Source organism: Ziziphus jujuba, chromosome 5 (assembly GCF_031755915.1).
Source record: "Ziziphus jujuba cultivar Dongzao chromosome 5, ASM3175591v1".
Taxonomy (NCBI): Eukaryota; Viridiplantae; Streptophyta; class Magnoliopsida; order Rosales; family Rhamnaceae; genus Ziziphus; species Ziziphus jujuba.
Window position 1 is genome coordinate 3,398,867 of NC_083383.1, and position 63,052 is coordinate 3,461,918.

General features: G+C 35.9%; 14 protein-coding genes across 26 annotated transcripts in view; 10 read left to right on the forward strand and 4 right to left on the reverse strand.

Annotated features, from left to right (window-relative positions):
- The first annotated feature begins 4,975 nt into the window (after positions 1-4,975).
- LOC107420520 (WD40 repeat-containing protein HOS15) lies at positions 4,976-10,014 on the forward strand. Of its 2 annotated transcripts, XM_016029508.4 has the most exons (14): positions 4,976-5,174; positions 5,577-5,722; positions 5,946-6,309; positions 6,978-7,072; positions 7,164-7,210; positions 7,291-7,441; positions 7,601-7,664; positions 7,818-7,976; positions 8,135-8,256; positions 8,601-8,675; positions 8,822-8,875; positions 8,964-9,037; positions 9,342-9,416; positions 9,655-10,014. In XM_016029508.4, exons 1-14 carry the CDS (start codon positions 5,114-5,116, stop codon positions 9,872-9,874), a joined length of 1,707 nt encoding a protein of 568 aa, XP_015884994.1. In that variant the 5' UTR covers positions 4,976-5,113; the 3' UTR covers positions 9,875-10,014. The 2 variants fall into 2 exon arrangements, with proteins under 2 accessions (XP_015884994.1, XP_015884995.1); XM_016029509.4 differs by lacking the exon at positions 4,976-5,174 and having other exon boundaries at positions 5,557-5,722; positions 5,938-6,309.
- Positions 10,015-10,370: 356 nt separating this feature from the next.
- On the reverse strand, positions 10,371-13,205 carry LOC107420525 (putative cyclin-A3-1). Of its 2 annotated transcripts, none has more exons than XM_016029514.4 (8): positions 12,621-13,205; positions 11,957-12,189; positions 11,748-11,856; positions 11,555-11,631; positions 11,356-11,389; positions 11,121-11,270; positions 10,903-11,037; positions 10,371-10,774 (listed from the first exon to the last, which is right to left on the reverse strand). In XM_016029514.4, exons 1-8 carry the CDS (start codon positions 12,951-12,953, stop codon positions 10,703-10,705), a joined length of 1,143 nt encoding a protein of 380 aa, XP_015885000.3. In that variant the 5' UTR covers positions 12,954-13,205; the 3' UTR covers positions 10,371-10,702. The 2 variants fall into 2 exon arrangements, with proteins under 2 accessions (XP_015885000.3, XP_015885001.3); XM_016029515.4 differs by having other exon boundaries at positions 11,781-11,856; positions 12,621-13,204.
- A 680-nt stretch (positions 13,206-13,885) lies between these two features.
- LOC107420530 (putative cyclin-A3-1) lies at positions 13,886-16,686 on the reverse strand. The gene is made up of 8 exons (XM_025067146.3): positions 16,150-16,686; positions 15,698-15,930; positions 15,501-15,576; positions 15,287-15,397; positions 15,021-15,170; positions 14,810-14,944; positions 14,370-14,719; positions 13,886-14,274 (listed from the first exon to the last, which is right to left on the reverse strand). Exons 1-7 carry the CDS (start codon positions 16,462-16,464, stop codon positions 14,648-14,650), a joined length of 1,092 nt encoding a protein of 363 aa, XP_024922914.3. The 5' UTR covers positions 16,465-16,686; the 3' UTR covers positions 13,886-14,274; positions 14,370-14,647.
- A 1,040-nt stretch (positions 16,687-17,726) lies between these two features.
- Positions 17,727-20,485, reverse strand: LOC107420528 (putative cyclin-A3-1). The gene is made up of 8 exons (XM_016029518.4): positions 19,908-20,485; positions 19,587-19,819; positions 19,423-19,498; positions 19,257-19,333; positions 19,106-19,139; positions 18,859-19,008; positions 18,621-18,755; positions 17,727-18,516 (listed from the first exon to the last, which is right to left on the reverse strand). Exons 1-8 carry the CDS (start codon positions 20,238-20,240, stop codon positions 18,448-18,450), a joined length of 1,107 nt encoding a protein of 368 aa, XP_015885004.3. The 5' UTR covers positions 20,241-20,485; the 3' UTR covers positions 17,727-18,447.
- A 2,112-nt stretch (positions 20,486-22,597) lies between these two features.
- Positions 22,598-25,470, reverse strand: LOC107420509 (agamous-like MADS-box protein AGL104). Of its 3 annotated transcripts, XM_060817087.1 has the most exons (12): positions 25,216-25,467; positions 25,081-25,107; positions 24,906-24,959; positions 24,697-24,712; positions 24,547-24,608; positions 24,234-24,261; positions 24,070-24,131; positions 23,822-23,921; positions 23,674-23,721; positions 23,329-23,471; positions 22,984-23,192; positions 22,598-22,856 (listed from the first exon to the last, which is right to left on the reverse strand). In XM_060817087.1, exons 1-12 carry the CDS (start codon positions 25,263-25,265, stop codon positions 22,729-22,731), a joined length of 927 nt encoding a protein of 308 aa, XP_060673070.1. In that variant the 5' UTR covers positions 25,266-25,467; the 3' UTR covers positions 22,598-22,728. The 3 variants fall into 3 exon arrangements, with proteins under 3 accessions (XP_060673070.1, XP_015884985.3, XP_024930990.3); XM_016029499.4 differs by having other exon boundaries at positions 25,081-25,467; XM_025075222.3 differs by lacking the exon at positions 23,674-23,721 and having other exon boundaries at positions 25,081-25,470.
- A 2,019-nt stretch (positions 25,471-27,489) lies between these two features.
- LOC107420506 (E3 ubiquitin-protein ligase APD2) lies at positions 27,490-29,996 on the forward strand. Of its 2 annotated transcripts, none has more exons than XM_016029494.4 (8): positions 27,490-27,670; positions 27,759-27,985; positions 28,088-28,184; positions 28,296-28,373; positions 28,689-28,909; positions 28,991-29,060; positions 29,158-29,449; positions 29,544-29,996. In XM_016029494.4, the coding sequence occupies exons 1-8, from the start codon at positions 27,577-27,579 to the stop codon at positions 29,620-29,622; spliced, it is 1,158 nt and encodes a 385-aa protein (XP_015884980.1). In that variant the 5' UTR covers positions 27,490-27,576; the 3' UTR covers positions 29,623-29,996. The 2 variants fall into 2 exon arrangements, with proteins under 2 accessions (XP_015884980.1, XP_015884981.1); XM_016029495.4 differs by having other exon boundaries at positions 27,516-27,674.
- A 133-nt stretch (positions 29,997-30,129) lies between these two features.
- LOC107420505 (cytochrome P450 81Q32) lies at positions 30,130-32,553 on the forward strand. The gene is made up of 2 exons (XM_016029493.4): positions 30,130-31,611; positions 31,722-32,553. The coding sequence occupies exons 1-2, from the start codon at positions 30,706-30,708 to the stop codon at positions 32,340-32,342; spliced, it is 1,527 nt and encodes a 508-aa protein (XP_015884979.1). The 5' UTR covers positions 30,130-30,705; the 3' UTR covers positions 32,343-32,553.
- Positions 32,554-33,242: 689 nt separating this feature from the next.
- Positions 33,243-35,332, forward strand: LOC107420524 (cytochrome P450 81Q32). The gene is made up of 2 exons (XM_016029513.4): positions 33,243-34,322; positions 34,443-35,332. Exons 1-2 carry the CDS (start codon positions 33,441-33,443, stop codon positions 35,061-35,063), a joined length of 1,503 nt encoding a protein of 500 aa, XP_015884999.2. The 5' UTR covers positions 33,243-33,440; the 3' UTR covers positions 35,064-35,332.
- Positions 35,333-37,850: 2,518 nt separating this feature from the next.
- LOC107433678 (cytochrome P450 81Q32) lies at positions 37,851-40,218 on the forward strand. The gene is made up of 2 exons (XM_016044995.4): positions 37,851-38,922; positions 39,428-40,218. Exons 1-2 carry the CDS (start codon positions 37,996-37,998, stop codon positions 40,055-40,057), a joined length of 1,557 nt encoding a protein of 518 aa, XP_015900481.3. The 5' UTR covers positions 37,851-37,995; the 3' UTR covers positions 40,058-40,218.
- Positions 40,219-42,180: 1,962 nt separating this feature from the next.
- Positions 42,181-44,344, forward strand: LOC107433700 (cytochrome P450 81E8). The gene is made up of 2 exons (XM_016045022.4): positions 42,181-43,153; positions 43,563-44,344. Exons 1-2 carry the CDS (start codon positions 42,263-42,265, stop codon positions 44,196-44,198), a joined length of 1,527 nt encoding a protein of 508 aa, XP_015900508.1. The 5' UTR covers positions 42,181-42,262; the 3' UTR covers positions 44,199-44,344.
- An 881-nt stretch (positions 44,345-45,225) lies between these two features.
- LOC132803687 (cytochrome P450 81E8-like) lies at positions 45,226-46,040 on the forward strand. Its single transcript, XM_060817049.1, has one exon. It carries the CDS (start codon positions 45,282-45,284, stop codon positions 45,906-45,908), a length of 627 nt encoding a protein of 208 aa, XP_060673032.1. The 5' UTR covers positions 45,226-45,281; the 3' UTR covers positions 45,909-46,040.
- Positions 46,041-52,005: 5,965 nt separating this feature from the next.
- LOC107420507 (cytochrome P450 81D1-like) lies at positions 52,006-52,584 on the forward strand. The gene has a single exon (XM_048476310.2). The coding sequence runs from the start codon at positions 52,006-52,008 to the stop codon at positions 52,582-52,584; it is 579 nt and encodes a 192-aa protein (XP_048332267.2).
- A 3,464-nt stretch (positions 52,585-56,048) lies between these two features.
- LOC107433739 (metal transporter Nramp2) lies at positions 56,049-60,844 on the forward strand. Of its 7 annotated transcripts, none has more exons than XR_003053419.3 (6): positions 56,049-56,871; positions 57,069-57,205; positions 57,298-57,950; positions 59,363-59,729; positions 59,838-59,905; positions 60,414-60,844. XR_003053419.3 is itself a non-coding variant. In XM_016045079.4 (4 exons), the coding sequence occupies exons 1-4, from the start codon at positions 56,288-56,290 to the stop codon at positions 59,582-59,584; spliced, it is 1,596 nt and encodes a 531-aa protein (XP_015900565.3). In that variant the 5' UTR covers positions 56,049-56,287; the 3' UTR covers positions 59,585-60,021. The 7 variants fall into 7 exon arrangements, 1 of the variants encoding a protein (XP_015900565.3); XR_003053420.3 differs by having other exon boundaries at positions 59,838-59,901; XR_001582826.4 differs by having other exon boundaries at positions 59,363-59,905.
- Positions 60,845-62,971: 2,127 nt separating this feature from the next.
- The window catches only part of LOC107433696 (putative pumilio homolog 8, chloroplastic), a 4,365-nt gene continuing 4,284 nt past the window's right edge, over positions 62,972-63,052 (forward strand). Inside the window, exon 1 of one of the 2 annotated variants that reach the window (XM_016045017.4) lies at positions 62,972-63,052. This exon is cut by the window's right edge and continues 1,211 nt beyond it. The gene's annotated coding sequence lies outside the window, so the exon portion shown is untranslated. The other variant, XM_016045018.4, reaches the window with a different exon arrangement.

A 63,052-nucleotide genomic window follows, 5' to 3' on the forward strand; every position in this document is an offset into this window, starting at 1 on the left:
ATTAACATGTCAAATACGAGACGAGGATCTTCGGGTGCAAGTTAAGACAACTTTGGGCCCACTCGTTTGCAATTACATTTTTCACCCAATATCCTGACAGGGTATTATTGTTACAGGCCCATAAGCTAGGTACGGCATATATGCTCATCGTTTTCCTAGTTGTTGTTATTTTTTCTAATATAATTTTTTTCCTAATTAAAAGTATTAACTTGTTGTATTTGCGGAGATTCAGGCTTTTCTTGCTTCTCCTGTATGTCGACTCCATCATGAATTTGTTTCCATCAGCTTTTCCATTACAATATTTAAGATAGACCGGTCCCATGGTAGACATAGCGTGCACCCAAATATCTACTAGGTTTCTTGATGTCAAGTTTAATTAGGATCAATGGTCGACCACATGAACATAATCTCCACCTGTGCTTACAACAAATGTTTACATCATCATACATTAGCCATGAATTCTTTCGCAATTATGAATGATAAGGTCGAAAATGTTCAATTACTGGTGTAAAAACTAGATTGAGGACTTTAAAGTGTCCTATGTTTTCCTCCTCCGCACTTAATTGAGACTAATTTTAAACTCTGTTAGCATATATTACGTGTAAGAACTAGATTCAAAAATTTACTTTCAAAATAATTAGTACTCCAAAGGTTTTGAATATTATAATGTTATATTTTCCCAAATGTTTTACAATTTCTCAAAATATGTATTGGTTCCCCAAATGTTTGTGTTTAGACCTTTGTGAAATTAACATTTTGAAATACTTAATATTGTCAAATTTTGTTTATAATGTTATATTTTCCCAAAATATTTTACAGTTTTTCAATATGTTTTATATTCTCCAAAGTGTCTGTTTTATACCATTTTTGTTAAATCATTTTGAGATATAGAGAAAGTTTAAAATGGAGAATACAAAAGGCTCTTTTGAACAACTAAATGTGATTAGTTTATCATGAATTTTATATTTAGAAATGTTTTAACATTGTCAAATTTTGTTTATAATGTCATATTTCCCCCAATGTTTTACAATTCCTCAAAATGTGTATTAATTCCCCAAAGGCTTGCGTTTAGACCTTCGTGAAATTGTGTTAACATTCAGAGCTCAAAATTTTAAAATAAAATATTTAATGTTGTATTTCCCTAAATGTTTTACAATTTAGCAAAATGTTTATTACTTCCCTAAATGTTTGTTTTAGACCCTTGTGAAATTGATTTGGCATACAGAGCTTTAAAGTTTTAAAATAGAATATTTAAACAGCTCTTTTGAACAAGTAAAGGTGATTAGATTATTGAAATTAATGTTTTGAAATGTTTAATATTTTAAAATTTTGCTTATGATACATTATACTTTCCAAAATCTTTTCCTAAAAAATGTTTTTGAGAACTGGTTGTACGTTGGTGGCATTCTTGACGGATTAGAGAGAATTTGAATTGACATGCACGGATGGATGGTAAAGAAGGGTGGAGGAAGTGGAATAGAATATCACGGGCTTGTCTTCCTTATCCCATCGATGTTCCGTACATGTTTCAGCAGTTAAAATAATATTGGGAGTTTTGCTTCTCAATGCAGCAACTCCTCGAAGAAATACAGCAGCAGACCAAAGTAATAGTAAATTAGTTACCAAATGGCCCAGGCTTAAAAAGTAAATGTTCGAGAGTTTCAATCCAATCAACCACACCCCCCCCCCCCCCCCCCCCCCCACCTTTTGAACTAGCATACGCGGACATTTTGATAGGCAGTTAAACGAATTAAATTAATTAATTGAGGAAATTTAGGAAACAATAACGACTTTAATAAGCATTCTTTTCTCTCAAAATCTTTCTTAAATTTTATATCTTTATGTAAACTATTTACAAAGCTCCGGTATAAAAATTTTAATACTCGAATTATCAAGCATGTTTGCGAGATGAATTATAATTTCAAAATCGCTAAATTATTTGGAGACATATGACATTTTTTTTTTTTTTTTTGACAAACAGAAATATAGGTAATTGAAAAATGTTTTATCCATTAGTAAATCATATTGAGGGTGTTATTGCATCACGTGAGACACGTGATTCCACCATTTCTAAACATTACTTACACTTTTCATTAAAAAAAAAAAAAAAAAAGTCTCTACAAGAATTGAGAAGGGATGAAATATAAACAAGTAAAATGGAATTTTTTTTTTTTTTTTGGTTTATAATACATAGGAAAAAATAATTTACCTACGCAGCCAGCGAAGAGGTGAAAAAAAACCACCATAAGCAAACAATGAATAACATCTAAAATGATGTTTAGAAGTCAAAAAAAGTACATGAACAATATAGAGGAACAAACAAGCACAACCAATCCAAGGTAAATTACCTAAACAAATAAAATAAAATAAAAAAATGCACAAGATAAGGACCGACCGACTTTCATGGTCCAATAATTGATATATTTCAATTTACAAATATTTGGCATCCAAACAACAAAATGTTGATTACAAAACAAAAAGGGATTCCAATATAGAACCAGCAAAAAGTTGAAGGAAGATACAATTCACAGACAGACATCATTGCTAGATGTACAGCATTCATATTGCGCTGCTCACAAATCTCCCTAGCTTTCATATTTTTCTTTCCAACACCAATAGATCTCTTATCCCTCAGAAACCAGCATCAATCAAAAAGTTGCTTCACCGATTATGGAGCGGGTCTGAGGCATTTGGAACTTTCCTCTCGCTTGAAACGAAGGCGTCAAAAGAGTGCCTCAAACGTTGCTGTTGCCTCTTCTCTGATTGCTTCTCATGTTTATCCATATTTGGCCCTGACTGCTGCTTGCTTGTACTATTTATAATTCCAACCTCCATTTTCTCTTCTTGCTTTTCTCCGGAGACTAACAGCGAGAGTAACACCAGCACCACCAGCTTCTGCGAAAATTGATGAAGGTGGTGCATACTGCTTTTTGCTGCTTTTCAAATCTCCAACTCCAAGAGAAAGATGTTTCCGGAGTGGAAAAGAAAATAATGGTTCCAGAGTTCCAGGTTGAGAAAACAAAGAAAAAAAGGAGAGGGTGTGTGGGTGTTTAGAAAGGCACAAAGTGGATGGGGGAAAAAAGCTACATGGCTTTATTTGGCAGTGTGAGAACTGAGAAGAGAAGAGAAAGAGGAAAAAAGAAAAAAGTTGATGTGGTGTTATTGAGTACAGCCTGCAAACAAGGGACACATCAAACGAGGAGGCCATTTTTCTTCGTTTTAAAAATACTATTTTTAACTTTTTTTATAATATAATTTGTTTTGTGCTTTACGAGAACTTTTTTGTGCCTTGTTTGCTTTTCTTCTCGCTTTCAGTCCCTTAAAACAAGGGTCACTCCAAATCGGATTTATGGCAAAAGCGTATAGAGGTCTTGGCTGTTTGCATTTTTTTCTTTTGTCTGAGTGGTGGTGGTTGTCGGCTTTGGAAGGTAGTCAACTTGGTCTTTATAGCTACTCAATCTGGGGCCTAAGACATCTGATGGTTTTACACATAAAAAACAGTGAAAATCATATTCATACATACTTCCAACCCCTTACTCTTCTTCATGCAATGTGGGATTTACGATATATGACAATGGAATATCAGAAAATATGCAAATCTTTTTTATTTGCTTCGGATGGATCTGTCCTGTGTCTAATATATATGCTTAAAGTACACGTTTTGAGTGGTCAAGTCATGCTTCACCTTAACCAACGTCCTTCCTTCCCCATGACCTTTGAAGTTTGAACCATATGCAGCAATCATGTTCAATACATTTCTCCACAACTAATTCTACTTCTTTTTTTTCTTTTTTGAAATTTTACAATTAAGCACTTCCGTGAATGGTGTTTTGTCTCTCCCTCCCTTTCTTATTTTACATGTTTTCGTGTATATTAAGCAAAATCTTTTCTTTTTCTTTTTCTTCTCGGAGAATTTGTTGAACAAAATCTTCGTATTAACAAATAATTCTTCATTTTTTTTGTAAGCTCGCCACGTGTATAATGCGTTATTTTTATTTTTTATTTTTTATGATACAGTATAATACGTTAGTTAGTAGGTTTTTCCATTAAAAAAAAAAAAAGAAAAGAAAAGAGAAAAAAATTGTTATAAAATGAACAATTGGGAAAAAAATTTTATCGGTGAATTTGTTGAATGAAATCTTGGTATTGCCAAATAACTCTTCTATTTTTCTTAGGCTCGCCACATGTATAATATGTTTTTTTTTTTTTTGGATGCAGGATAATAAGTTAGTTTGATGGTTTTTCCATTAAAAAAAAAATTGTTATAAAATGATCAACTGGGAAACTTTTTTTCTCAGTGAATTTGTTGAACAAAATATTGGTATTGCCAAATAACTTTTCTATTTTTTAGGCTCGCCACGTGTATAATACGTTAGTTAGATGGTTTTTCCATTAAAAAAAAAAAAAGAAGAAAAAATTGTTATAAAATGAACAATTGGTAAATTTTTTTTTTTCTCGGCGAATTTGTTGAATAAAATCTTGGTATTGCATAATACGTTATCTTTTTTATTTTGATGCAGTAATAAGTTAGTTAGATGGTTTTTCCATTAAAAAAAAAAACTTGTTATAAAATGAACAGTTGGGGAAAAAATTTTCTCGGTGAACTTTGTTGAGCAAAATCTTGTTGTTGCCGAATAGCTCTTCTATCTTTTGTAAGCTCGCCACGTATATAATACTTTTTGATGCAGTATAGTTAGATGGTTTTTCATTAAAAAAAAAAAATGTTATAAAATGAACAATTGGGAAAAGTACAGCAATCATCGCATTAAAAAGTTTTAATTATAAGTGATAAAAGAGAAAACCAAGATACATGGTGGGCGTAGTAGCTTCTGGCGCCGTCATGCAGGCCCGAGTCAAATTCAAATTCAGCCCATGGAAATAGAAAACTAACAAACATGAGCCCAGAAGGTCTTAGTACATACAGTTGGGGCCCAGTAGAGGCCCTAGAGCAATCAAACTTTTGAAACCATTAAGCAACCCGAGACGCTCCCCGTTATTAGTAAAAGTGGGAGCGCCGGACTTTTCTCACCCGTTTTGGAACAACGGCTAACGTCTCTTTCTCCGTCCAGGTAAAAAGCACACCTGAAGAATTGCTGCCACCACTTGAACGACGATGATCTCCCTCACCTCCATCGAACTCAACTATCTGGTTTTCCGTTATCTCCACGAATCAGGTTTCGCGCTTTGTTCCCCTATTCCTGATAACATATATTTACTAACTGCCCTTATTAGGTATTTTATCTTCAACGGCCAGCTTCGGAAATCAAGTTCCAAAAATAGGAACAAATATCAATAAATAATCCTTTACTTTGGTCTGTGACGCAGTTACAGTAAAATTTCCTAAACTGAAAAGCTGCAACTATTAATTTGCACCTATTACCATTGCATCCTAGGCATTTTTTTATTTTTTATTTATGTGACACAGCGATTGTCTTGCCAAAAGATAGTTGAATATGTTGAAAGGAATAGAAAAAGGGTGAGAAACTGGTTGCTTAAAGTACATAAAAAGAGTGAAGAATTTTTTTTTTTTTTTTTTTTTTTTTTTGGTGGTTATAGGACTTTCCTAAACTATGCAGGATTTACACATTCAGCTTTTGCATTTGGATATGAAGCGGGCATTAATAAGAGCACAATTGATGGTAATTTAGTTCCACCAGGTGCCCTTGTTACATTTGTTCAAAAAGGACTTCAATATCTTGAGCTGGAGGCAAATTTGACCAGTGTAAGTCTTTTTCTTTTCCTGATGTATAGCCCTATCAACACTTTATGCGTTATTGGCCATGTACTTAAAATGAACTATCGTTTTGGTTTTACAAATGCAAAATTGTTCTTTCAAACAATGTATATATATATATATATATATTTTTAAGTTAGATAGCAATTTTTAAGTACATGGGCAAGGTAAAGTCTTCTAGGGAATTGACGTCTGTGTATTAGGTCTCCAGAGTGATGGTGACATGGAAGATGATGATTTCTCGTTTCTACAACCATTGGATCTTATAACAAAAGATGCATGTGAGTTACATAAGATCATAAAGGAAAAAAAGGAGAATCCAAATAAGGATAGGTTTGAAGCAAATGAGAAAAATAATGAGAGTAAGCAGGATAATGAACCAGAGCATGCACAAGAGAGAGAGGAGGAGAAAAAGGAAAGGGAAAATGAACAAGAACATGATAAGGAGATGACTAACAAGGACATAGAGCAGGACACTGTTAAAGACAAGGAATTTCCAAACCCAGATCAAATTGGCATGGAAAACTCTGATGATAAAGTTGTAGGAAAACATGAAGAAATTGGTGATTGTGGAGGTAACTTTCACCTTCTTCTCCCTAATTCTGTTTATGAAAATATGTTATTCCTCATATTGTTATCTTTCTCAACCATTTATCACAGTTGAAATACATGTTATGTGGAAGTTTAGGGTGTGTTTGATTAGGGGGATGGATGATGGAATGAAATTAACTAAGTAATGGATTGGAATAATGATTCCATTCTCTTGTTTGGATGATACTTCCATTCTCTCGTTTGGTTGACATATGAAACTGATGTATTGAATAAATAACCAATTAATTAAGATGTGCAGTTATGGAGTCTAATATGTGTTAAGATACGTGAGAAGAAGTAAAGTAGACAAGGAAAGTAAATGAGAGAGATAATTTTAGGTAAAAAGGGGATGAATTCACTAAGAGCAAAAAGGAGAAATTGGAGATAAACTAATAGAAATTAGAAAAGAGATATAGGGAAGGAAGTTAGATATAGAAAGGTGGGAGAAATTAGATAGAGAAACTAAAGTAATAAAGTAGAGATGGAAAATACCATAATAACCTAATATATCAATAAAGACTTGGGCAGTGATGGTGGTTACTTATTTATGGCAGTTTCTGCAACATTTTCTATTCCGTTGCATGTGTTGTTATGCAATCATGTGAATGCTAGTTTCTCATATGTAATATTTCCAATCGTCTATGTTAAATAGGGCCAGAACCAATGGAAATCTCCACAAGCTCAACTTCTGTGCCTTGTGAAATTCCTAGTTGTGATGTTACAATTCTAGAAGGCCACACTTCAGAGGTTAGGGCATAACCATGCATTCTTCATTTCCTTCGCGTTTTTTGTTGATCATCTTGTGTAGTTCTATGAACTCGTGCACCTACTTGTACAGGTTTTTGCTTGTGCATGGAGCCCATCAGGTTCACTTCTTGCATCCGGGTGAGTATATTGTCCAAGTTTATTTTGAGAATATTTCTGACACCAGAATAAAATAATATTTTAATTTCCATGAAATCTAGATCTGGAGATTCAACTGCCCGAATTTGGACCATAGCAGATGGAACCTGTAGATCTAACATACAAAATGGACCTACAAATGTCGTAGTGCTGAAGCATTTCAAAGGTAGAACTAATGAGAAAAGCAAGGATGTGACAACACTTGATTGGAATGTAAGTGTTTACCCGATAATGTTTTGATGATTTTATGTTCCCATTACTTGTAATGAAAATCTTTCTTGTCAGTTACATTAGATGTCACTTTATATTTACAATCTCAAGATGCTACATACATCCGCTAACCTCTTTCCATCCCTCCATCCCTTCCTCTAGGGTGATGGAACGTTGCTTGCAACTGGTTCTTATGATGGACAAGCAAGGATCTGGAGTAGAGATGGTGAGTTGTTTATGCTACAGTGCTTTTAACATCATTGCAATTGAGGTCCTGTGACTGGTAATGTTGACTGCTTTAGACTATGTTAGCTTTCTTTGGTTCTTTGTTTGAAGAATTTAGCAGTTCATCTTTGTTACTGTTGGAATGTTTAACTAGGGGAATTGAGGAGTACATTGAACAAACATAAAGGCCCAATATTTTCTCTGAAGTGGAACAAGAAGGGTGATTATCTTCTTAGTGGCAGTGTGGATAAAACTGCAATTGTATGGGACATTAAGACCGGGGAATGGAAACAGCAATTTGAATTTCATTCAGGTACCAAGCACTCTGTGTGTCTGCATTTTAAGTTTCAACTTCTAACACAAGATATATCAGTATCTTTGATGTCTGGAAACATCAGTCATATTATTATTTACATTAATTCACATCTACTGGTCATCCTTCTAATGCTGGTTAGCCCAAATGTTTTTCAGCTCCTACTCTGGATGTTGATTGGAGAAACAATGTTTCATTTGCAACTTGCTCCACTGATAATATGATATATGTTTGCAAGGTTGGAGAGAACAGACCAATCAAAACTTTCTCAGGGCATCAAGTACGTCCATTCATTCAGTTGATCAATGGTCTTGTGTGTTCTTAACCTAATTGGCAAGACCTGTGCCTTTGAGTGTGACAGCCCATGCAGATTGTGTTATATGTTCTCTCACATATTTTTCCTCTCTCATCTGCCCTTTTTCCTTTTACCTTGCTAAACTTCTGATCTCTTCCTGCTCTTGTAACCTAAATTGGAAAAAGAAAACCAATTGATGCTTAATGGAGAGAGAGAGAGAGAACCAGAAAGACAACTTTCTGAGAAATCATGATTTGGTGAACTAAATCTTTGCATCGATATTACTGCATGAAATTTTTCTTATCCTTTTTGGAAATTTTTTGTTTCAGGGTGAAGTAAATGCCATTAAATGGGATCCAACTGGTTCACTTTTGGCTTCTTGCTCTGATGATAATACTGCAAAGGTGATTGCATTAAATTTATTATCTGGAATGGCTCCAGGCACCACATATATTCAATGTGTTTTTAGTATAGATAAATTTGGTTCTTTATTTTTCCCTTGCATTTTTTAGCCTCTCTTTTATGAGATTGGAAAATCAATCTTTCACAGATATGGAGTACGAAACAGGACAAGTATTTGCATGATTTGAGGGAACACGTTAAGGTAGTTTTCTTTCATTTTTGTTCCCCTCAAAATATTGTTTTTAATCATTCCCAGAATGTAGATAGTTACAGCTTCATGAAACTTGTAGGAAATATATACTATCCGGTGGAGTCCTACAGGGCCAGGCTCAATTAATCCTAGTCAACAGTTAGTTCTCGCCAGGTAAATGTGTTGCTTCTCTTTCAATTTTGTAGTTGCTTCAATGATTGAAGCCTGATACTGCTTCATGAATTTGGGATTGTTGATGGAACTTACCCCATTTTGTGATTTATTTTTCCACTAAAATACACTTATGTTGAATTCAACCCCTACACTTATGTTCAAGCATCATTACAATTCGACAAACTGACCAATTCTTTTGCTATTTTCTCTCTTTTGTATTTCTTATATACTGTTTTTTCTTTCTTTCTTTTTTTTTTTTTCTTTTTTTTTTTTCGCTTTCTTTTTTGGGTGGGGGGTGGGGCAGTGCTTCGTTTGACTCAACTATAAAGCTGTGGGATGTGGAACAAGGAAGACTTCTCTTCAGCTTTAATGGCCACAGGTAGTAATCCGAAAATACACTTTGCATATCAATTTTTGTGGGATATCATATATCAGCTCAACAAAATACCCTTGAGATTCTGCTAATAACCATGATAAGGCTTTTTTCCACTACTGGACGCGTGGTATTGAAGCTGGAGATAAAATTATTCCGCTGCATAATTAGCGTGTATCCATTATTATTTACGGTTATGATCATGCTGACATGTATTTATTTATTTATTTTTCACAATACCCAGGGATCCTGTATACTCAGTTGCCTTCAGTCCTAATGGTGAGTATTTAGCAAGCGGATCTATGGATAAATGCATGCACATATGGTCTCTGAAAGAAGGCAAAATTGTAAAAACATATACCGGAAATGGTGGGATTTTTGAAGTTTGTTGGAACAAGGAAGGTGATAAGGTCGCCGCTTGTTTTGCTAACAACATAGTTTGTGTCGTGGATTGTCGGATGTAGAGCTTGAAGTAATCCAATATTTTTCAGTTGGGACTAGTTTTTAAATTCATTCAAGATCTTTTTTAATTATTTTTATTTTTCTTGTAAAACACAATTTCTATTAATATAATCGGGGCATTATACGATATAATTCTAATTTATACATTGACTGCATTATGGATTATGGATGATCATATGTTTGAAACCTAAAGCGGACTAGTTTGGACAGATCGCTAATTACAATTGCTAAGAGACTCTTTTCTTTAATGGCCCAATCGTCATTAGACCTACATGTCTACCATCTTTAATCATCATCAACCGGCAATTTTGAATTTTGTTGACGACAGACCTTAAAAGTATATTTTTTAATAATAATAATAATAATAAGAGTAAAATATTAAGATGTACATTTTGTATGTTCTAACTTTTTGGCATACCTCAAGACAAAACTAAACAGTTATTTTTTTGAAGGTTAGAATGTTGATGGTATACATACATCCAATATTCCAATCAGACAGACTCCAAAACGGTTTTTTCCTTTCGTTTTTGGTAAATGACTTCAAAATGGATTGGTGCCTGCATAGGAGGCCAAAACCGGAAGAAAAGAAACAAGGATTACAAGGCAAAGAAGTTCCTAGGAAGATCTAAGAGCCTATTTTTAATTAGTGTGCAATTCCTGTTAATACTTTACGCGTGTCTAAAAATAACATTGACATAATAACAAGCTTTACAGCCAAAAAGATAAAAGAAAAGCTTGTACGCTCTCGGAAGACTTTACATTCCAAATGAGAAGCAGCTAAGTTAGTAATCCCAACCCATTCTTGAGAACCAAAATCAGAATGTGACCGATCATTCTCTAAAATCTTCAAAATAATAAGCTGGTATCTCTGGAGGAGAAGGCATAGTTGCCACACATTTGAACTGTTTCATAAAGAACAAAAGTAATTGAATCAGATTACTCTTTCCATAATGCAGGAATTAAAACAAATACAGGTGAAAAAATTGGGTTTTCCTTAATTTAGGTAGTTAAAATACTTAAAAGTAAGTACCTTATGCTGTTTGTATTTCTCTCTGACAGCTTGCAAAGACCCTCCTCTTCTACTTAGATGTAAGTCGTGAATAATAAGAATGCACTCCCTTAAATCAGCTGGTCTGTATCTTGAATACTGTTGCAGCAGAGATGTCTGATAAAAGCCACTAATTTAGAAACTTATTTGTAGATGCATAATTAATTATATAAATTAAGATCCAATAAACAAGCTCATACCCATGGATGTATTTTTGGCCTAGTCATAAATCTTGCAAGAAAGATGACTGATGCCGCAACCAGAGAAGGTAGGAATTTGATACAGTTATAGTCTAACAAACTTAGCTCTGCAAGGTAAGAACCTAGGAATTCTAACTGCAGGTTTGGACTCTGTACAAAGCACAAAGAAATAATTTAGTTTATAGAAAATATCCCATATTTAAGAGATCCAAATAAGAAAAGAACAATAGTTTACTTTGTGATTCTCTTGAGCAAGTCTAGTGAACCTCCTGAAAACCACAATGGGAAGAACAATAGCAGTCAATCCAATTTATTATCAAATCTACATTCACAAAAAGAATAAATAAATAAATTATGATGAAGTTCAGTACATATATAATGCACTTCATCCAGAAGGACCGAAAAGGAAAAGAAATGGATATCATGATACTTGCCTTAGAAATGTCTTGACAGTAGGATTTCCCAATTCAAACTTAAAGGAGTTGAGTAAATCAGCTTCCATCTTCACTACCTTAACAATCATTAAAAAATAAAATAACAAATAAAAAAATGTCTTAAATGAAAAGAGCAAGAATAGTAGTACTAGTGCAAATACGGATAACCAATTCAATATAATAGAAAAATCACCTCCTTCTTAGTATATTTTTTTTCGGTAAATACCTCCTTCTTAGTATATGTGTTGTCTGTTATATTACAAAAATCTTCCACATGTGGAGGGCTGATTTCTTCATACTTCCTGCTTATCAAGACAAATAAATAATTATTAGACAAACCAAACAATTAAGGATTTCCATATACAATCTCAAAACAGATAAAGGACTTAAAGATGGGCTCACCAGGCAATAAGCATTGAAGAAACACCAAGTAACTGAAGCTTTTTTCGACTGAGAGCATTCAGAGAAAGGAATCTATCGACATAGGAGATGGAGAGGTAAAGAGTGTCAGAAAGAAGCTCATATTCTTCAGCAAAATGCACCAGCCAGTCTACAAGTATTCCCCTCATATTAGGAGTAATATCCTTCTGAACCTTCTCAATATAATCAGGTAAAGGTCTTCTATTTGGGTCCACCTGAATATTAACCGCTCTTCAGAATTAGCCCCATTGATCCAAACCACACTTAAACCCATTCTATATAATGGTTTCATATAAAAGATAAAGCCATAGTGCCTAAGTTCGTTTTATCTTAAAAATCATTTCTTTTGAGGTTATTAGTGCCCAAAATTCAAATGTGAAAAAAAATCCATTCTGAAAAAGATAGTTACTAAATACAAACCAGAATGACCCCCAGAATCGATTGTGAAATCAAACGCATAACTTAGTGACACCGAGAAACTCCTAAATATGCTCCCTTACTAAATACGAACCAGAATGACCCCCAGAATCGATGGTGAAATCAAACACATAACTAAGTGACACCGAGAAACTCCTAAATATGCTCCCTTGTAACTATCTTACCCATTTCCAACATCAAACAAAACAAGCAGAATAGACACCGTTACCTCCAGCTGGTGAAGATAGGCATAAACATCAGAAACGTAAGGCCCACATATTTGCGGGTCATCGGACTTGGTATCTTTGTCCTGCTTCGACGTCGTCAGGGTTTTGGTCATGGGCAATGCTTTCTGGGCTCTGGTTTTGGTTCCACATTTTTGCTTCTGGGGCACAACCCCAGAACTCTGATTCTGATTCGGGTGGGAGGGAGGGTTAGAAAGGTTCTGGAGCTCCCCGAGAACGGCGCGTTTCTTGGTGGGAACATGAGACTCGGCCATGGAGGCGGCGGCCTTCCTCTTCGCCGCCCGAGACACACGCATGGAGTTCTCTTTGTCGTCCATGGTGGAGGCACCTTACTCAGGAGTCAGGAGTCGGGACTCAACCAAATGGTTTCGACGTCGGAGTTGAGAAGAGGAGGGCAAGCTTGGTTTTGGGACGAAAAGGCGAAGGACTTTGAACAATTAGGAAAGTGAAAAGAAAAAGAGAGCGCCATTTAATATTCAAAAAAAGGAAGTTTTTCACATATATTTTGTTTTTTAAGATTTATTTTCTCATGTATTTTAAAACCATACTGCTGAGTTTCTGAGAATTTATTTCTTCACAACATAATGGAAAAAAAAATTTTTTAAATGTGATGATATTTAGAATTAGCATTTTATGTTAAATCCTAGTATAACACGAACTAGCTGTAATTTTTGCACGGACATTATTTTCCCAATTAGAAATATACTGTTACTAAATAATCATAATTCTTTTTTTTTTAACATGGGCTACTAGTCTATCTTTGTGCATGTGAATTCATTTTCCAATTCACTGTAACCAATAATTGTTGATGAATATATAATACATCATTAAATAAGTTACAATCAATTTCACAAACTTCAGCGATTAAAACACAGTTCAGATTGATAATTATTTTAACATCTCCTTAATTCTGTAACTGCAAGTTATTATACATTTTATTAGTGCTCTAATTACAGATGACACTTTTTATTGACAAACGAAAGAGCAATGGTCCAACGCAGAGCACATATCTTGATACCCCGATATTTTACATGTTGATGTTTTAACACCAACTTGAAATTGTACCTTCATTTTTCAAATGAACCGCTCTTCGACCTATAATTTGTCAAAGCTAGAAGACGGCAAATATGGCCGATTGGCACTATGAGCGCAAGGCTGGTTTCTTGACTAATTTGATTTGTGAAATTGCGATGCAGATCGTAGGAAACTACTCATTTATTACATATAGCACACAATTTCAACAAATTGATTTAAGCAAATTATGTTGATTATAGATATCATTATAAAGATGGATATACAACGACAGAAACCCAGATTTTCATCCCCATTTACACTTCATGAATTGATTTCGCCTTTCGTTACTCAATCGGGAAAAAAATAAAATAAAATAAAATATCAGCCCAACCGACAAATATACAATGGTACTCTACTACTAAAGTTTATTATACGTTTCCAGTATGCAAAGGGCATTTCTACTGCAACGGAACATCTGTAAAAAGAAATAATGAATTACAAACATTTACAGATGGACCATAAATCAGGTTTTAAGGTGGGATCTCCATAATAACCCTCATCAGTTAATCTCCAAGCGAAAAGGTAGCAACATACGCTGAATCTCTTGCATACAATATCACAGACCTGCATTGCATATTATTCAGGTTAAGAAATACCAACCATAATTACTAAAGGGTATGGAAGCCACAAGCCAAAAACAATGCCACTCTGTTACTCACCTGCCGTAAAGTAGCCGGTGGAACTTTTCAAGAAAGGTCTCGAGCTAAAGCTGCAAGGACATTCACATCCTCACCAAAAGCAACTTACCAAACACTTCATGCTTTATATCCAAGAGACTGCATTTTACATAGTTGGCTTACTGCGTGGAAATGCAAGACATTCTTTCTTGAGTTGACAATAATAGATTCCACGTAAATTGGAGGCATCGCACAACCAGATGGACCGATCCATTTCATTCGAAGACAGAAAACCTAGATCCTATACGCCAATCTAACTTTTATTCTTTAACTCCTTCAAAACAAAAACCTGGTATCTCTGGAGGAGAAGGCATATTGGCCACTGATTTGAACTGTATCAATAAAGATTTATTAAAAATCGGAGTTCCCTTTCACCAATTTAAGAGGTCAATACAATAACAAGAAAGATTTAGTATAAATACCTTACGATGCCTGTATTTCTCTCTTATAGCTTGTAAAGACCCTCCTCTCCTGCTCAGGTACAAGTCGTGTATGGCAAGGACACATTCTTTCAAATCAGATGCCTTATACCCACAACATTCTTGCAGGATTCGACACTGAAATATGTTTGGAACTTAGAAGCTGTTTCCATAGGCAAACAAATATATTAATTGTAAATCAACAAATTCTTACCCAAGGATGCATCTTTGGATGGATCAAAAATCTTGCCAGAAAAACAACAGATGCAGCTACCAAAGATGGCAAGAATTTTACACACTTATAATCCAATAAACTTAGATCTGCAAGGTAGCAACACAAGAACTCAAACTGCGCATTGGGAACCTGTACAAGGCACAGAACAACCAATCAACCAGTAACCAAAAAGTTCAGCATCACACACTCATATATTATGTGCAAACTGGCATGTCTAACATATAAAGAGATATAATATAACTTACATTGTAAAGCTGAAGGGAAACATCAGTGAATTGCCTTAAAAACATCTGCACTGTAGGATTGCCCATCTCAAATTTGAGGGTCTTGAGTATATCAGCTTCCATCTTGACTACCTTTAAAACAATAACAGAGGTACTCTTAATGACCACAATACCAATCAAGTTTCAGAAATTTGAAAATGACGGTAAGATATTATATTAAAAGGAAAATATATACCTCATCTTTCGTGTACGTTTGATCTGTCATGTTACAAAAATCTACCACATTCGGAGGAGAAATCTCTTCATACTTCCTATTCATCATAATAACAAAAGATCCAAAACTAATTAAAAAGACAATAATCGTACCAAACCCCCATTATTTTATAAAATCAATATCATATTAAAACAGCTTCGTCAAATTTGGAGACTTACGAGGCAATTAGCATTGAGGAAACACCCAATAACTGAAGGCTTTTTCTACTGAGAACATTCATGGACAGGAATCTATCAATGTAAGAAATGGATAGATGAAGAGTAATAGAAAGAAGCTTGTACTCTTCGGCGACCTCCACCAACCAATCGACAAGAACCCCTCGCATATTAGCATTCACATCTTTTTGAATCTTCTCCATATAATCAGGCAACGGTCTTCTCTTTGGATCCGCCTGAAAGGAAAGCCATCGCTTAGTATTAACACCCAAATCTAGATAAATACAAAACCACTAAATCTAGGCTAACAATAATTGTGCTTTATTTAGAATTTCCTATAAGATAAGCTAACCAGAACGATACCCAATATACATTGCCCCAAAAAATTGATAAATTAAATTCTACCCTCGCAATTTACGACAAGTAAACCAAACACTCAACGAAGGCCCTCTTACCTCCATCTTGAGAAGATACTGATATATGTCGGAAGCATAAGGCACACAAAATTGCGGATCGTCGTCGTTGGCAAAAACCTCTTGCGTAGTCAACGGTTTGTTGACCTCCGGCTTGGTTTTACATTTCCGTTTGTGAGGCGCAAACCCAGGAGTGTGGTTTTGGTCAACATTATTAAGATTGGTAACATCTCCCAGAACCAAACGCTTACCAAACAGCTGCAATTCAACAGCCATGGCGGCTGCGGCCCGCTTCTTCGCCGCTGCGCGCGTAATGCGGACGGACTTTTCCTGTTCGGCCATGGCGATAGACTCCATCTCTCTCCCTTTGGTTTTTACCCGCAAACGAAAGTGGAAAGTATTGGGTTGAGAGAGAGAGAGAGAGAGAGGAGGAAAATAAGCAGAGGTAGTGAGTGTGAGAGTGGGTTGCAGGGGATTGATTTTGTAGGGAGAGAGAAGGAGAGGGGGGGGGTAGAGTTTGAGAATTGAGAACCAAAAGAGAGAGCGCCATTTTGAGTTAATTGAAAAGTTTTATGGGATTGGCGCTAAATAATTTCTGAATTTTTATATCACAACCAGTTTTTAGACTTTGGAGCGTTTTATGTTTTTCGGAGCCTTTGACTTTTGTAATCAAACTCTTTTCAGGTTTTTTCTGTTTGAAATCATATTTGGTGTTTGGGCAAAATCTGTTCCCGGTCTTCCCAGCCAACTTGCAAAGCAATTGGCGCCCCAATTTTTAGCTACTACGCCCGGTTTTTAACTTTTTCTTTTTATTTATTTATTTATTTCCAATTATAACTCATGTGGCTTACTGTGTGTTACAAGGCTGGACTGCGTGTGGTTCTTTTTTTTTTTTTTCTTTTGTTTTTAATTAGAGTGCATGTGCTATTATCTTATTTTATTATATCTTATGTAAAAAAAATATTTGAAGAATCGAAAAGATAATTTTAAGGGTACCTGTTATATTTTCCTTTAAACTTATATATATATTAGATTAGGATTAGAAATTTAAATTTGGATAATTATTTAATAAAATAATAATTTTTATCACTGGCAATAAGGATTTCTTTTAAATTATTAATTTTAATTTTTTTCGGTTGAAATGTATTATGTCATCTTGAAGTATTTCATAACTTTCTTTCTTGTTGAGATTGATATGAATTAATATTCTGCTATGACAATTTTACCCCAGTTTATAGTACAAGGGTGTGCACCTATTGCTGTTAAACTTGAACCTTTTCACATAAATCATACTACTTCAAAGCCGTTTTGATTCTTTTATTTCTTAAATTTTTTCACATGCTGTTTGTCTTTAAAGCATATCTTGCGTAACAAATTATTCTCATACTGTGTAAAACAATACACTGAAAAATGCTAGTTATTTTATGTATTAATAACCTATAGAAAATTGTAATTCATTATTTTAACTAAACGACAAACTTTTATCTGTATATAATTTTTGAAAAAATAAAAACTAAACGTTAACTATTTTTATTGACAAATTTAATAGCCATATGGTACGATCCAACTGGAAGAATCTAATGATGGAAGAAACATAAAGTCGGAGCCGAAGAATCCAATGTTTTAATCAAATAATGTATTAAATTCAAAATGCAACTTTTACATGATGCTCAAGAATGTGAGCTTATACTTTAGATGCTTATTGATCTGACAACAATGCATAAAATGCTTCAAAATTACAGCGAGTATATATAACCTAGCTGCTTGGTTTATATGCGCATCTCTCACCTTCATGCAACCGCATTTTAGATTCCTTTTCACTCTCACGATCTAATAATCAGAGATCAGATCCGATTAAGCTTGATCATCTGTCTAACAAATCCTAAAATGACTTGGCCTATTTACATTAAAGATCTCCAATGATATAAGCTACAAGCACCACACATCATCCATTATATTTTTTTGCTGGTAATCCATACAAGTGAGAGACAAAAATAGACAGAAGAATGGCAAGTGAGTAAAAGATTAATTAGCCAAAACCCATCTCAAGGCAAGATTACAAATAAAGCACCAGGCAAAAGCCAATCATCTGTCAGGATGTCTAATGTTGGAATAAGGTCAATTGCCAGTTCCAACCAAATAATCATTATACCAAAGTCACCAACCCTTGCAGTTATATGCTCACTTTTGGGATTGTTTCCTTTCCAATGTTCCGGTCTGATTTCCAAAATATGTTGAACTGCAATGTAAGTGTGGTATTGATAAAGGATTCTATCAGGGGAAGCTTTTTTTTTTTTTTTTTTTTTTTTTTTGAAGGTACAGATGCAGATCTAATAATCTCTAATTAACATCATCAAAATAGGAAGGTGGGATCTCCGGAGGGGAAGGCATGGTTGAAACACATTTGAACTGTTTCCATAAAAAAGATATAAATTCCCATTAGATACAAAAAACCATCTCCTCAGAACATTATTAAAATAAATATGATGAAAAGAGGCAAAATGTAGGTATACCTTATGATGCTTGTACTTTTCTCTTAGAGCATGCAAAGATCCGCCTCTTCTACTTAAATACAAATCATGCATTGTAAGAACACATTCCTTCAAATCATCTGGTTTATATCCCGAATACTTTTTCAGCGTTGAACACTGAAATGCAAACAACTTGAGTTACTTCTTATCCTAGACAAATAAACAGTCTTAACATTTATACATTTAACAAGAAGTTTCTGATTTATGAATTCTGTCTTACCCAAGGGTGCATCTTTGGATGGAGAATAAATTTAGCCAGAAACACAACCGAAGCAGCCACCAAAGAAGGCAAAAATTTGACACAGCTGTAATCCAGCAAACTAAGTTCCGCAAGGTAGTAACCCAAAAACTCTAACTGTAAATTGGTAGTCTGGACAATGCACAAAACAATGCAGGAGCATTTCAGTAACAGAGGCCTCCATTATTATAATATTCAAACTAGACAAACAGATGTAGAACGCCCTTACCTTGTGATTCTCTTTAGCAACATTAGTGAATCTCCTGCAAAAACAACATTGAAAAAAAGAAACTAAAAGTGAATACAAACGGTTTTGCTTTGCTAATACTTAAAAAGATAATCAGCTATTACTAAAAAGGAAATTAGTCCATAGTCCTAACCTTAGAAATGTGAGTAGCGTAGGATTTCCCATTTCAAAATTCAGGGACTTGAGTATATCAGCCTCCATTTTTACTACCTAAGCAGACACCGCCAGTGGTACTTTAAGTGAAAGAAGAAATCAACAACGAAACCAATACAATGTGAAAATGGAAAGGAGGGAAGTACCTCTTCTTTTGTATATGTATTATCCGTGATGTAACAAAATTCTTCGACATGTGGAGGGCTAATCTCTTCGTACTTCCTGCTCAATCAAAAAAACAAATAAGGAATCCAGGAATGAAAACATGCTAAAATCAACAATAGGAGGTTTCAAAGGTCTGGAGGCTTACGAAGCAATAAGCATTGAGGAAACACCAAGTAATTGAAGTCTCTGTCTATTGACAGTGCTCAGAGATAAAAATCGATCAATATATGAAACTGAAAGATAGAGAGTGTCTGAACCAAGTTTGTATTCTTCAGCAACCTCTACCAACCAATCAACCAATATCCCTCTCATATTAGCAGTAACATCTTTCTGAACCTTGTCAAGGTAGTTTGGCAGCGGTCTTCTCTTCGGTTCCATCTGAAGAAAAGCATACGTTAGCACAACCCAACAAATAATAAAATTCTTATGAATTGGTACCAGACCAATAACAGACATTTCCCATTACCTCCATTTTGTGAAGATACTCATAGATGTCCGAAGCATAAGGTCCGCACATTTGCGGATCATATGACGACGTCGCATTGATATCGGCATACTCCGTTTTCACATTTGGGGCAGAGGTCGTCTTAGTGGTCACGGCCTTCTTGAGCTGCTTGGTCTTGGTTATGCGTTTGGGCTTTAAATCCACCGCAACAATGGCATTGGCCATATTAGGAAGTTCGCCCAAGACCACTCTCTTCTTATTGGCCGATTGCTCGTCGACCAGGGCAGCTGCAGCGGCCCTTTTCTTAGCTGCCCGAGTGACGGGCGGGCACATTTCGTTCTCGGCCATTGACATGGTGGCAACACCCTCTTTCGCCCTCTGTTGTGTATTCAATAAAGAAATGGAGAGGGCGAGAGACAAAGAGGGAGAGATGGACTGCGTTCTGGGAGAGAGAGAGAGAGAGAGAGAGAGAGTGAGGTGTGAGAGATTTGTAGTGTGATGAAGGCAGCGAGAGAAAATTGGGGGGAGAAACTCAAAACTTCAAAAAAAGCATTGGAAAGCGCCATTTTGTTTCCACGGTTGCGCGCTTCATAGGAGACTCGTGTTTTTCTTTTATTTTCAAGTTTTAGATTTTGACTGGCGTCTTCCCTTTTTTGAGTTCAAATTTTGAAAATTTTGAGGTTTTATTGGATGCCTTGCGCTTACTACTTCCCGGTCCGACCCAAAATGTTATTTGTTACTCGGCGGGCAAACTATATTTTACTTTCTCTTTATATATTTTTAATCCATATGCCCCCGGCGCCCCACCTCTCTAGCATTTTTTTTTTTTTTTTAATATTCGTACACAAATTTTTATTTTATTTTTTTTTTTTTTTTTGTTGAACAAGTACACAATTGTTAGTCAGTTAACCCGATACAATAAAAATATAAAAATCTATTAGACAGGGAACCTTCCAAATAATCATCGTGACTTGAGTACATACGTTAACTGCGTCCAATGTGACTATAGGCCTTATATTTCTAAAGTTATAGCACTTAGCTTGTATTATAAGAATAACTCATATATCGTTATCTTTTTTTTATTATTATTGTTATTGCTATTATTATTATTATCTTTTTTTTTTTTTAATAAGTGTTATTGGAAAAATAAGATTGATAAAGTTATATGATTTTTCTTTTATCGTTAAAATTAAAAAAAAAACAATTAACCAAAATTCTTTTATATTTTCAAATATATCTCATTCATGATGAAATGGGTTATATTTTCAGTGGTTAAGTATTTTTATCTATGTCCATAAACATATGAGTTCGAATCACATCCGATATAAGAAAATTAGAGTAATTTGTAAATTAGGTAACATGTTAAAAAAAATAAATAAATACATCTCATTCATATTATATTACATAGTTAAAAGTATTTACAATGGAAATATGGAATCCTATCCATGTGCATAGATTTTTTTTTTTTCTATTTATATATAATGGAAATGGATATTACATCGCTATAAATTTAAGATTTAGAATTAGTATAAATGGCAATTGTTAACTAAGTTGTTATAAAATGACATGTGCTTAAAAGTTAATAGTATGAATATTTATACATGTGACATAAATGTACAACGTATATATATATATTAAAAAGTTATTAATTAATTTTATATTTTTACAAAATGACTTTAGAAAAATATAATATGTAATAGAATTTTTAGAAGTAGATGTTTATGTTTACTATACTTAAACCATATCAACTTTACTTTCCTTCATTGTCATTCGTACACATTATTTTTTTAGAGCAATTAAAAAAAAAAAACATATTTTTTCATACAATTTGTTAATTTTCATAATCTATATTTCCATTTCCATTATAGATGTTCTTTATCTCTCATGAAAACTAAGGAATTTCACTGGAACACATGTAGAAAATATTTTTGAAAAAAAAAAGTACTCTACTTCTGATATGGTTTACATAGTAAATATTCCCTAATTTAGAGTTGAGTATTGTTATTTAATAAAGTAAGAGATTTCGCAATTAGATAGTTTCATGCTTCTGCCCTATGTAAAGTAACTCCTCCCTTTTCGTAAATTAATGTATTATCATCTTCATGCCCAAACAGCTACACAGAGATTACACTTTGCATCGATATGGATCGTACAAGCAGCTTTACCATAAATAACTTCAACTATGATGAGGAACTTGCTAACCTTTTTATTAGTTTTATCCAAAAAAATATCAAAATTGAAATTATAAATTAACTTGTTAATATAGTCATGGACAATCACGTGATTTTCTTTTGTCAATATTTTACTAATTATTTAAAAGTGTCATATTTCATAGCAAAGGAATTTTTTGTCACAATTTGCTACCAATGATAAAATCTTATATCATTTTAAAAACTTTTAAACCAATAAAAAAATCTTATATTATCTTACAAAATATTATCAAATATTATCAGAAAAGCATTCATTTTAATTTTTTTTATTATTATTATTTTAAAATATGTGACAGAAAATTCAGATTTTACTTCATACTATCACATTAATTAAATATTATACAAAAAATCAATACACGTAAATATATGAATTGTATATATATTTTAGGCAAAAAAAAAAAACTAAAAAGTCACAAGTTCTTTGTGGCCCATACACATGCTACCGCTTTCTATTCATGAATAATGAATCAGTGTGAACTGTTATCATAACAGTCAAGTAAATAAACTGAAATCTGCTGCTATAGTTCTTAAATTTAAACTGTCAAAAAATTCATGATCCATTTCACACATACTCAGCAATAATATGGCTTTCTATTAGAATCATAAAATTAAAGTCTCCCATAAATATAAGATCATGTATGATGTTGACGATGATCGGGGGCCAAGATGGTTGATGGCGTATACTGAGACATGTAGAATTCATGGAATACTGATCGTCCCTCAGGCTCAGGTTGTGCAACTGGAAATTCGGAACCATCCCCTGAACACGTTTTTATCAGCAACCATTGTATTTCGTAACAGTGAATTGAATATATATATATATATATATACATACGAACAAAAATGAAATGGTTTTTGAATTAATTAACGAAGTGACAGTTAGTTACTTGTATCAATAGTTCTGGAAAAGAACTCAGCCCAGGGTGGCAGATTTACATCAACAATCTGTGCCAATTCATCAGGACGTTGTGGATTATTATTATTGTCGTCCTCCAAATTAATTCTCGGTCTAATTTGATCATCAACGTTGATCATATTTTGTCCATCAAGTGTTGCTGCTGGAGGTAGCATTTCAACCCCACGTTGCGGCTCATCTCTGGTAATTTTATTTTAGTAAAAATTAATGGAAACAAAAATATATTCTTTTATTATTATTTTTTATATAGGAATTATAAATCATTCTAATTTTTTCCAAGCTAAAAAGAATCTTTTGCTAAGTTTGGCCAACTCACCTCAGGGGAAGAAGCCCATTTGCGTCCAGAAAATTCAGAATTTGAACTTGTGGATCTCTTTGTGGAAGCCAGTCTAGAATGTTGTGCGAACTCGCTGCAACAAGTTTCTCTATGTTTGCAGTCTCTGGAGTTAGTAGATGTACCTATTTACATTGAAAATTTAAAATATTCTACTTTAGATTTTCTAATACCGGAATAAATCTTGCACTTTAATTAGCTATACCGTCTTATGTTCTAAAGTAGCCAAAGTATTAATCCTTCTGCATACATTTTCCTTATAATTGATTTTGGTTACTTTTCATAGGAAATTAATATGGTTAGTCAGGAAGATCATCTTAACAATACCTGATTGGTTAACTGAGCTCCGCCGGAATTATAATTCTCTAAAACTTGCTGCCCCAAATAACAAATACCGTGATCATTACCTAATTAAACTTTAGAATCATTAAATAAAAATGTATATAGAAGTTTGGTAATTAGTATAATTAATTACCTTGCGCATACGAACACGTCTCAGCGTCTCCTCAAGGATTTGCTCCCGGTATTCCGCATCACTCAAGGTTGTGATTTCGGAGGGATCACCTTCAAATATCCTGCAAAATGCAAATAGTATAAATAATAAATGGGTCATTCTATATTGTAATTTGACTTCCATCTTCAAGCATAGAGTGAATTATGTAAATATATATATATGCGGATTATATATTTAATTATACAAGATAGGCCGTGACAAAAGCTTACTTTAGTCGATTTTCCATTTCTTCCAATTGTGACTTACAGCAAAGGATTTCTTGTTGAATCTCCTGTAATGTAAAACATGTAAAAATTAATTTAATTTTATGAAGAAGATGAAGTTGATAATCAATTTTACTTGACGACGAAAACAGTTCCCATGCATAAAGTACCTCGAGCTGAGAATCGGTACTCATTGGGCTGCAGTACATGACAGCATTAAATATATACAGTGTGTTAGCTGGTTAGTATTAAAAACAAGTCCCATCTAGCAGTAAAATTTAACAGCTTCAAACATCAATACTTTTAGGCTAAAGCCAACAGAAAAAAGCTACAATTATGAATCACATAAAAATATCAAAATAATTTCACACACCAAGGGGCTTATGAAAAGAACCAAAAAAAAATATATCTATATATATATATATATAAATAAATAAAATAATAAAATAAAGGAAGAAGAAGAAGAAGAAGAAAAAGCAGAACCTGGGTGTTTGATATGTTTGATCACCTTCACTTCTTAACTTGCCAAGTGCCCTTTGGAGAAACTGCAAATCAGCGAAATATCTTAACTAATATTTTAGAAAAAGGAAAAAATTAACAAGAGGGAAAGTGTTAGCTCACCGAAAGTCCTACCTCTTGATTATGGAGTCTTTATGATTGCATAGAAAGTTGACAAAGACGACCGTGGTGCCAAAAGGAAAGGAAGCAGATCATTAATTATAGTAGAAAGATGTCACTTACAGGATCAGACCAACATAACAAAAGTTAAAGATTCTCAAAACCATAATCTTGAAAGTTAAAGTTCCTAAAAACCATAATCTTTCTTAGTTCTTAGTTCTTACCGTCCTCGCTCATTCTCAGGAAGGTTTACATATCTTGCCAGAATCTCTTCGATGCTTCAAACAACAAAAATATGTCACAACTTATATGCTTTTGGTAATATCTCATATATATAAAATAATAATGGTATCAGTAGATTTTAATGTTTTAAGCTGGTGCATAACTAATTTAGCAGACCTTTTGTTGCCGGAGAAGAGACTGACTCTACCAGATGGCGAAAACATGATTAGAGCTACATCAACATCACATAGAACAGAGAGTTCATAGGCTTTTTTGATAAGCCCATTTCTTCTTTTCGAGAAAGTGACTTGCCTATTAGTTGTATTCTCAATCCTCTTGATTTGGAGCTTCACTCTTCCCATTTCTTAATTCCTTTTCAAGGAAAGACTTCGATCTTTCAATTTCTTTTTTTTGTTTTGATTTGGGAAACCTACCTGATTTGAAATCTAAAAAATGATCCGAAAGCTATCACTCTCAATAAGATACCTCAACAGAAGCCTCACATAGATACTATATTTGTGATATCCTAATGGATTATATTAAGATTTGTTGAAAAATAGAAAAAAAAAAAAAGAAAAAAAAGGAAAAAAAGGAGAGATAGGAAGGAGAAAGGTAGATAATTAATTGTCATTGTTAGGCCATTTCAAAGAAGATGACGATAGCAGGGAGATAGCGGTGTAAAGGCCAAGGCTACGTAGGGAATTGGAAGAGTTTTGATTTATTTTTTTTTTATTCCTAAATTATTTTGGACGCACACAAGGACAAATCTTGTAATAAAAGTGTAATTTAAAATTTGTGAAATTAAAATTTCAAAGGAAATATTGTAATAAAAGTGTAAAACATTCAAATTTCTTCAAGTAATTAAAAAAGAATAATGAAATATTGGATTAAACGGTTACACTGATCACAAAACGTGCTCATTATGTCTAGAACCTTCTTTTGACGAAAATACTGGATTACCATGTATCATCGACACAAAGGTGAAAACAAAGTTCAAGGGTACTTGGGTAATTATATGTTTATTTATTTATTTTGAAAGATAAAGTGGGATCCAAGGAGGGTTAATAACCGGGTCCTGGGGAAGAAGAGCAAGGTGTTTTTGTTTGGCAATAATGGCACCCGTGGCTTTCGGTGTAAACGACGAGGACGATGCTCTGCCACCCACAACTCTCTCTCAGCATGCAATGGCTATGTGTCATTGTTTTCATGTTTTCGTCGAATTTCTGAATCAGCTCTCACTCCCACGTCGACTCCTTTCCCAAGTGGGGCCCCCTAAACTCGCCGTTGTCCCACCAACTCAAACTACAAATTTCTATTGCAAATTCGTCACTTACTGAAAAAGAAAAATCATAAATTTGGGCCAATAAACTAGCCGACAATAATAATAGAATTATAATATGTGAACTAAGAAAAGGATATTCATTGCCTCTACAATAAACCGATATAAATAATCAAAACATAAAATGATCTATATAGCCCCTTTATATGAATAAAAACAAAATCTACATTTCCTTTTCATTAGGAGGGGGCAGTGGGAACGGTCTATGACCGTATGAGAATTTCCTACTCACAAGCATTTATTCACATGACAACATTATTATCCATGTCAATTTAAAACAAATAAAAAAACAAATTATTATTATTTATTTTCTACAGGAAAAACACATTATAGAGAGCGTGGTCAGTAGAAGCTACAGCATGAAATAAAATGGGTCCATTGTGGCCCAATATGTGAGGAATCCCACGAATTTATTACCGGGCTCGTCATATGGGGCTCACTGCAGTAAATTGGGTCCATAAGGGCCTATAAACGCAGTAAATACTGGGCTTAAGAATCAGATCACGAACGGAAAACCCGAACCACGAACAACAGCAAAACCGAGCGGTGACCGACACCATTCTCACCTTCATCTGAAGCTAACACAAAGAATCTTCAAGATGTAAAACCAAACGGTCCAAGACATGTAACCATAATAATGATTTTTTCATTTATATATATATATAAGATAATAATGCAAGGCTTAATGTTCTGTTGTAACTATTGTGTAATACTATTTTGCAATTTTTCATTTTATTTTATTTTCATCGTGAAATATCTTTTGCAATTGTTAGACATATGTTAATACAAAGATCATACATATTTTTATGGATTTCAGAAACTTTTGTCTCCATTATTGATTTTGTCCAGAGTCAGTTTATGACCCAAAATTCTGTGAATTACGTTTGGTATTTACACTTTCTATCCCTCAATTCCCAACTCACGTTTAGAGGAAATTTGACCCCTACCCACGTGACAGGAATTATAAAATTTGGTTAGGTACAAGTCATTAATTAGTTAATTCTTTTTTCATTTATTTATTTTTTTTACGAAACATTAATTAGTTATTCCTGTATATATGACTATAAGGTAAAGGCAGTAGCCAGCTTCCCGTATAATAAACCACTGGTAAGAATAACTGACACCTAACATTCAAAAACTTTGCCATTCAATTACCCGCCAATCACTTTTTGAACGGTTAGTTGAACTAGTAGAAAATGCATGACCAAACAAACTCTCGACAAAAACCTACTGGTCTTCTTATTCTTTCTTCTTCTCCATTAGACAAGTAGTAGCTTTTGTCAATTGCCTGTCTCTCTCCGTTATCTCCATTTCTTCCCTAGGAGTCAGCAGTCATGTTTCGACCGGTTTGGACCACTCACAGACATTCTCACCGGTGGCAAGAGGCTTGGGCTCGCCTCCTAGCACCTCTGACCCTTTGGATATGTGGCATGTAATTTTTTTCATCTTTCTATGCCAATTTCTGTTTAGCTGACCCTTCAATCTCAACCAAATCGTTCTGCTTTCATCTTTGCAGTTTCGGTGGCTATCCGATATGGGTATTATGGAGACTGTCGAATGGTGATTGGACCCAGCTCCTCTCGTTTGGTCACGGCAAGTTCTGTTTTTGTACAACAAGTTCAGGTCACAGATATTGATAGGAAAGGGGTTTTTCTTTACTCGTTCTCTGAAAAACCTGAATTGAGCTCCGAAACAAATTGGAGTTCCTCCAACTACTTGATAATCGGATCGTACAGCCGTAAGGTAGCAAATAAAAATGAATAATATTTCCATAGATTTATAAATGTTAGCTTCCGAAGTTCGATGTTTTTTGTATTTATAAAGATTGAGATATTCTTTTTGTAGGGATTTTCCTTTTGGTTAAACAAGGGTTCGAGGATAAAGTTGAGATTAGAAGCTCAGACTAAAACATTGAATCAAATTGAAATTGTTACGATCAAAGGTAATTTTAAGTAAGGAATTCCTTTCATCCTTTTTCGTAAGAATGTTCCCTATTTGCTCTGTCTTGAAAAGGATATCATACTCATGTTGCTCAAAAATCATGTTTCTACAGGAGAAAAAAGGTTTGAAACATTGCTGCCAAAATTGACAACTTCTACAAACACCCTCGTGCCCAATGAACCAATAAACGGTAACCAATCTATTTTTCATGATTGTTATAAGACAAATCAGTTTATAAATTTTATGAAATATTTCCCAAAATATTGTATATTGCCGCCTGGCTTTCTGGCCTAGTAATATAGGGACATGTGTGTGAAATCCATTTGATAAAACATTGTGGTTCAAACAACAAAATAATCAAGAAACCGAAACTTATAATAGGAAGCCAAACTAGAAGCTGTGAATGAATCTAATTGGTTTCTTAGGATGATGAAGTAGTAAATTAGGAAGCAATTTATAATCCTGGATATTTGGTTGAATGAATCCAAAGCATGTTTTTGCTCAGGTAAGGAAGCTGAATTTATTATTGAGGAAGATGACAAATATTACCTTGACATCATTAACACAAATTCCAGAAGCATAATTATGACGCTGAATCTAAATGTTTCTTCAAAGATGTACGACATTTCAAAAGCCAACGACAAGTGCTCAACAAGAACTGGTTCATGCCAGCTTAGGCTTCTTTTCCCCAGTACTCACTATGTAATACTAACCACACCAAACAATGTAAGTCCTTAACTAGGCCAAGCAACTTTCTTATGAGATGGTTAATAGATTGCTCAAACATAACCAGAAAACTACTTGCAGGGGGATCTTGGTGGGTGGTACCTTGAACTTTCTTTTGTGGCTCGTGTGGTGACCTATATTGCAATTTTAGGTACAATACTAGAAACAAAACCCCATTTTCTTGCTGCTTCCACTCTTTCACAATACTTGTAACCCCATTTCTGGCATCATTTGTGTGTCATTTACAGGGTTTATTACCATAATCATACTTATAATTATAAAATACCTTGGAACCTGTGATGCCGAGAATACTACTACAGACACCGCAGTAGAGGAAATTAATGAGACTCATCCTATATTGCCAGAGAAGCCAAGTAGATACACATATGGAACAGTTGAAGATGATGAAGAATCTGTAGCTTCTAGCTCTTCAGAGGAGTTATATGATGCAAAATTATGTGTAATTTGTTATGACGATCAGCGCAACTGCTTTTTTGTTCCCTGTGGCCACTGTGCCACCTGCTATGATTGTGCCCAGAGGTACAATATTATGAAAGAACTCTATATTATCTTCAACTTAACAAAAATATTGGAGATGGTTAAGCATTAGGATATGCATTCTTTTTTCTTTCAGGATCATGGAAGGGGAGAGCAAGGTGTGCCCGATATGTCGCAGGCTCATTCACAAAGTGAGAAGATTGTTTAGCTCATGAGCTAAAAAATTGGGATTATGATTTTTTTTTTTTTTCTTTTGTGATTATTATAAATACAAAGGGATGGTCTTTTATGATGTGGAGAGAGAAGAATATTTCATCTGTAGCTATAATGAATGAGTCCCATTGAACTCATGCTAAAGTCCACAGTCTAATTTGCTCAATATGCTAGCTAGATGAATTTTCTTTCATGGATGTAGTTGAATAGAAGCAAGGGAAGCAACTATGGCCTGAATTATTCATCCTAGAGCAATTGAGTATGCAGAAATTCTCTGTTCAAGGAATTCCACAATAGCCTGAATTACTTTGTTATGCCTTGTACACCTTTTTCTAGAAGTTATATTGAATTTTCTCTGTCATCACTTTTGTAAGTCTCAGTCACCACTCACCAGATAACTTGTACAAACTTCAACAATAGTGACTTTCTTTTGCCTTTTTGCTTAAAAGTAACTTCCTTTAATTTAGCGGACTTTTCAACATGGACATACTGGTTTGTAGGAAGTCACTTCCAAGGGATTGAAGAATTCATTTTAGAAAATACTTTTTGCTTAAGCTGATAAGACAAACAAATAAAATCATGAATTCCATTTATTTATTCATGCTGACATGCTGTTGCTATGTTCATACTGTAGAGAAGCACTTAAAAATTGGAATTGGTAAAATCCTCCAACCCACCAAGGACAAAAGTATCACAATCATGGGATGGCTGCCATTTATGTCGACAGCATCTAATAATAACGATCCTATCACTTTCAATATATTTAGTAGTATTTACATATATAAAATACTATATCTTTTTATTTATTTATTATTTTTTTCTCTGGCTGGCCTAGGCCCAAGCGAAGGTTAATAAATCAATGTACTTGGCTGAAAATTGTCACATTACATTCGGTTTCTACTACCTGTAGATTTTCAGCATCAGCATCTAAATATGTGACTTGGCTGGATTGATTTTTGGAATCATTGCGGCTGTCTTGTTTAAAAACCACAACTAGTTGGTATACCGGTATATATTTCATCGATTGTAACTCAATGGCATATTAAACAAGGTTCCAGATTATTTCCAGACACTATCCATATTCCATGGATTCATCATTCTACTACTGCATTTTGCTCTCATTATTCCTTTATTTCATGAAAAAGCGTTGGCACAAAACTAAAAGAAGGCTACCTCCAAGCCCTGCTTTGTCTCTGCCAATTATTGGGCATCTATGCCTCTTGAAGAAGCCTCTCCACCGAACATTCGCCAAACTATCAGACCAATATGGTCCAATTTTATACATCCATTTTGGCTCTCGCCCTGTCGTCGTTGTATCTTCTCCTTCTGCAGCAGAGGAATGCTTCACGAAGAACGACATCACCTTTGCGAACCGTCCTATGCTGCTTGCTGGAAAACACCTTGGATATAACTTTACCACCCTGGTCTGGGCCTCTTATGGCCCGCACTGGCGCAACTTGAGGCGCATAGCTAACCTTGAGATTTTGTCATCTAACCGACTTCAGATGTTCTATGGGATTCGCAGGTTTGAGCTCAGGTCGTTGATTCGCCAGCTTTTTAATAAAGGTTGCCAAGGTGGTGAATTTCAGAGAGTTGATATGAAGCGTGCGTTTTTTGAGCTAACTCTTAACGTGATGATGAAGATGATTGGTGGAAAGCGTTATTATGGAGAAGATATGGCCGAAATTGAGGAAGCTAGACAGTTCAAAGAGATTGTGACAGAGACATTTGAATTGAGTGGGGCTACCAATATTGGAGACTTTTTGCCGCTTATGAACTTTGTGGGAGCAAGTGACCTCGAGAAAAGGTTGGTGGTATTGCAGAGAAAAAGGGACCAATTCATGCAAGATTTGATTGAAGAACATAGGAAACTGCGGAGAGATTGTTCTGCTTCCGAAGAGAAAAGCAAAACCATGATCGATGTTTTGCTATCGCTGCAAGAAACTGACCCTGAATATTACACCGATGAAATTATAAGAGGCATGGTACTGGTAGGTTAAAATTAATGAATGGACTGTCTTTCCAAATCCAATTAATGTAATAAAATATCATTATCATGTTGTTATTGATAGATCAATGAAAAGAATTGCAAAATCTCCAGGTGATGCTGTCTGCAGGGACAGATACCTCGAGTAGTACCATGGAATGGGCACTATCCCTTTTACTCAACAATCCAAATGCTCTTTTGAAAGCATGGGCTGAAATTGATGCACAGGTTGGGCAAAGCAGACTAATTGAAGAATCAGACCTCGCCAAACTTCCCTATCTACGGTGCATCATATATGAGACCCTCAGAATGTATCCGGTCACCCCACTCTTGGTCCCGCACGAGTCATCAGAGGATTGCACGGTGGGAGGATTTTCTGTTCCAAATGGCACAATGTTATTGGTGAATATATGGGCCATACAAAATGATCTCAAGCTGTGGGAAGAGCCTGAACAATTTAGGCCCGAGAGGTTCCAAGGTTTGCAAGGAGGGAGAGATGGGTTCACGTTTTGGCCATTTGGGTCAGGGAGGAGAGGTTGTCCTGGGGAAGGTCTGGCTATGCAGATGGTTGGATTGGCTTTGGGATTACTCATTCAGTGCTTTGAATGGGAGAGAACAAGTGAGGATATGGTGGACATGACTGAAGGGACTGGTCTAACCATGCCTAAAGCTCAGCCCTTAATGGGGAAGTGTAGACCACGTTCAATAATGGTTAACATCCTTTCTCGACTCTAATGCCCACTGCAATGTAGTTGGTAATTTGATTATAGATGCCATTCGCAATGTAGCTGTTGTGCTTTCAATTGAAGTCAAATAGATAAAATAAAAAATAATAATAATAAAAAAGAGAAATACTTTTTAATTACTTTGATGCTTTTTTTGTGGCGAATTACTTTAAGGCTTTATTACCACTACTTTATGTCTACTGACTGTATCTTCATCCAAAGTGCAGGATTTTTATTTTTGCTTTTTTATTACCTAAAAAGTTCAAGTCTTATTTGTTTATTTATTATTATCTTTTTGAAGTAGGAGAATTCCCACTTAAATTCCTTTAAGAAACTTACACAAAACCGAAAAGTCAAGCACGTACCATCATAGTCCTGGATTCCAATGCGACATTTTAATGGCGTTATGACAATCTATAGAAACCACATTCAAGGGGTTAGAAAAATAGGTTTTTGTTTTTAGGTTTTGTAACTTTACTAAAGTGAGACCTAACTGATCACTAATAATATCCAAACAACTCTTTCCATCCGCATGGATTCTCAAATGGCATGTTTCTGGCATGTTTCGTTGCTGAAGAATTTTTCACACGCATGTCGGTTGCTGTTTGACCAATTTTATAAATATTTTATGGGCAAATTTTATTTACCTCTTTTAAATTTAATTTAAATACAATTTAATTTTTTATAATTTTAAAAATATCATTTATCGTCCCTTTAAATAAATTTTAAACAGTTTTTATTTTTCTATTTTATTATTCATTCCCACCTTTTAAAAATTTTTCATTACATTTCTGAAAAATATTAATTGTAATTTTTAAAATTTAAAAAATTAAATTAAAATTAGTTTTTCTATTCAAACCTTAAAAGAATCCAGATGAAATATTCATATTCAAATGCTTTTTGCCCCATTGAGCGCAATTGAATTCGTTCGCACTGAGCTAAGAGATTTCTCTGGCTTCCATTCTATCAGCAATACACACTGATTATAATTAAATTTATAAGAACTTTTGTCATATATATATATATATATAGAGAGAGAGAGAGAGAGAGAGAGATCAGAAGAGATTCACAACCACTGGGAAAGTGAATCCGATATTATTGGCAAGCCATGTTGCTGCACTTGTTGCTATTTCTAGCCCTTTATACCATCTTCAATCACTTCGTGAACAAGATCCGAAACCTCCCACCAAGCCCTTATCCCGCCCTTCCAATAGTTGGCCATCTCTACCTTTTCAAGAAACCCCTGCATCGAGCCCTCTCCAAAATATCAAACCGACATGGTCCAGTACTTCTCCTCCACTTCGGCTTTCGCCCTGTCGTGGCCATCTCTTCTCCTTCAGCGATCGAGGAATGTCTGACCAGAAACGACGCCGTCTTAGCGAACCGTCCTCGTTTGCTCCCTGGTAAACACTTGGGATACAACTATACCAGCCTCGCCTGGGCCCCATACGGCGACCACTGGCGAAACCTCCGCCGAATCGCGTCCCTCCAAATCCTGTCATCCAGTCGTCTGCAGAACCTCTCTCACATACGCCATGATGAGGTCCGGTCGCTTATTCGACGGTTCTTGCGCTATGAGAATCAAACGGTGGAGATGAAATCCATGTTTTTCGAGCTGACTCTGAACGTCATGATGAGAATGATAGCCGGCAAACGTTACTACGGAGAAAACGTGGCGGAGGTAGAGGAAGCCAAGAAGTTTCAGGAGATCGTGACGGCAACGTTTCGGTTGGGGGCTGTAACCAATATCAGTGATTTTCTGCCGGTGTTAAAGTGGGTCGGTGGTAGATCAGGTTACGAAAACAGTTTAATTGAATTGCAGAAAACTAGAGACGGATTCATGCAACGGCTAATAGATGAGTATAAAGAAAAGGCAAGTCGTGGAACTGTCTCCGGAGATAAGAAGAAGACCATGATTGAAGTTTTGTTAGGCCTCCAAGAGTCAGAGCCCGAGTACTATACAGATGAGATTATCAAAGGCATCATGGTGGTATGTACTAAATTAACCTTTTTCTTTCCACTCTGTTTTGAAATTCTCACTCAATTGTTTTCATATGAATTGCGTTTCTACTCATCATCAATAGAGGCTTAACAAATTAAATGTGTGCAGGTACTATTAGCAGCTGGAACGGATACCTCAGCTGGGACCATGGAGTGGGCAATGTCCCTCCTGCTGAACCATCCAGAAGTACTGAAAAAGGCTCAAAACGAAATAGATCAAGTTATCGGAAACGACAGGCTGATGGATGAATCCGATTTAGCCAAGCTTCCTTATCTCAACTGCGTTGTGAATGAGACGCTGAGGATGTATCCGGCGGGACCCTTGCTAGTACCCCATGAGTCATCGGAGACGTGCGTTGTCAAGGGGTTTCGGATTCCACGTGGTACAATGGTACTCATCAATATATGGGCCGTGCAGCGTGATCCTAAGATTTGGGATGAGCCCACTAAATTTAAGCCCGAGAGGTTTAAGGACTTGGAGGGGACTCGAGATGGGTTCAAATTCATGCCTTTTGGATATGGGAGAAGAAGCTGCCCGGGAGAAAACTTGGCCTTGAGAACGGTGGGCTTAGCGTTGGGCTCGCTGATTCAGTGTTTTGAGTGGGAAAGGCTTACCCAAGAGCTGGTGGACATGACTGAAGCATCTGGGTTAACCATGCCCAAAGCTCATGCTTTGCAGGCTAAGTGCCGCCCCCGCCCAAACATGATCAACATACTTTCTCAAATATGAGCATTTGTGGAAATTCAGTCCAATTATTCAGTGCTTATCAGAATATGTAAATTAAAAAGTGAGCAACAAGGTGGAATGCTATTTCAATAGACTGGATATTTTTCGGGCCTTTCACCATTGATCAACCGGTTGAACCCAGCAAAAAAAGAGATTGTTGTTTTTGAAAAGTCATATTGTTGTTTTTGATTTGCTATCTTTTATCTCAAATTTCCTTTAATTTCTCTATAATGACGAAGCTAAGAATGAAAAGACTATAACGAGCTTGTATTTGCTCCTTTTATTTTTGATTTTAAATTTTAAATTTTGATAACCAAATTTTAAAATAATATTTTATGAAACTCTTCATATATTTATTTTTATATTTGATAGTATTAATACTATTCTTGCAACCTATAATTCAATGAAGAATATGAAAAAACAATAATAATATTTTCGTTTCATCATTTATGAAAAGAAAAATTTTGTAAAAACGTTACATATTCTAGAAATTTGCAATTTTGAAATTGAACATTTAAAATATTATTTTTACGTATGATTTTACCTTTTTCTAGTAGCTAGATTTCAAACTCCGGAAGAACCCAATGGAATGAATACTACAACTGGAGAGTAACCAAAATTGTTAACTTTTATTTTAACAATGAGTTAATTGGTCACTTATTGACGACCAAAAAAAAAAAAAAAAGTATATATCCTTTTATTATTATTGTTATTTTTTTTTTGGGCGTGAGTAACATATCTTCATTATTTTTATCAAAAAATAAAAAAAATATCTTTATTATTTCCAGAATAAGAGAAAAAACGAGGAGTGCATACGAATATAAGCTATAAAGAATAAGAATAATAATAATAAAAAAGATTAATATAGTTGGGCTGGCCCAATGATTACATATAGTTTGTTGAGGAAATTGATTGAATAGACTGGGCTCACCATTCCAAAAGCCCAGTTTTTATTAGAAAAGTGGAGGCCACGCCCATTAATCACAAACCGCCTTTTTAAATTAGAGTCTCCGCTACTTGGTTTGTTATTCATGCCATTCGCATTTGGCAGCATTGTATTCAAAAAACCTTCAGTCACGAGGATGCTAAGAAATATTTAAACCGTTGCTTAGCTCCATTTTGTTCCAAATTTATATCAGTGTCCAAGTTCCGTCGGCGCAGGTGGAAGACTGCATTCTCTGAAGAAACATTTTGCAGATGGTTACAAAGCACAATTCGATAGCTTTTCTGATGACCGAGAAAGATCCACCGCTTTTTCCGGGAAAACGAATTTACAATCCCTTTCCCCCTTGGCCATAACCTTTGTCATTCCTCTTTATCATTTCTGAAAACTTTTGTGCTGATCCATTTGTTATACCCACTTTAAACATCATTCTTTCACAGAAAAAAGGAAAAAAATAAATAAAAAAATAGTAATATCATAAACGCATTTATTACGCCAATGGTTCAACGTCCATTGCAAGCGAATTTCCTAAATTAACCAAACAACAAGCCATGTTTCTGTAGTTGCTCCTCTTTTTCGCCCTTAATACCATTTCCTATCAATTCCTCAACAAGCTTCGAAACATCCCACCAAGCCCTTATCCCGCCCTTCCCAAAATATCAAACCAACACGGCCCAATACTTCGCTTCCATTTTGGTTCCCGCCCAGTCGTCGTCGTGTCTTCTCCTTCAGCAGTTGAGGAATGCCAATCCAAAAATGACGTCGTTTGGGCAAACCCCCCTCTTTTGCTAGCCGGAAGACATTATGGACCAGTTACACCAGCCTCTCATGATGGGCTCAAATTGATGCCTTTTGGGTTTGGGAGCAGAAGCGGTCCTGGAGAAGTCTTAGCCTTGAGAATGGTGGGGTTAGCTTTGGGTTCACTGCTTCTGTGCTTTGACTGGGAAAATGTTAGTCAAGACAAGGTGGACGTCGCCGTAGCGTCTGGATTGACCTTGCCCAAGGCTCATCCATTGCAGGCTAAAATCTAAATGCTGCCCACGATCAATTATGGTCAACACTCTTTCTCAAATATGAGCTTATAGAAACTCAGCCCAAACTGGTTCATCTAAAATTCTGAAACTCTAAAATTATGCATCGATAGAAAATTGATATATATATATATATATATATTTTTTTTTTAATTAATGATCATGTCTCTTTTGTATTGACTATTATTATTATTATTATTTTGTCTTATACTACCTTCTCCTTACATGTGCATTGATGCCAAGAGTTGTTGAGAATACAAATTTTGAGAACCCAAAATTGTGATTTTTTGTGGTGTAGTTGGCAGTTGGGTTGGTCTAGAGTACTAGTGGCTGTTGTTGGTTTTCTTTTTTTTTTTTTGGTTGAATAGAGTACTAGATACACTCGATATGAGTGGTTGTGGTCTGCTAATTACTTTAACTTTGAGTGGGACTTTTGCGAAAGCAATATATGGCTGAAATGACAAGAAACTTTGATTTTCGAATTTTGCAATGACATGGATATCTCAAAAACAATTAATTACCTACAACTATTTTTCTACTACTTTTTTAGTAGTTTTACCAAATATATCAATCAACTTTTTTTTTCTTTTCTTTTTTTTTTTTCAATGTTTCAGCTGTTTTATTCTTATTTTTGAGACTTATAAATTTTCTTATGATAAAGAAAAAAAGATTTAAAATTTTTATTTTTCTGACAGATGTGCATGGTACTCATATTAAAATTTTCTCACTAAGTAGACCTTTTCATTAAAAATAAAATATCTTTAACCTAATGATATGACACATGGTTTACATGCAAAATACTTAAAAAAGACAAATTCACAGGGTAAATTTAATTAAAAACATTTCTAGATTCCTCTTCTATCAGAGCGATGCATCTATGCATAAAATGCCAATCCTTACCAATAAATAGACCTTACTTTTATAGATCATCCCTGAAACACTCAACCCCCAGCACTGAACTATGGCTTCCTTGTTCTTCTTCTACATCCTGCTATTTTCAGCTGTTTATGTGTTCACGAAGCACCTCTTCCACAAAATCCAAAACCTCCCACCAAGTCCATTTCCTCTACCTGTTATTGGCCACCTATACCTTTTAGAAAGACCTCTTCATCGAACTTTATCCAAACTTGCCGGCCGCTACGGTCCGATCCTCTTCCTTAAATTAGGTTCTCGCCCGGTCCTCGTTGTATCGTCGTCGTCAGCCGCCGAGGAATGCCTTGCCAAAAACGACATCATCTTCGCCAATCGCCCTCGTCTGATGGTTGGGAAATACCTGGGCTACAACTTCACGAGCGTGGCATGGGCACCTTATGGGGACCACTGGCGAAACCTCAGGCGAATCTCCTCCCTCGAACTCTTGTCCAGCCATCGCCTTCAAATGCTCTCCGGAATAAGACTCGAAGAGGTCAAATTGCTGCTTCGCCGGCTCTTTGAGAAGCAAGGTGTGGTCGTGGACATGAGGCAGGCTTTCTTTGAGCTGACTCTGAACATCATGATGAGGATGATAGCTGGGAAGCGATATTATGGTGACGAAGTGGTGGAGGATTTAAAGGAGGCCATGAGGTTCCGAGAGATTCAGGAGGAGACGGTTCGGCTGAGTGGCAAATCTAATTTGGGAGACTTCTTGCCGTTTGTGCGTTGGATTGGAGGATCGAAAAGATTGGAGAAGAGCTTGATGGAATTGCAGAGAAAGCGAGATGGATTCCTGCAGGATTTGATAGAGGAGCATAGACGAACAGCAAGTAGAATCGCAAATGATTGTTGTTCGCCTTCGCCTTCGCCTTCTAAATCAAAAGAGAGGAGGAAAACCATGCTTGAGGTTTTGTTGTCGCTGCAACAAATGGAACCTGAGTATTACAAGGACGAGATCATCAGAGGCCTCATGCTTGTAAGATTTCCTCTCTACCAATATATCCCAAAGAAAGTTTCAATTATTAAAAAAAAAAAAAAAAAAAAAGACCCCACTTTACTTCTTTTTTTTTTTTTTTTTTTTTAATATTTACATTAATTTCCCATATTAATGTTTCGAGCCATAGAATATTGTTTTCTAACATTGGGGTGAACCACGTGATAATAAATTATTTATCTGTGTTCTCGTTGTTTGCATTGTAGATGTATTTAATCGATACATGCTATTATTATCATTATTTTCATTGGTGAACAGTAGATACATGTTAATTAATATATATATATCTATATATAAGTTGCTGGAATTAAAAACTAAGAAGATAATAATTAATTTTCTCAATATTTTTATAGAAATAATGCCTAAATTCGTCCTCGCCAGTCTCCTGCAACTCTCATTTGTGAACTGTTAGCTCTCCTTGCACTTGCTATGTACTTGCCCAAAACTAAAATTTAAGGCGATGAGTTATTAATTTGGATTTGTGTAGGTTCTGTTATTGGGAGGAACTGACACTACAATTAATACATTGCAATGGTCGCTGTCTCTTTTACTGAACCATCCTGAAATCCTAAAGAAAGCCCAAGATGAGATAGACAACCGGGTTGGGCATGGTCGTCTGGTTGACGAATCAGATGTGGCCCAACTTCCTTACTTGAAGAGCATAATTAACGAGACGCTGCGAATGTACCCACCAATTCCACTGCTACTGCCTCATGAGTCATCAGAGGAGTCCACTGTAGGCGGTTTCCGTATCCCGCGTGGCACTACACTACTCGTCAATATATGGGCCATACAGAATGACCCTACTATTTGGGTGGATCCTACAAGCTTCAAACCGGAGAGGTACATTGAAGCTGAAGGGATGAGAAATGATAAGCTGAGGCTGATGCCATTCGGGTCGGGGCGGAGGGGGTGTCCTGGTGAGGGGCTGGGCATGCGGGTGGTAGGATTGGTGTTGGGTTTGATTATTCAGTGCTTTAACTGGGAGAGGGTTAGCCAGGAGAAGATGGTAGACATGAGTGAAGGGAACGGATTGACCTTGCCCAAGTCTCAACCATTGCAGGCTAAGTGTTGGCCACGTTCAACAATGTCGAAACTTGTTTCTCAGATTGATTAATTGGATGCTTTCCGGCTTTGTCTTAGCGAGTTAATTAAGCAAATAGATTATGAGATTCACGGCACCTTTTGATTGTTTTGATTTTTGATATGTACCCAATTTAGCTTATGGATCCTTAGTCATATGAGTATATTCTATCTCTAGTTATTTTTAATTCAAAAGGATTGAGTATCAATTTTTTTGTAGTTACTTAAGAATAAGGAAGTGAGTTTGATCATTACTAATAGTTACTTATGGATAAAAAATGGATTTAACCAATATTAATAGTTACTTATAAATAAAAAAAGTGAATTTAACTTATAAGTATTATTTTGATTATAAAAGGCCGTACGAATGAAAAAAGGTTAATTCCTAATCCAACTCTATCTATGGATTTAACCAATACAAAATTATTTATGAATAGAAAAGTGGATTTAACTTATAAGTATTATGTTTATTATAAAAAAACTTATGAATGAAAAAAGTTTAACTTCTAATCCAACTGTTTCTCTGTCAATTTATCTCTTTCTCTTCTCTTTCTATCTCTTCTTGTCAATCAGCAAAGAAAATTTGTGGCTGTCATAATTAACGAGTTAATTGGATAATGATACGCCAGCAAATCTGCTACCTGCATGCATACATGCCCTTTCTCATGTGATGTTGGAGGAAAAAATCAGGAAAAATAAGTATTTTAAATTGCTTATACTTTGGTCCCAACATTAAAATAATAATAATAATAATAATAATATTGCTTATCCTATCGGTTATTAATTAATTGTATCCACGTTTTTCAAAATTATTGGTTTATCAATTTAAATAAAATATACGAGTTGAAAATACATAAATTTATCTATCCTACCCACCACACGTCCTCTCGATCCTATTAATATATTTTTCTTTTTTGTGCTTTTAAAATTTTTGCTATGTAATACGGGAGAAATTATTGGGTATACATTGTGTACCAGCTCAATATCCAACGTAGCACGATAGATTCTGACAGAGTGAAGATAAGATAAAATTTTCATAGTAGAAGGGGGTGATTAGAGTAAAATATAAAAATAAATAAATCATATCGAAGGTCGAGTGGAGAAAAAGTAGGGAGAAGCAAAATTCTTTGTGAGCTTTTTCACAACTTCAATCTTTCTTAGGAATTTGTTAGAATAAAATCCAACACCCAATATTTCTAATTGTGCCAGCGTGTCATCTTTTAAATTGGAAGAAATAGAAATAATAATAATTACAAAAATAAAATAAAATCTAATAAAATAAAATCTGATTGTATTTAATTACAAAAAATAAATAGTTAAAAACTGTTCTAATGCTTTAATAATAATAATAATAATTAAAACTAATAAATTAAATGGTCACATCACAAAATTAAATGATTAAAAAATAATTAAAAATAATAAATAATTTAAAATTAACAGTAAATAAAAACTAAATAATGGTTAGAAAATTTATTTATTAAAAAATAATTATAATGTAAAGAGATATAATAGAAGTTGCCATATGTCTTTCAATTATCAAATAATGCTTTAATATATAGTAGAAACCACTCATAAATCTTTTACGTTTTTTGATGCGGAATAATTATAAAAATTTATATTTTTAAAATTCAATTGTATGATGTATGTTTGTATGATGAATTCAATAAAGTAGTGCCGGACCGACAAAGTAACCGCTTGGGTGGCCAGAATCTTTTTATTAACAAATATAAATTTATTAAAAAAATTATCTAAATATAAAATATTTATTATTTATTGTATCTTATATGAATTATAAAATCACAAGAAACTACACAAAAATATATATGTACGTATTTAACTAATTGATAGGCTAATTAAAACACGAATAAATATTATTAATTGAATTTTACAAAAAGAAAAAAATGCATGATCTGTTTTATTATAAAAAAAAAAAAACTTCATTAATTAGTTAGTTTTGTAAAAAATACATTTGTTGTTTAAAATTAAAATAAAACAAAAGCAAAAGACAGAGAGGGTGATAGACGTAAATCACAATGTCTGTTAATATTAAAGTAGAATGGTATAGTTGAAATAATACATATGGGATGACGATCATTGTGAGGTAATTGTTATTATTATTATATTATATTATTTTAACTTTTTCCCCTTGAGATAACATAGTTTATTTGCAAATGGTTGACAAAGTTTAATAGCATTGTAAGACTAAAAGTTCCAATAACCAGACCATCGTTTTGTAACCATGGCTTCCTTGTTCTTCTACATTCCAGTGGTTTTAGCTGTTTATCTATTTACCAAACACCTTCTCCACAAGCTTCAAAACCTACCACCAACCCCCTTTTCCCTACCTATTTTCGGCCATCTTTACCTCTTCAAAAGACCTCTCCATCGAACTTTATCAAAAATTTCACACCGATACGGTCCGATTGTCTTCCTTCGATTCGGTTCTCGCCCAGTTATCCTTGTTTCATCGCTATCGGTTGCTGAAGAATGTTTTTCCAAAAACGATATCATCTTCGCCAACCGTCCTCGCCTGCTAATTGGCAAATGTTTGGGCTACAACTTCACCACGGTTGCTTGGTCACCCTACGGCGATCACTGGCGAAACCTAAGGCGAATCTCGTCCCTTGAATTGTTATCAGCTCATCGCATTCAAACTCTATCTAGCCTCCACCTTGAAGAAGTCAAATCATTGATTTGCGGATTGCTCAATAGACAAGATGATATCGTGGACATGAGGACTGCTTTCTCTGAGTTTACACTGAACCTAATGATGAGGATGATATCTGGAAAACGTTATTATGGTGATAATGTTTCAGATTTGGAGGAAGCCAAGAGGTTCCGTCATATTCAGAAGGAGACATTTAGGCTGAGCGCGTCTACTCTCGGGGACTACTTACAGTTTATGCGGTGGTTTGGTAATTTTAAGAGGTGGGAGAAGAGCATGATGGAATTGCAGAGGGAGAGAGATGGGTTCATGCAGAGTTTGATAGAAGAACATAAAAATCAAATGAAATCTGGTACCTGTTCGACCTCCAAAGAGGGGAAGAAAACCTTGATTGAGGTTTTGTTGAAGCTGCAAGAAACAGAACCTGAGTACTATAAGGACGAGCTCGTTAGAGGACTCATGCTTGTAAGATTCATATGCCTCTCCCCTCAATACATATATATTATATATTCATGTCAAATATGTTAAACTTGACAATCTTTAAAAAGCAAATTAAAAATCTAAAAGTTTTACTAACAAGAAATACAGTAGATGGAAGCTAGCAATTCAATTATATATGTTTTATAAATATTCCATCTTTTTAAATACCAATCACCAACTTTAATCATAAAAAAATTAGATACATGTGTGGTACTGTGTTATTTTTCTCCTTTTTCAATTAAGTGAACTTAAATAATAATTTCATATATTTTCTTTTTTGCTGTAAGAAAAATAAAAGGGCGGTAAATAAATTTGATTGCTATATAATTATTAATTCGTTGAATATATAATTGAATGATGAAGTTAATGTCTGATGAATAATTACATTGTGCAGTCTATGCTAATAGGAGGGACAGACACTACGTCACATACAATGGAATGGTCACTCTCTCTTTTGATCAACCATCCACATGTACTAAAGAAGGCCCAAGCTGAAATCGATAAGCAGGTGGGACATAATCGTTTGGTTGATGAATCGGATCTAACCCAACTCCCATACCTGCAGAGCATAATAAATGAGTCGTTGCGAATGTACCCGGTAGCCCCGCTATTAGTACCTCATGAGGCATCAGAGAAGTGTGTGGTGGGGGGTTTTGACATCCCGGCTGGCACTACACTATTTGTAAACGCGTGGGCTATTCAAAACGACCCTAACATATGGGAGGATCCTGAGAGCTTCAAACCAGAGAGGTTTGGGTCAGGAGCCAAAAATGGGTTGAAGTTGAATTTGATGCCTTTTGGATCGGGACGGAGAGGGTGTCCTGGTGAGAACTTGGCCAGGAGGATAATGGGGCTGGTTTTGGGGTCCCTAATTCAGTGCTTTGATTGGGAGAGACCTGGTGCAGAGATGGTAGACTTGACTGAAGGGATCGGTTTCAGCTTGCCCAAGGCTCATCCCTTACTTGCTAAGTGTCGTCCCCGTCCAAACATATCTAGCTTTCTCTCTAAAATCGGGAATAATGTAGCATAGCTTAGGATTACATATATTTTTCTAGGAGTCACCGTCCCAATATATTAATTACCAAATCAGAAAAAGGATTTGAAAGATAACCAATGTATGGATGATGAATTCGCATGTTGATTTGACAATAATTATTGTTTATCTTTTTCTTTTTCTTTTTCTTTTTTGTTAATTATTGATATAATAATTACCAACAAAAGCATATATTCAATGATATGGAACGGCAAAAACAACAATTATTATTTCATCTTTATTTACATTAAAACTATAATTATATGAGATTGGTTTAATTTTATGTGTCATCCACATACATATTTATAAAATTATGGGTTTGAAATAAGAAAAAGCAAAATTATTTTTAATGATTAAAAAAAAAGAAAAGCCCGTGATAAATTAAATATACTAAAAAGCATTAGACGGAGTAAACAAATCAACAAGATTATGTCCAAAAGAAGGCCACTCGACTTGTCCTACTTGACTTGCATTAGATGTGATCAACAAATCAACAAGATTATGTCCCAAAAAAAGGGCAAAACGATAAAACAAAAGGACAAAACAAAAGGCCCCTCGACTTCGTCCTACTCCACTTTTACTATTATCCGAAGACTTTTTTTTATTTTTATTTTTTTTTTAGTCAGCACTACAATTCAATCGGGGGAGGAGTGATTTTAAATATTTTTAGTTTTTCTATAATACTATCATCCAACTAAAGACGTCGAATACTAACCACTTCAACAAAATGACCACAATAAGTTTATTGGAGAAAAATGCTTCATGTATAATAAATATTGAAAGTTTAGTGTTAAGTGATGTGGTAAACTGTGATTGATCACAAGCGAAAATTTAATTTTTTATCTGCTGCAACGTCATGAATGACTCTTCACTGATTGTGATGAACATCAGCGTTCTTTTAATTAAACATATGCTAGGTCGGAGATTTCTTTGTTAGAGATAAGGTCTATATCTATTGTCAATCTTTATCTACTCTCATACATTCATCACATCTCACCAAGTTTATCCCAAAAAAAAAAAAAAAAAAAAAAAAAAAAGGGAAAAATATCATCTCCTCAGCACACTTTCTAAAGCACTACCATGGACTTGTTGGTCTTCTACATTCCAATAGTTTTAGCTGTTTATATAATCACTAGGTACCTCCTCAACAGGACTCAAAACCTCCCGCCAAGCCCCTTTTCTCTACCTTTTTTTGGCCATCTCTACCTCCTAAAGACACCTCTCTACCAAACTTTATCAAAAGTTTCCAACAGATATGGTCCAGTCGTCTTCCTTAGATTCGGTTCTCACCCAGTTCTTGTTGTCTCTTCTCCTTCAACAGCTGAAGAATGCTTTTCCGAAAACGATATCGTTTTTGCAAACCGCCCTCACGGGATTGTTGGGGAATACTTGGGCTACAACTTCACCAGCATTACATGGGCATCTTATGGCCACCATTGGCGAAACCAAAGGCGAATCGCTTCCCTTGAGCTCTTGTCAACTCATCGACTTCAAGCGCTTTCCAACATCCGCCTTGAAGAAGTGAAATTGATGATTTCCCGGCTTTTCAACAAACAAGGTGAAATCGTCGACATGAGGACAACATTCTTTGAGTTGATACTTAACATCATGATGAGGATGATAGCTGGAAAACGCTATTATGGCGAAAACGTAGAAGATCTGGAGGAAGCCAATAGGTTCCGAGAGATTCTGGAGGAGACATTGTGAAGTCCAGCCGCACCAACCACACCAACCTCACCAACCACAGCCGCACCAACCACAGCCACCATTGTTGACAGCCACCATTGTTGACACCATTGTGGGCTAAGATGTTGAAAATTGTGGCCTTGTAAGCCTATAAATAGGCTCCTTCCCGTTCCATGAAAATCAAGCCAAGAGAGCAATCTCAATCCTCCCAAGTGAGGAGAATTGAGAGAAAACTCCAAGAGAGAGAGTTGTTTAAGTTCCAGAGAGAACTTGAGAGAAGAGTGAGCAATTCCAGAGAGAATTGGAGAGTGCAGAGAGAGGTTCCACGAGAGAATCCTCCATGAGAGAAGTTTTATTTTTGTATTCTATTTTTAAGAGATTAATAGAATTCTTTTATTTTCTTCTCATATTTCTTCTCTAAAGTGGTCAGAGAACCACAACAAGTGGTATCAGAGCTCCAGGTTGAGAGCTTGGGTCCAAAATTTGAAGAAACAAAGCTACTGTTCTTCAAGTTGGTGTTTCGGAAAGTTGCTCAAATAAATAATTTGACAATCCCAGGTGAAAGTACCCGACGAGAGGAGAACAACGAAGTTCGCCGGAGAGAAAACGGACGTCCCACGCGCCCTCACGCGCCGACTGAAATTTTTCTGCAACTGTTCACGCGCCCACGCGCCGCACGCGCCGTCTGGAGGTTGAAGACGACCACGTCAGCAGCCACGTCAGCAGCCACGTCAGCGAACCCCTGCCACGTCATCTGCCACGCCAGCGACACGTCGTCTGCCACGCCATCTGCCACGTCATCTGCCATGTGGTGCCACGTCAGCACCATCTGCCACGTCAGCAATATTTTCTGAAATTACGGAACGGCCCCTGAAGTTTCGGAAATTACGGAACAGCCCCTGAATTATTGGAAATTACAGATTGACCCCTGTAGTTTTCTGAAATTACGGTGTAGCCCCTGAACTATTGGAAATTACAGATTGACCCCTATAGTTTCTGTATTTGCAGGTTGACCCAGAAAGTTTGTGAAATTACATTTTTGCCTCAAAATTTCTGGTAATTATATTTTGACCTCGGAAGAGTCAAGTCCACCATTTTCGGCCGTTCCGGACGCAACGGTTAACTCCGTTTTGCCAAATTCAGCTCCAATTTTGGTCAAGCCATAATGTCAATGGAAGAATCATCTTCGGGAGCTATGGTTAAGCTCACTGCCACAAATTATACACTTTGGAGACCTCGGATGGAAGATCTCCTCAATTGTAAGGATCTGTTTGATCCTATAGAAGCTAAAGGCGAAAACCCCGATCCCAGCAAAGTAGCAGAATGGAAGAAATTAAACAAGAAAACGATCGGTCAGATCAGGCAATGGATCGACCACAGTGTCTTCCATCATGTAGCGAAGGAAACGGATGCATATGCCCTCTGGACAAAATTGGAGGACATGTACCAGGCCAAGACTGCTCGGAACAAAGCCCTGTTGCTTAAGCGATTGGTACATCTAACATTACAGAGTGGAACTTCTGTAGCCGAGCATACCAGTGAGTTCCAGAGCTTGGTAAATCAACTATCTGCTGTGGATTACCAACTAGGGGATGAGGATCAGGCCCTCCTACTTCTAAGCTCTCTTCCAGACAGTTGGGAGACATTGGTAGTCTCTCTCAGCAATTCGGCCCCGAATGGCAAACTTACTATGGCTATGGTTAAGGATGCCCTATTTAATGAAGAGGCCAGGAGAAAGGACATTGGCATGGATCAGTCACATGCCCTCGTCACAGAGAGAGGAAGACAGCAAAGAGGTGGTCGAGATAGGGGGAGAGGCAGGAGCAAGAGCAGAGGCAGATCTACAGACGGCAGAAAATCATCGTATAAGTGCTATCATTGTGGCCTGGAGGGTCACATGAAGAAGAACTGCAGAAAGTTGTTGAGAGAGCAGAGACTCCAAGGTAATCAGCCGAAGAAGGATGGAGAGACACTAGTCACTTGTACAGGAGAAGTGGCGCTCTGCTCCACCGAAGAAGAGACATGCCTTCATATATCAACCCAAGATGTTGAGTGGGTAGTCGATACTGCAGCATCCTACCATGTCACTCCACACAGAGATTTCTTTAAAACGTACAAAGCAGGAGACTTTGGTACGGTAAAGATGGGAAATTCCAGTTTCGCAAAGATTATGGGAACTGGTGATATTCAGATAAAAACGAATGTTGGTTGTACAATCACTTTGAAGGATGTCCGTCATGTTCCAGATCTTCGGCTTAATCTACTTTCGGGAGCAGCCTTAGACAAGCAAGGCTATGACAACTATTTCAGTAAAGGCACATGGAAAATGACGAAAGGTGCCATAGTTGTCGCCCGAGAACATATTTGTGGAACGTTGTACAAGACTCATGTGAAGATATGTGCAGACAGCCTCAATATTGCAGAAGGAGAGGCGTCTCAAAATCTGTGGCACCAGAGACTCGGTCACATGAGTGAAAAAGGATTGTCCACTTTGGCAAGGAAGAAGCTTATCACTGTTTGCAAGGATGCTGCGCTAGATCCTTGTAATCACTGCTTGTTTGGTAAGCAACATAGAGTCTCCTTCAGTTCCTCTGCATTGAGAAGATCAGAGTTGCTTAGTCTGGTGCACTCTGATGTTTGTGGTCCCATGGAGGTGGAATCATTAGGTGGCAACAAGTATTTCCTGACCTTCATTGATGATGCTTCTCGGAAGGTGTGGGTATATTTCTTGAAGACAAAGGACCAGGTACTGGATTACTTCAAACTGTTTCATACCATGGTAGAGCGTGAAACAGGAAAGAAGCTGAAATGTCTCCGCTCAGATAATGGAGGCAAGTATACTTCCAAGGAGTTCGATGCCTACTGCAGAAGACACGGCATTCGACATGAGAAGACGGTCCCTCGCACCCCACAACATAATGGAATAGCCGAAAGAATGAACCGAACCATTATGGAAAAGGTCAGAAGTATGATCAGTATGGCTAAGCTGCCAAAGCCATTCTGGGGAGAAGCTGTTCGTGCCGCCTGCTACTTAATCAACAGATCACCGTCAGTACCGTTGAATTTTGAAATTCCGGAGAAAGTGTGGTCGGGTAAGATTCCCTCCTACTCTCATTTAAGAGTGTTTGGTTGTATAGCTTATGTACATGTATCCAAGGAGCTCAGACAGAAGCTCGATGCAAGATCTACTCCATGCATCTTTATAGGATATGGAGACGAAGAATTCGGATACAGGTTATGGGACCCGAAAACAAAGAAGGTTATTAGAAGCAGGGATGTAGTATTCCATGAAAACCAGAAAATGGAAGACATTGAAAAGCCCAGAATGTCTCCTAATTGTAGTTCTAGTGCCGAGAATTTTTGTCCTAATCCAGCACCAGCACAAATAGCCACAGAAGATAATGAGGTGCATGAAGATATACCAGAAGCAGACCAGGAGGAAGAAGGGGATATTGAGCAGGGGGAGACTCAATCCTCTCAAGCAGCTGCAGGGCCATCACAGCGATCAGATGATGGTACACCTCCTGAAACCAGTGGTTTACAAGTTCGGAGATCTGAGCGAGGCCGAATTCCATCAAAGAGATTTCCAGAATCTGAGTATATTCTGCTTACTGAAGAGGGGGAGCCAGAGAGTTTCCAGGAAGCTGTTTCTCATCAAGAGAAGGAAAAGTGGCTGCAAGCAATGCAAGATGAGATGGAATCCTTGCAGAAAAATCATACTTATGAGTTGGTTAAGCTTCCAACAGGAAAGAAGGCACTAAAGAATAAATGGGTGTTCAAGCTCAAGAAAGATGGCAGCGGAAGGGTGGTGAAACATAAAGCCCGATTGGTGGTCAAAGGATTTCTTCAGAAGAAAGGAATTGACTTTGATGAGATTTTTTCACCAGTGGTAAAAATGACTTCAATTCGAGTCATTTTTGGTTTAGTAGCAAGTCTAAACCTAGAGCTTGAACAGATGGATGTGAAGACAGCATTTCTTCACGGTGATTTACATGAAGAAATCTACATGGAGCAGCCAGAAGGATTTGAGGTTTCAGGGAAAGAAAACCTCGTATGCAAGCTAAAGAAGAGCTTGTATGGCCTCAAGCAAGCACCAAGACAATGGTATAAGAAGTTTGACTCGTTTATGGTGAGTCAAGGCTATAAAAGGACTGCAGCAGACCAGTGTGTTTATATTCAAAAATTTTCAGGTGGAAACTTCATTGCACTTTTGCTATATGTGGACGACATATTGATCGTTGGACAAGATGCAATGAAGATTAGTCAGCTGAAGAAAGAATTGTCTAAGTCTTTTGATATGAAAGACTTAGGACCAGCTCAACAAATTTTGGGAATGCAAATAATCCGAGACAGGAAGAATAGAAGGTTATGGCTATCTCAAGAGAAGTATGTTGAACGGGTGATAAAGAGATTCAACATGGATAAAGCCAAACCGGTCAGCATTCCACTTGCAAATCATTTTAAGTTGAGTAAGAGAATGTGCCCCTCATCCAAAGAAGAGATAGAGGAGATGGCTTCAGTACCATATTCTTCAGCGGTAGGAAGTCTGATGTATGCAATGGTGTGTACCAGACCAGACATTGCTCATGCAGTAGGTGTTGTGAGCAGATTTCTTTCAAATCCTGGAAAGAAACACTGGGAAGCAGTCAAATGGATTCTCAGGTATCTTAAAGGTACATCGAAGCTGTGCTTGTGCTACGGGGGAGGTGATCCAATCTTAGAAGGCTATACAGATGCAGATATGGCCGGAGACCCTGATAATAGAAAATCTACATCAGGTTATCTCTACACTTTTGCAGGGGGAGCTGTGTCATGGCAGTCAAGATTGCAGAAGTGTGTTGCTTTATCCACTACTGAAGCAGAGTACATTGCCGCAGCGGAAGCGGGTAAGGAAATGTTGTGGTTAAAGCGTTTTCTCACAGAATTGGGCATCAAGCAAGAAGACTACAAGGTACATTGTGATAACCAAAGTGCCATGGATTTGAGCAAAAACTCAATGTATCATTCCCGTACAAAGCACATTGACATTCGCTATCATTGGATACGCGAAGTAATAGATCAACAGTTGCTGAAACTGATGAAGATCCACACAAAAGAGAATCCAGCAGATATGCTAACAAAAGTTGTTGCTCAAGAGAAGCTGAAGCTATGCAGAGACATAGCTGGAATAGATGGCAGATGACCATCAGTTTTAAATGCGGCTGGAGGGGGAGAATTGTGAAGTCCAGCCGCACCAACCACACCAACCTCACCAACCACAGCCGCACCAACCACAGCCACCATTGTTGACAGCCACCATTGTTGACACCATTGTGGGCTAAGATGTTGAAAATTGTGGCCTTGTAAGCCTATAAATAGGCTCCTTCCCGTTCCATGAAAATCAAGCCAAGAGAGCAATCTCAATCCTCCCAAGTGAGGAGAATTGAGAGAAAACTCCAAGAGAGAGAGTTGTTTAAGTTCCAGAGAGAACTTGAGAGAAGAGTGAGCAATTCCAGAGAGAATTGGAGAGTGCAGAGAGAGGTTCCACGAGAGAATCCTCCATGAGAGAAGTTTTATTTTTGTATTCTATTTTTAAGAGATTAATAGAATTCTTTTATTTTCTTCTCATATTTCTTCTCTAAAGTGGTCAGAGAACCACAACAGACATTTCGGCTAGGCACGTCTACCTTGGCAAATTTCATGCCAATTATGCGTCGATTTGGTAGATATAAAAAGTTGGAGAAGAGGTTGATGAAACTTCGGAGAGACAGAGATGAGTTCATGCAGAGTTTGATTGAGGAGGAAAAAAGAAAAATGAAAACTACTGATTACTGCTATTCGTCTTCCCAAGATAGGAAGAAAACCATGATTGAGGTTTTGTTGAAGCTACAAGAAATGGAACCTGAGTACTATAAGGATGATATCGTTAAAGGCCTCATGCTTGTAAGATTCATATTTTCCTTTCCATAATAATTACTTTTTATCTTTCAAACTTTAACATGTATAGCCTTGCAGTTATTTACTTCTTAAATTTTGTTATTTATAGATCATGGACAACTACTAAATTAATTAACATATATATGTATATATGTTTGTCTAGTCTTTGCTAGTGGCCGGAACAGAAACTTCAATAAATACAATGGAGTGGTCACTCTCTCTTTTGCTAAATCATCCAGAAGTCCTGAAGAAGGCTCAGGCTGAAATTGAATATCAGGTTGGGCATGAGCGATTGGTGGACGAATCGGATATGACCCAATTGCCTTATTTACAGAGTATAATAAAGGAAACGCTCAGAATGTACCCACTAGCTCCACTACTACTACCTCATTTAGCAGCATCTGAGTGTATGGTGGGGGGTTTTCACATCCCAGCTGGCACTACGCTGTTTGTTAATGCATGGGCTATACAAAACGACCCTAATGTTTGGGAGGAACCGGAGAGGTTCAAACCGGAAAGGTTTGAAGAAGAAGAAGAACAAGGGACTAGAAATGGGCTGCGATTGATGCCATTTGGTTCCGGACGGAGGGGTTGTCCTGGTGAAGGCCTTGCCATGCGAGTGGTGGGGTTGGTTTTGGGTTCGCTGATTCAGTGTTTTTACTGGGAGAGGCCTACCATTGAGAAGGTAGACATGACGAAAGGCACCGGATTCAACCTGGCCAGGGCTCAACCTTTATTGGCCAAGTGCCGGTCCCATCCAGCAGTGTTTGACTCTCTCTAAAATCCAAACCAGTGCGGTGTAGCGTATATAGAAAATAGATTCATGAAAACGATTTGGAAGACAAAAACATTTGTAATTTGAAGACATCTTAATATTAATATAACGATATTATTTACATGGTGATGATCATCAGGAGGAAGTTCCATATTAAATTGATACATTATATTTTGCATAAATATATATATCGTTGACAATTCATTGATGGTTCACAAACTATTTTTTATTTATTTATTTATTTTTTTGCTATTGTAAGCATAAAAAGAAAGCTTAGCCGGCTAGAAGTTTGAAATATACATAGTTAAAGAGTGACAAACGAACAACATAACAAATCGACAAAACAGTATTTAAAGACACCTGATTTAACCCAAGCTCACTCTGAAAGACATCAACGTCAATAACCCCTCCTCGGCAAGTTGCTAAGGAGTGTGGGAGGTGTGTTGGAGAGGCTATAAACCACAGCTTGAGCATCACCTTCTTCTAATCCTTCAGTTTTTCACAAATTAACTGCTACAAGACTTCCATCTTATTACATTTTTACTTGTAAGATATTATTTTGGTCATATACTTTAATCACGCCTTTCATAAATTTTGCGCTTCATGTTACACAAAATTTAATATTGTGGTGATGAGTATAACGCTAATGGGTTGTGGATTGGGATAATAAATAGATATTAAACAAATTGATTGGTTTATTAGGAGGTATATAGCAAGAAAATTCATAAATCGCTTACATACATACACACACACACACACACACATATATATATATATATATATATATATATATGTATACATGCATATATTAACTAAAAAAGAAATTATATATATATATATATTTATATACATGAATATATATATATATATATAGTTTTAAAAATGAGAAAAGAACAACCAACTAAAGTAGTGTTCCAGTTTCAGTATGTGAACTATACTAATGTAGTGGTGATGGTTTGAGATTCCACTACTTGAAATGCCAAACACCAGCAATACAGTCCCTATACCATTTTGATTTATTAGGCATAACAGCCTTAATTTGTTCCTCTATTTTTGCTAACTCGTCTTTATCACGCAATTATCAAAAAGAGCAAACCTTCAGCCAAAAAAAAAAATAATAAAAAAAAATCCCAAAGAATCAATCAAATAGGGGCTGAGACTTCGATCGATTTTGCACCTCCAATTATGTATTTATTTAGCAATATAACTAGTTTGCAGCAGATTCATAATATGTGGGATTTTAGACTCTAAAATAGTAATTATGATAAGGAAGAATTTGAGAAGTTGGAGTCAACTTTGTTAGTGGTCATTGACGAATGCTACATTGGATTGTGTTGGCCACAAACCAGAGAAAATGTGGTCAATACATCCCATGTGTGACGGTCCGCACCTTTAGAATGGCCTAGTGGCATTTTCGTAAATATTTGAAAGTCGGAATCTTCGATCCCGGGCCGTGGGAAGTTCTTAAGAATGTCACTAGGATGGTGCATATTAAATGGCGGGCCAAGATATGAAGGTTTGCTAGAGAAAACCACATTATGATTCCTCGCACAAAGTGATATCTATGGCTGCCAAAAAGGAAATGGCTCAATAAGCTCTTTAGGGGGGTGGTCCGTGTCTGGCTCTCCACGGCCCCCGGCTCCGGCTTTGAGCTTGGGCTAAGCGAGCCTCCCATGGACGACGGAAAGCCATGGGGCGGACATATAGTGCCACGAAAGTGGGCTTATGTCTCCGAGGGACAGGGGATCCCGAGGACAGTACCGGTAGGCGCTACGAGCTGGTATTGCGCGTCACTCCTATGCCAGAGGCTAAGTGTAGCATTCGCTCTGCCGTTTTCTATCGGCTATGCCAAGAACACACGTAGGCCTTTGTTACAAGGTTGTGGCAAATGTGCCAGTGAGCGGGGGCTCGGGTTCTGCCTCGCTCACGAGGGTCGGAAGCTAAATAGGCACGGACGGGGCGACACCGTGCCATCGGGTGACATTCGTATGTGGGCTTCCAATCTTGTGTTGCTACCCTGGGTGGCATGTTGGCACGATGCTGGTGTGCATGCTCTAGGGTCGGATGCTATTCGAGATGTGCATGGACCAAGGCCCGAATGGAGAGATGGGTTGCTGGCTAGATCTTGGCACAAGATTGAGTAACAAGCTACCGAATGGGCGTGAGACCATCGGGCTAGCTTGCAGGACGGCATGAGCCATGATGATTATGAGAACCTCAGGGGCATACAATTGGCATCAGATGGGTCGATATATGAACTCGGATAGTAAAAAGGCTAGCCATGACTAGAGAGTCTTGGCGTCGCACGATCTATTTCCGCTGCATAAAATGTAGGACCGTGACACCATGCATACGGTTCCTTTTGGCATTGGATTGAACTTGCTCAGTTTTGACACTGTTACGGTGTCTATTGAGTGCCCAAAAATTTTACGAAAATGCAAGTCTGTATTTTTACATTATCTATTTTGGCAACAGTTATTTATTTATTTTTTGTTTGGATAATCAGATTAATTTATAGTCTTATTTTTTTCTTGCTAACACAAATTAATTTATTAGTTATTACATTGTAGATGGTTCATTTATTCCTTTTGGCAAATTCTTTTTTCATCGGCTTTATACAAATTCACGTGGCATCCCTTTTATAATTAAGAATAAGATTTTTTTTTTAACCGTTTATTAAAAATATATAAGAAATTTTTTTTAGGCAATACTAAACTCATTGGAACTAGAAGGAAGCGGAAATTTTATCAAGGTTTTTTTTTTTTTTTGTGGTAAAAAGATATCAAAGTTTAGGTTTAAATCTTAGATTTGGAAATACATTCTCATGGTTTTTCTAATTTTTCTCAAAAGATATAACATTTTTACACTCCACATATTGTCTTGTGTGTATAAATATAAAGCAATCTGACGGGAAATTTCATTCACCGAAAACATTTGAAGGAAAATTTTGCATCCAAATAATGTTATATATATAGTTTCCATTACAAATAAAGTGCAAATTAACTAAAAAAAACAATTGTAATTATTCTTTTAATATTAATTATAAATACCTGTTGTGTAAAAGTGAGATATGGGTAACTTTTACAGCAAGAATTCGTTGGCAGTGAGATTACTTTGTGATTGTATTTGATAATTTTATGACATTACGCAAAGTATACTCTATTTTTTTTTTAACGTAAGTACACTCTATTGTATGCGTATATTTTCCCATTATTACCCTCAAAAACTTTACCCTATGCTGAAAATTTAAAAAGCTCACAGGCAAAAAAGAATAAAAAAAAAATTGTTGGCAAGGGACGGGACGTCAAGCCGGACCAATCATCAACTGAATCAATCGGACACGTCAATCATATTCCTCGAAAAATGAAGAAAACGCCACACCAGATAATGACGTGTCGACTATTTATGGGCTAACAGACTAATTTTGCAACGAATATTACCATTAATTACATTATTCGGCGTTAGAAAATTATAAAAAATAAAAAGAAGAAAGAGATAGAGGGCGTAAAAAATACAGCACACAGACACCTGTAAGCGGAGTCGCGGACGTCCATCGGGGTTCTCTGCTCTCCTACTTGTACGCCTGTCTAGAAACAAAGGCATAGCGGCGAACGATCTGCCCTCTCGCCGAATTTTGATATTTTATTTTAAAAATTAGGAACAATTTCCGGAATATTCCGGTGGCGCGGAATATTCCGTCGAAGGCAGGATGGTTCCGAAGTCAAGGGAAGACGAGTCTAAGGAAGATGAAAAAGATGAAGAAGCAAACCGCTTACTACAACCCCAATCACCAGCATCGTTTTCTTCATTAGACGATGAAGAAGAGGTCGCTTTTGAGGCGCGGGAGAAGATATTGATCGTTGATTTGGAATCCGCTGAAGCCGTAGATTCAAACACGGTCCCGCCCTTCTCGTGGAAGAAGCTGTGGCTGTTCACGGGACCGGGATTCTTGATGAGCATAGCTTTCTTGGATCCAGGGAATTTGGAAGGAGATCTCCAGGCCGGAGCAATTGCTGGGTACTCGCTGCTATGGCTGTTAATGTGGGCCACAATTATGGGATTGCTGATTCAGCTATTGTCGGCAAGGGTCGGGGTCGCCACGGGTCGTAACTTGGCGGAACTCTGCAGGGATGAGTACCCTAATTGGGCCAAACTGGTGCTGTGGTTTATGGCGGAGCTGGCCCTGATTGGGGCCGACATTCAGGAGGTCATTGGGAGTGCCATTGCTATTCAGATTCTTAGCCATGGCGTTTTGCCGCTATGGGCTGGAGTCCTTATTACGGCATCGGATTGGTTGGTATTAATGGCCTTCCCATCATGATTTTGGAAATCTTGGTCCCAGTTTTTTACATTATTTTTCCCACATTTTTTAAAATCTTTGTTTCCCTTTTGGCTAAGAATCATGGAAAGTTGACGTAGTTGATGAAATGGGCATTTTGGTTGCATTGTGCTAAGTACTTATGTTGTTCTGTTTCCTTTCTTGTGAACAGTTTCGTTTTTTTGTTTATTGAGAACTACGGAGTGAGGAAGTTAGAAGCTGCTTTTGCAGTCCTCATTGGAACAATGGCTCTATCATTCGCATGGATGTTTGGTGATGCAAAACCCAGTGGGAAAGAACTTTGGATGGGTAAGTTATTATCTTCGTGGATCTTAGTCTAAAATAAATATACTGGTTTTGGATACTAGTTCAATTTATCATCAATGTGGTGCTCCTTGTAGGTCTTTTGCTTCCTAGACTAAGCTCAAAAACAATTCGGCAGGCTGTGGGAGTTGTGGGGTGTGTCATAATGCCTCACAATGTATTTTTGCATTCTGCTTTAGTACAGTCTAGGAATATTGACCCAAACAAGAAAAGCCAGGTTCAAGAGGCTCTGAACTATTACTCCATCGAGTCGTCAGTTGCACTTTCGGTTTCTCTCATGATCAATTTGTTCGTGACTACTGTTTTTGCTAAAGGATTTTATGGTACAAACGTAGCAGATAGTATAGGATTAGTTAATGCCGGTCAGTATCTCCAGGAAAAGTATGGTGGGGGGCTCTTTCCTATTCTTTATATATGGGGTATTGGGTTATTGGCAGCTGGACAGAGCAGCACAATAACTGGCACATATGCTGGCCAGTTTATCATGGGTGGTTTTCTCAACCTTCGTTTGAAGAAATGGATGAGGGCATTGATCACAAGGAGTTTTGCAATTATCCCAACTATAGTTGTAGCAATTATTTTCAATACATCTGAAGCTTCGTTGGATATCTTGAATGAATGGCTTAATGTTCTTCAGTCAATACAGATTCCTTTTGCGCTTATTCCTCTTCTTACCTTAGTGGCAAAGGAGGAGGTCATGGGAGTCTTTAAGATAGGACCTGTTCTTGAGGTAGGTTGTTAACTTCTATTTTTGGTGTTTTCAGATATTTTTACCATCCATTTTCATTTGCAATTTTTGTTCCACTGCCGTACCTACGTGTTTGATTTATTTACCTGCTCGTCGTGATTATATTCTCTCTTTTGCTTCGTTTTATTTTATTCTTTTTCATTATAAATTCTAGTTAGTATTTTACTTTATGTAACCATCATTCTTTATCTGACCCTGATATTCCGTTACACTTTGCATATACTTATTGGCAGACCATTTTCTTATTCTTGGTTGGATGATCATTGGTAGGCTTGTGTGTTAGATCGAAATAGAACAAGCTATTATAAAGCAACATCCATGGTGCTTGTCAATTGTGTTTTCTCTTTTTTTTCTTTGAAGGCCAATATTTGTATTACAAGTTTTATCAATTAGCGTGTAGTTTGTGCTATAATTTCATTATGAATAATCATGGTATTTCCTTCCCTTCATTAGTTGGGGGAAAGGGGGTGAATTCTTTGTGATAGAAGCTGATCTAGCCATGGGTGATTTAAGTGAATGATCTCAGAGATTTTAGGTTGTAGATATTGGAATTTCACAGAAACCACATGGATCCTTCATTTTTCAGTCTATAAAATTTAGCATGCAATTTTTGGTCATCTATATCATACTAATTTTTAAACAGAGAAATTTTAGCATGAAATATTAAGTATGACCTATCAAAAAACTTGTAAAACAGAGAAACCGTAGGAAGTCACAATCCTGTCACTTCAAGGTGATGATTAACAAAGTTTCAAATAAAAAGAGACATGTTAATCTCTCGTTTGCTGTTGTGTGTCCTTTCTGCTTGCAATTGTAATAAGGGAAAACAAATGGGCAAGTAAAATACGATAAAGTAAAGAAATTGGATTCATGTTCTGTATGATAAAAGGGATATGCTTTATTTATTCTTAATATGGCAGATGGGGCACAAAAATCATAAATTGATGTAAAATCATGGAAGTTATTGGTAGTTGTTCTTTGTTGAAGATGAGAAGCTATCTTGTCAAAACATATGACTCTTCTCTGGAACTTAAGGGCTCACATTGATGAAATATCCAATTTTCACTCTTCTTAATTCATGAAATCTGTAGTCATATGCAAATGGAACTCTTAGACTTCTGATCTACCCAAAGCTGTTGTTTTAAAAGGAAACAGTATTGAACTGCCTTTCATGGTTTATTCAGGTTGAAGATTTATGTTCTTATGAACTCATAATATAGCTAAAGTATTTGATAAACTCATTTTATTGGGTTTAATCTCAGTTTGAATATATAGCATGCAGGTATCCTTGGGTTGCAATAGTCATGATGTATAATTTTGTATGTTTTTGAGGATGTTTTCTGCTTGTTCAGTCAAACTGATCGACTTTTTGCTCTTTTTTATTTATGTTGCAGAGGGCAGCATGGACTGTGGCTGCACTGGTTATGTTGATTAATGGATATCTATTGCTAGATTTCGTCATTTCTGAGGTCAATGGACTCTTGTTTGGTTTTCTGGTCAGTGCAAGCACAACTGCATATGTAGCATTTCTTATATATCTTCTTAGACATTGTGGTGCCCTTCCTTCCGATTGGTTGAGTTTACTATCCAAGAGGTTTGCATTCATCAGGAATTGAATCAACAAATCTATATCAGTTTCAATAAATATTTGAATTACCATACTCTGCATGAAAGCAAGCCATTTGGCACAAAAATCTTATGTTCGTGAGAAGAGAAGCATTCTTCCATGATAATTATCTTGGCCTTGGTGCCTACTTGAAGGTGAGCGTAACTATTGAAAGTGTTTGCCTTCTAGTCTCAACAGCAGTCTCTCCATATAAACAGAACACTTTAGTTGTGAATTGATAAAGCAGATATTTTCTTCTACAGATAGACATATCTTCATTGGATGAGTTACATTTACTGTAAAAGATTCGGAAGACCCTATCTAATTGTAGGTAAATTCGCTTTAGTTATTCTTTTATGTAACAATTTATCATGTACAATACTCAAACGGGCAGTGTACTGCCAAGTCAACAAGTTAATACAACAAGGCAAAGTGAATTTTGCACTAGTCTTGCTATGTCTCTGTCGTTAGCCCTGCTAGGTTATTTTATTGACAGGTTATTTTTTTTATTTTTTTATTTTTGGGTCATTACTATTTCTATTCACAGCTTCAGAGGCAAGTTTGTTTGAAACAATGAAATAGGTGAATGTTCTAAACAAGTGCCAAATTTTGGTCATATAAAATTTATCATTTTGTTAGAAGGCAGTCTATCAGAGCCACCTGATTAATTAGCTACCCCTCATAAAACATTCAAGAATGCATTTATGGAGATCATTATTTGGTTTGACTGAAGGTGAAATCGTGGTTTAAAAGACTTTGACATTATTGGTAACGGAATTGCATGTGAACAGAAATATCACGGAATTTACCGCATAATGGTATTTTTTTGTAAATGTTAGGTAAATTTTGGGTGCCTCTGAAGTCTTGGTTTTGATAGCCGGTCGTACACGATGAACAACCAATTAATGGCAGAGACTGAGAAAAGCAGAGGAAAGTGTCGAGACAACTTCTTCGACTTTGCTGAAGTGACTGCCTCTGTTTGATTATAAATTTATTATATTGTTAGGCTCTTTTTTATGTTAACTTTTGGAAGCGTGGACAGTGGACCAACCCTTAGCATGCCAGTCCAAATTCTGCTAGTTTTCTTTCTTTCCGTTAATTTGGGAAACTGAAAGTGATAGTCCTTCAATATCCCTACCATTCAAAACCACCTAAAATGCTAGTAATTTCAGACCTGTTTTTGAATTAGTTAGCCATGTAAGTTTTTCAAGGGCTATCATTAGATTGGTTCCCCCATTTTATTGTATTAATTAATTTCTGACATTGTTCACATCCCCTGTTTACATTTTTTTTTAATAATAATAAATAATAAGTAATCAAAAATAAGAAACTTCCAAAACCATATATATTATCGTTAATCAATGGCGTTTTAGCAGGTTTCGATTAAGAAAGGAGATACCGTCCCCAAAAAAAAAAAAAAAAAAAAAAAAAAAACAAAACAAAACAAAACAAAAAAACAAAACAAAACAAAACAAAACAAAAAAGTAACAAAGATAGAGTACAGAACTTTTACTTAAGAGAGACCAAACAGGTACTATGAATGCCAGTTAATGTTTGCTCTGAATAGATTCTGATGAAGGATTTCTCCTTTGAGTCTTGACAGTAAAACCATCCTAGGAAAATTGTAGTTATATAGAAAGAAATGGGTAAAATTACACAAATTCACTTTCTAGTTTTAAGTTGTTCATGTGCACTGTTCATTTTTTAGAAATTGCACATGCTTCTCTTGTAGTTTTAGCTGTTAAACTTTGAAACATAATGGTCTAACATCCATCTTTAATATTTTATCTTAGTATTCTTGTTATTATAAAAATTAAAACTTGTTGACTAATAAATTTAATTAAATATAAATTAAATTATGGAATAGAATACATATTTCAAAAATTGTGATATTCTTTTACTTGTTGAATTTTTAAATTTGAACTTATCTATTATTATGAAATTCAAACTTTTCAAAATAAATTTCTTTTAAAGAATTTGTATTCCCTAAAATAAAATAAAAAAGCAAAACGCTACTTTTGTTTTTTTGCTTCAATGTTTTCTATGCTTAGTACTATTTTCTTCTTTTTTTATTCAGCCACATTTTTGCTTTTTTTTTTTTTTCCTATTTTCTATTTTCTATTTTCTATGGCTACCAAACTAAATAATAGGAATAACTATTCTATTTCACTATTTTTTTATTTCTAATAATTACTAATCCTTATTTTTTTTAAATAACTATCAAAGGAAAGTAGGTAGATTAAAGAATATTGTAATTACTTAATGAGTATCTGCAATTTTTAAATATGAAATAACTTAAAATTAAAGGGGATTTGTGTAATTTATTCAATACTCCAAGCGAATCAGTTTACTCTCACCCCAAAAGGCCTCCAACAACAATAAATAAATAAATAAATACTTTTATTGTTTAAAAAAGAAATAATTTTAATAATCTATTAAGCATAATAGATTATAACTCTTCTATTGAAAAAATAATAATTAGATTATAACTCTTCTAATATTTGGATTAATATTTACAGCTTCTAAATGGATTGGGAACAAAATTGTTACTCTGCAATTATACCGTCTAAGAAATAGTATATTTCCAATTAGAAGGGTACTTTTATTAGTATTAGTCCTTCCAGAGTATATATATATATATATATATATTTTAAAGTTTTATATTGTGGTAGTTGAAAAAGCAAATTACATTTTTTGGTAATGGAAAAAAAGTCTTGTAATATTGTGGATAAAAACACTTTGTCACGCGGTATGATAGTATAGAATCATTTTAGATAATAGTAGAATTTAAATCACAACTCTCAAACCCAAAAATGTGGCTATCAATCAATTTTCTATCGCTAACCTGCCACCAAGGATGATACATGCACAAGCTATATGGTGAAAACACTTCGAGTCGAGGGTATTGAAATAATTTCCTAGCCATTAATGCATTTTATTGTTGTTGTTTTTTTGCTTAATCCTAGCTATTAATGCATTTTGAAAACATACAAATGGAATTTCCATAAACCATCCCTGTCAAAAGTATCGATCAATCATTTTCTTGGAAAATTCATACAATTATCAAATATTTGATATTCACAATTATTTGTATGGATTTGGAATTGGCAGCATTGGCATGACTTTGCCAATCAAAGGAGATCCGTAGGATGAAACGAATTGATCCAATCATAGCCCATGACATTTCATCTGGACCCATCTGATTTGATGAATAAAATAATAATAAAATAAAAATAAAAAAAAAACCGAAAAAGCAAGAGCTTGGTCTCGGTATAAAAACATCCACATGGCATGACGTTGACAAGGCAAGCACTATTCTTCACGCTATTGGTGGTTTAGAAGCGCATCCTCGTAGGCAGCAGACATACGCCGCGTCCACACACAAACACACTTTCTCTTCGGTTTCTCGCATGAAAACTTTCTAAAAATTGCATGCAAACTCAGGTCAGAACAAATCTCCATTCGGTCTCACTGCCTC

Excerpts from the sequence above, each read along its gene's own strand:
- LOC107433678 (XM_016044995.4), top strand. The coding sequence starts at position 37,996 with ATGGCTTCCTTGTTCTTCTTCTACATCCTGCTATTTTCAGCTGTTTAT. Across the intron at positions 38,923-39,427 it reads TCATCAGAGGCCTCATGCTT|GTTCTGTTATTGGGAGGAAC; the intron begins GTAAGATTTCCT and ends GGATTTGTGTAG.
- LOC107420530 (XM_025067146.3), bottom strand. The coding sequence starts at position 16,464 with ATGGAGTCTATCGCCATGGCCGAACAGGAAAAGTCCGTCCGCATTACG. Across the intron at positions 15,577-15,697 it reads TCCTCAATGCTAATTGCCTC|GAAGTATGAAGAGATTTCTC; the intron begins GTAAGTCTCCAA and ends TATGATGAATAG. Across the intron at positions 14,720-14,809 it reads AGAAATACAGGCATCGTAAG|TTCAAATCAGTGGCCAATAT; the intron begins GTATTTATACTA and ends TTATTGATACAG.
- LOC107420520 (XM_016029508.4), top strand. The coding sequence starts at position 5,114 with ATGATCTCCCTCACCTCCATCGAACTCAACTATCTGGTTTTCCGTTAT. Across the intron at positions 7,442-7,600 it reads TGACAACACTTGATTGGAAT|GGTGATGGAACGTTGCTTGC; the intron begins GTAAGTGTTTAC and ends CCCTTCCTCTAG. Across the intron at positions 7,977-8,134 it reads GCAATTTGAATTTCATTCAG|CTCCTACTCTGGATGTTGAT; the intron begins GTACCAAGCACT and ends AATGTTTTTCAG.
- LOC107420505 (XM_016029493.4), top strand. The coding sequence starts at position 30,706 with ATGGATTCATCATTCTACTACTGCATTTTGCTCTCATTATTCCTTTAT. Across the intron at positions 31,612-31,721 it reads TTATAAGAGGCATGGTACTG|GTGATGCTGTCTGCAGGGAC; the intron begins GTAGGTTAAAAT and ends CAAAATCTCCAG.
- LOC107433700 (XM_016045022.4), top strand. The coding sequence starts at position 42,263 with ATGGCTTCCTTGTTCTTCTACATTCCAGTGGTTTTAGCTGTTTATCTA. Across the intron at positions 43,154-43,562 it reads TCGTTAGAGGACTCATGCTT|TCTATGCTAATAGGAGGGAC; the intron begins GTAAGATTCATA and ends TACATTGTGCAG.
- LOC132803687 (XM_060817049.1), top strand. The coding sequence starts at position 45,282 with ATGGACTTGTTGGTCTTCTACATTCCAATAGTTTTAGCTGTTTATATA.
- LOC107433739 (XM_016045079.4), top strand. The coding sequence starts at position 56,288 with ATGGTTCCGAAGTCAAGGGAAGACGAGTCTAAGGAAGATGAAAAAGAT. Across the intron at positions 56,872-57,068 it reads CTTATTACGGCATCGGATTG|TTTCGTTTTTTTGTTTATTG; the intron begins GTTGGTATTAAT and ends TCTTGTGAACAG. Across the intron at positions 57,951-59,362 it reads AGATAGGACCTGTTCTTGAG|AGGGCAGCATGGACTGTGGC; the intron begins GTAGGTTGTTAA and ends TTTATGTTGCAG.
- LOC107420525 (XM_016029514.4), bottom strand. The coding sequence starts at position 12,953 with ATGGACGACAAAGAGAACTCCATGCGTGTGTCTCGGGCGGCGAAGAGG. Across the intron at positions 12,190-12,620 it reads CCTATCTTCACCAGCTGGAG|GTGGACCCAAATAGAAGACC; the intron begins GTAACGGTGTCT and ends GTTAATATTCAG. Across the intron at positions 11,857-11,956 it reads TCTTCAATGCTTATTGCCTG|GAAGTATGAAGAAATCAGCC; the intron begins GTGAGCCCATCT and ends CTTGATAAGCAG.
- LOC107420507 (XM_048476310.2), top strand. The coding sequence starts at position 52,006 with ATGGAGTGGTCACTCTCTCTTTTGCTAAATCATCCAGAAGTCCTGAAG.
- LOC107420509 (XM_016029499.4), bottom strand. The coding sequence starts at position 25,265 with ATGGGAAGAGTGAAGCTCCAAATCAAGAGGATTGAGAATACAACTAAT. Across the intron at positions 24,132-24,233 it reads GTACCGATTCTCAGCTCGAG|GAGATTCAACAAGAAATCCT; the intron begins GTACTTTATGCA and ends TTTACATTACAG. Across the intron at positions 23,472-23,673 it reads GAGCTCAGTTAACCAATCAG|GTACATCTACTAACTCCAGA; the intron begins GTATTGTTAAGA and ends CAATGTAAATAG.
- LOC107420528 (XM_016029518.4), bottom strand. The coding sequence starts at position 20,240 with ATGTCAATGGCCGAGAACGAAATGTGCCCGCCCGTCACTCGGGCAGCT. Across the intron at positions 19,499-19,586 it reads TCCTCAATGCTTATTGCTTC|GAAGTACGAAGAGATTAGCC; the intron begins GTAAGCCTCCAG and ends TTGATTGAGCAG. Across the intron at positions 19,334-19,422 it reads ATACATATACAAAAGAAGAG|GTAGTAAAAATGGAGGCTGA; the intron begins GTACTTCCCTCC and ends GTGTCTGCTTAG.
- LOC107420524 (XM_016029513.4), top strand. The coding sequence starts at position 33,441 with ATGTTGCTGCACTTGTTGCTATTTCTAGCCCTTTATACCATCTTCAAT. Across the intron at positions 34,323-34,442 it reads TTATCAAAGGCATCATGGTG|GTACTATTAGCAGCTGGAAC; the intron begins GTATGTACTAAA and ends AAATGTGTGCAG.
- LOC107420506 (XM_016029494.4), top strand. The coding sequence starts at position 27,577 with ATGTTTCGACCGGTTTGGACCACTCACAGACATTCTCACCGGTGGCAA. Across the intron at positions 27,986-28,087 it reads TCGGATCGTACAGCCGTAAG|GGATTTTCCTTTTGGTTAAA; the intron begins GTAGCAAATAAA and ends TTCTTTTTGTAG. Across the intron at positions 28,910-28,990 it reads TACTAACCACACCAAACAAT|GGGGATCTTGGTGGGTGGTA; the intron begins GTAAGTCCTTAA and ends AACTACTTGCAG.